The 71,017-nt window shown below is 34.1% G+C and overlaps 6 protein-coding genes across 15 annotated transcripts; 3 read left to right on the forward strand and 3 right to left on the reverse strand.

Moving 5' to 3' along the window:
* Nucleotides 1-11,659: 11,659 nt before the first annotated feature.
* Nucleotides 11,660-17,819, forward strand: LOC107609989 (pollen-specific LRR extensin-like protein). Of its 4 annotated transcripts, none has more exons than XM_016312053.3 (5): nt 11,811-12,316; nt 12,447-12,502; nt 14,347-14,486; nt 15,071-15,168; nt 16,976-17,819. In XM_016312053.3, the coding sequence occupies exons 3-5, from the start codon at nt 14,370-14,372 to the stop codon at nt 17,544-17,546; spliced, it is 786 nt and encodes a 261-aa protein (XP_016167539.1). In that variant the 5' UTR covers nt 11,811-12,316; nt 12,447-12,502; nt 14,347-14,369; the 3' UTR covers nt 17,547-17,819. The 4 variants fall into 4 exon arrangements, with proteins under 4 accessions (XP_016167540.1, XP_016167539.1, XP_088350138.1 ...); XM_021106117.2 differs by having other exon boundaries at nt 12,122-12,316; nt 12,447-13,519; XM_016312054.3 differs by lacking the exon at nt 12,447-12,502 and having other exon boundaries at nt 11,660-12,316.
* A 7,296-nt stretch (nt 17,820-25,115) lies between these two features.
* On the forward strand, nt 25,116-28,571 carry LOC107609991 (3-isopropylmalate dehydrogenase, chloroplastic-like). 2 transcript variants are annotated; one of them, XM_088493558.1, is made up of 5 exons: nt 25,116-25,615; nt 25,694-25,769; nt 25,894-25,960; nt 27,297-27,699; nt 27,776-28,571. In XM_088493558.1, exons 1-4 carry the CDS (start codon nt 25,232-25,234, stop codon nt 27,451-27,453), a joined length of 684 nt encoding a protein of 227 aa, XP_088349684.1. In that variant the 5' UTR covers nt 25,116-25,231; the 3' UTR covers nt 27,454-27,699; nt 27,776-28,571. The 2 variants fall into 2 exon arrangements, with proteins under 2 accessions (XP_088349684.1, XP_088349685.1); XM_088493559.1 differs by having other exon boundaries at nt 25,118-25,615; nt 25,872-25,960.
* Nucleotides 28,572-29,788: 1,217 nt separating this feature from the next.
* EMB2757 (Transducin/WD40 repeat-like superfamily protein) lies at nt 29,789-36,043 on the reverse strand. 6 transcript variants are annotated; one of them, XM_088493556.1, is made up of 15 exons: nt 35,440-35,858; nt 33,410-33,490; nt 33,120-33,250; nt 32,990-33,052; nt 32,840-32,911; nt 32,698-32,754; nt 32,389-32,537; nt 31,926-31,984; nt 31,751-31,841; nt 31,345-31,411; nt 30,990-31,072; nt 30,815-30,906; nt 30,400-30,506; nt 30,135-30,198; nt 29,789-30,025 (listed from the first exon to the last, which is right to left on the reverse strand). In XM_088493556.1, the coding sequence occupies exons 3-15, from the start codon at nt 33,227-33,229 to the stop codon at nt 29,927-29,929; spliced, it is 1,113 nt and encodes a 370-aa protein (XP_088349682.1). In that variant the 5' UTR covers nt 33,230-33,250; nt 33,410-33,490; nt 35,440-35,858; the 3' UTR covers nt 29,789-29,926. The 6 variants fall into 6 exon arrangements, with proteins under 6 accessions (XP_088349682.1, XP_088349681.1, XP_088349679.1 ...); XM_088493555.1 differs by having other exon boundaries at nt 31,926-32,011; XM_088493553.1 differs by having other exon boundaries at nt 31,926-32,011; nt 33,410-33,485; nt 35,440-35,847.
* Nucleotides 36,044-36,089: 46 nt separating this feature from the next.
* On the forward strand, nt 36,090-39,556 carry LOC107609993 (putative 1-acylglycerol-3-phosphate O-acyltransferase). Its single transcript, XM_016312060.3, has 10 exons — nt 36,090-36,343; nt 36,425-36,583; nt 36,923-37,159; nt 37,472-37,518; nt 37,657-37,775; nt 37,881-38,041; nt 38,287-38,396; nt 38,490-38,589; nt 39,002-39,125; nt 39,206-39,556. Exons 2-10 carry the CDS (start codon nt 36,444-36,446, stop codon nt 39,329-39,331), a joined length of 1,164 nt encoding a protein of 387 aa, XP_016167546.1. The 5' UTR covers nt 36,090-36,343; nt 36,425-36,443; the 3' UTR covers nt 39,332-39,556.
* A 2,233-nt stretch (nt 39,557-41,789) lies between these two features.
* On the reverse strand, nt 41,790-45,623 carry LOC107610124 (uncharacterized). Its single transcript, XM_016312204.3, has one exon. The coding sequence runs from the start codon at nt 45,461-45,463 to the stop codon at nt 42,032-42,034; it is 3,432 nt and encodes a 1,143-aa protein (XP_016167690.1). The 5' UTR covers nt 45,464-45,623; the 3' UTR covers nt 41,790-42,031.
* Nucleotides 45,624-62,416: 16,793 nt separating this feature from the next.
* Nucleotides 62,417-67,372, reverse strand: LOC107607554 (kinesin-like protein KIN-7J). Its single transcript, XM_016309494.3, has 12 exons — nt 67,054-67,372; nt 66,827-66,916; nt 66,468-66,568; nt 66,266-66,379; nt 66,094-66,175; nt 65,934-66,001; nt 65,779-65,844; nt 65,576-65,700; nt 64,861-65,179; nt 63,728-64,699; nt 63,035-63,339; nt 62,417-62,890 (listed from the first exon to the last, which is right to left on the reverse strand). Exons 1-12 carry the CDS (start codon nt 67,241-67,243, stop codon nt 62,560-62,562), a joined length of 2,763 nt encoding a protein of 920 aa, XP_016164980.1. The 5' UTR covers nt 67,244-67,372; the 3' UTR covers nt 62,417-62,559.
* Nucleotides 67,373-71,017: the final 3,645 nt, after the last annotated feature.

A 71,017-nucleotide genomic window follows, 5' to 3' on the forward strand; every position in this document is an offset into this window, starting at 1 on the left:
ATATTCAAATTATAAAGTCAATAGTTGTGAAATAATAAGGATTTTATATGATTTGGACTAGATAATTAATATTTTAAATATTAATACTGCTACTTTGGAAAAATAAAGGGGTTTAATTATATTATTTCTAATTATTTTGATTTGGGCATTTTATGGAAAATAATTTGTGAAATTGATGAGCAAATAGTATTTTCTATATACATCTAGTGTTGGATTTAATTTGGGTTTCAATTACTATATTATTCTCAATTTTATGTGAACTTACTATGTTGCCCCTAACCCTAATTTACACACACACCCTCCAACCTATTAACCTAGCCGCCGAAAAATCCCCTTCCCCCAAACCCAGCAGCCACACCTCTACATGTTTCCCTCTCACCCTCTCAGCGATGCCACACACACAGAAGCATGAAAGAAAGAAATGGGAAATCAGGAATGGAGACTGATCCAGAAGGAGAGAAGGAGAGGGGTAAGGGCTTAGCGCCGCCGGCTGGGTACTGCCGCCGTGACCGCCAGACTGCCGCACGCAAGGAGCGCTGCCATCGAAGCTGCCCCGTTCATCCCTGCCCGGTCGCGATTCTGCCACCCATCACCCCATTCTGTCGCTGGAGATCTCGGAGCCGCTGCTCGTTGCGTCGTCCTAGTCGCCGCCACTGCTTCCATGTCTTCCAACGGCGCTGCTATCGCCACCATGAGTCGCGGCCAAAGAGGAAGCGTTGCAGCAACTGAATCCCGAGAGGGACACGTTCACGAGACGGGAGAGAGAGCTGCGGGGAGAGGGAGGCCGTGCCTCCCGTCGCGCGTGTCACTGCACAAGGACCGCTGCTGATCCGTGCTGTGCGAAGCCAACGGCGCTGTTCCTGCCGCCGTTAGCGCCGTCGGGGTTTCGGCCATCACCGTCGTTGAGGGAACTCACCGGAGTCGTTGGAGGTTGTCACCGCTCTTTGTGGTTCTGTGTTGAGTTGTGCCGGTAAGCCTTTGCGGCCGGAAAATGCCCTTGCTGCCGTCGCCGGAAAACTCTGCCGGTAAGGGTCTTGTCATTAGCCTCCGTCCTTTTGAATTCCGAGAATATTATGGTCACTGCATGTTGGTTTCAGTTATCGTGATCAGAATTCGTCGCCGCTGCCGCTTGAGGTGGCTGCCGGGCTGCCGCCAAACCGGTTCGGAGACTGCCGCTGCTTCGGTTCAGCCGTTCCTTTTTCGGTTCGGTAAGCGTTTAGATTTGAAAGCCTTTTAGTTACCGTTCTGTTATCATACGCTGAGGTTTGTGGCGTTAATTGCTATAGGATTGAGTTTCGGTTGTTGTATGTTGCGATTCGAGTTGTTGAGACTGTTGCGAAAGTGGCTTGGAGCTGAGGTTTTGGTTGCCGTCAGTTCGGGTTGAGGCGGAAAGGACTTGATGAGGCGTTTGGGTTATGGAATTGCGTTTTGAGGTAGGGGCGCTTTCCAAAAACTGTGTTTTATGTATTGGAATTATTACATATGGATACTGGTGCGAGATATTGTGTATTTGGTGATTGTATCTGCCTTATGTATTATTTGATTGACTCGAATGACTATGGATGTTGGTTTGGTTGAATTGTGGTGCGGCTTTGTGAAATGTAATGTCTGAAGTTGATTCTTTAAAGATTTGAAATATGAGTTTAATCCGTTGAGGATTAGTTTGAATTGAGTCAATTATTTTGATGATGTGAAAGATAGAATATTCTTGAAAGTCAGCCTGGGTCGCTTTAATTGATTTGGTTTTGATAAATGATTTAATGCTGAACCGATTCTTTAAAGCTTTGAAAATGAGTTAAATCGGTTGATATTGAGTTGATTTTGAAATGGTTTTCTTGAGATATGCCACTGAGGCAACTATTGGATTTAGTTTGCTTTTGAATTGATTTCTGGTTTTGAGCTGTTGAAAAGGAAGGAGAAACGGTTTAGTTGGGACCCGAACCGGGTGGCAAAAGTCCAAGTTTTAGGGGAGGTGCTGCCGAAATTTCTGCAAAATCCTAGTCGTGTTTGAAAAGTTATTTAAAAAAAATGGCTGGAATTGGGAAATTGTATTATGTGATTTATTAAGAGAATAATTATGTTTTCAAGATTAATTTATTTAATGAACTTTATGCGTTGAGTTCGGCCCATTTAGAAATGAACTATTTTTACCGTTTGAATCACTGAAGGAAAGAATGATGCTCTACTATTGATTTCAATATAAAAAGGGTCTTTTAGTGATTTCAAAGGAATCTGGACTTTTGATTGAGTAATTAAGCTTGAGGCATTTTGGAAGAGTTATAAAAATGGGTTCCAAAAAGAAACCTGAAAGTGGTTTGATTCAAATGAACCGGTTCTGTTTCAAATGAGTTTATTTTTGGACCGGGTTGGAACTTGTGATTTTGTATGGTCGGTTTCATAATAAATTCAGTTTTATTTACTTGGACCGAGAATCTATGATTTTAAGGAATTGATATAAGCTGACCTTCCCTAAGGACTTGGGACTCTGCCAAGGAACGTTTGTTATAAAATCCCATTATTGGATGGGTGATTTTGAATATCTCAAAGAGGCTTTTAACTTACCATGATTATGGAAGTTTTGGAAAGAGGATGCCGAGAGTGGCATTGTTTTAAAAGGGGAATTTACCTTGAGTAAAAGTGGCTTATGAGCCTGAGATAATTTGAGAAATGAGATCTTTAAAGCCAAGGCTGAAAAGAGTTGAAACTTGATTTCAAAGTAAAATGAATTGAGAAAATGATTTATGGCTTAAATGCCGATTTCATGAATTTGATGATTTTGAATGTGGAAGTGCTGTTTTGTTGAGAGCCGGAATGGCTGTGTATGTTTATACATATTGATTGGTTCTGGATTGAACCGTGAGCCAGAATGGCTGTGTATGATATGAATATTGGCTGGTTCTGGAATGAACCGTGAGCCGGATGGCTGAGATGGATGTTGATCCATGGATGAGATTGATTGCATGTTTATGCTGAATCATTGATAAATGAGAATGTTGCACTTCCACTATCGGAGATAAGAGTTTCCCTGGGAGGAAGCAGTGGCTAGCCACCACGTGCTCCAGGTTGAGACTCGAAGCTCTTTTGACCCTATGTCGTAAGTGTGGCCGGGCACTGTGAAAGCCCGGATGAGCTCGCCCCCGTAAATATTCACCAGTGAGGGTGATGGATATGGATCATGATTATGATCAAGTTTATGATGAGTATAACTCGAGTTGGGGATGCACGACAGAGGGACAGTCCAATGGTTAGCTACCAGGACTTGTCGGGTTGGCTCTATAACCGACAGATGATATCATCAGCCACTAGGGACAGGCATGCATCATATGCATTTGTGTGACATTGGTTGGGTGTGCATATTATACTTGGTTTGCCTATGTGATTAATTGCTAACTGTTCTACTTGTAATAACTGTTTGTTTGTGTTTGAACTTCCTATCTGTGTTTGCATCTGGGACTCTGTTGGACTGTGGTGATTGGTTGATGGTTGGATTGTTTGGGCCTAGGGCCGTGGTTGGAATGAGATGAACCGATGGTTGATTTCGGTTTTGTGTTTCTGGTTTGGAATAAAATATGAAAGGCTATTTTGTTCAGTATAGATAAACCGTTTTGAAAGGCTTTTGAGTTTTTGAGAATTGAATGGTTCCTCTTTTAGAAAGGATTCCCGACTTTACTTTTATTGGAAACTGTTGTTTTTGAAAAGAGGCAAAAGACGGTTATTAATCACTGATGCGGTTATCTTCAAGTATCCTATTACAGTAATTCCTAAAAACCCTCTACTGAGAACCCTTTCGAGGATGATGTTCTCACCCCCCTACATTTTTCCCCTTTCAGGATATGGCGCTGAAGTTACGAAGAGCTTATTTAATTGTTGTTGTGATGCTCTGTATTGTTTTAGTTATGGTTTATTGTACCCTCGCCTTTATCTTGATATAATCTGTAAGAGGGATAGGAATTGTATTGGTTAATGCTTGTAAAGTTATTTATATATATTTATGTATATATATATGGATGTACTCTTTATGAGTTTTTGTAAGTTGTATGGTATTTATGGATGTACGTTATCGAACGAAAGTATTTTTTGGAAACGGTATTGCGGTTTAAAGTTTTAAACAGGTTCATATTTTAGTATTAAATAATGTAAGTGTCGTCGTAATGTCCGAGCTATCAGAGTCGCGCAGCCGGAAGTGTGAACTTTGGTAGTTAGGGTGTTACACCTTGGCACTAGGACACTCTCGAAGACAATGAAGAATAGATTCAGAACCATTCTGACACCAATGACAAGTGCTAGATAAAGTTAAGCCACGACCCAAATGAAACTCTGTCGTAGGAATAGCGTTATGAAGACTGAACCAAATAAAAAACTTGTACTTCTCAGGAATATGCAGTCATCATACCCACAACCAATTATCACGCTCATTTTAGTCAAACTTTCTTTTGGCTAGCCAACTGTATCCACTCCTAGTTGAGTAGAGTCTAGAAGATGCCACACCCTACGACCAACCCAAACTCTCTCCAGCATTCAAATCCGGATTATAAGCATTCAAATGTTATTTGACATCTTCTGAAATGTTAGAGAAAATATCATGGAGATTTCATTGACCATATTTTCAAACGTCTCTAATAGTTAAATCAGATGTCAGATATATGTACAAAAGGGACAACTTGAGCAATTGGGTCCTCAATACTCCAATTGTCAAACCAAAAAGATTGATTAAGTGACCCAACACACTAAGAGAAGGCATCTTTAAGAGCACCAAAAGCCTTTGAGATACTCTTCCAAACATGAGAAACGTTGCAAGAGACAAGGCCATCTAAAATTTTCTCATTCCTCAAATAAGTGAACGGATAGTTTGGTTTCACTATTATTATGATTGGTTTATAGAAAACTATAAAATGAAGAATAAGCTTCACAAAACAATGCATTGAGAAGCCCTTTTGGTCTCTCTTTTAATATATTATAAAGAATAAATAATCATTTTGGTTTTGGAAAGATTTTGATTTTGACAAAATGATCTTCATAAAATGATAACAACAAAATAACCAAAAAAAATATTTTGTTTGACAAAATGATTTAAATGTTAGTCAATAGTTAATTTTTTTAGTCAGCTATTAAAATTTGAGATAAATACTAAATCGTTATTTAAAAGATTCTGACACTCACAAAATAGTACCTGACTTTTGTTATTGACCAAATGTACTCTTAAGTTTGTCAAAATACATCTTCGATGAGAATGATGTTGAGGTGGCCACTGTATTTTGATAATATGGCAGCTTTGTTAATGTATAATATCTAAGTAATTAATTAAAAATTCCACCCTGAAAAATCAAAACACCAACCCCTTCTCTCTGAACCCTAATCCCCTCCCTTCCAAAATGCACTTTCTCACTCTGAAACGGCACCTTAACCTTCTCACTCTTTGTCGCCGACACCGCATGGTCGCCGTCTCGTCGTCTCGTTGCTGAGTCCTCTGTGTCTGCTAGTTCTTGCGTCATTTGTTGCCTTCATCTACATCGCGTCATCCATGCACCTCGTCTCCGTGCTTCCTTTGTCTGTGTTGAAGCTGCCATCTTGGCTCTGCCATGGCTCGCCTTCTCTGTCTCTGTCTCTGCGTCTGCTTCTGTGTGTCGTCTCTCTGCCGTCTCGATTTCGTTTTTGGGGGTCTGTGTCTCTGGTGTTGTCGATTTGTCTCCGTAATTTCATCTCTCTCATTGAATCAATATGTCGTCTCTTCGGGCTTCGCTGCCTTCGTCTAGCCAGCATCTCCACCGTCCTCTTCTCGGAGCTCTATTTTGTGGTGTTCAATTCTTAGATTTTCATCATCTATTTTCGCTTCATCTTTCTCTTATTTTCATTCTCTTAGGGAATAAATCTGTCTTTCTCTATTTTTTATTTTCTTTCTCTAATTTTTTTAATGAATGTTGTGGTTTTGATACTAAGATTGATTGCTTGATTAGATTTGGATTTGAATATGGATTTTGATATTATTATGTTTGTATTTATCAGTATGGTTTATGATTCTGAAAGAGTGCGTTGGGAAGGGAATTTGGGAAAATAAGGGTAAACCTAGTGCATTGAGAAGGGGGATCCTTCGCTAGATTTTTCAAGTTTGGGGCAATTCTTGGTGTAAAGAGTGCGTTGGAGAGGGAGGGGACTAGGGTTCCAGAAAAGGGGGGGATTTTGGTGTTTTGATTTTTCAGGTTGGATTGGGGTGTTTAATTAAAATTCCAACTAGGTATATTCATTAATAAGGCTGCAATCTCAGCAAAATACGGTGGCCAATTCAGTAGCATTCTCTTCCGACGAGTTTAAGGACACGCTTGTCAAATTTTAAAATTATTCAGGGACTATTTTGTCAAAACAAAAGTCAGGTACTATTTTATTAATGCCAGAATCTTTTGAGTATTAATTTGGTATTTACCTCGTTAATTTTTTTTATGATTTTTCTAATATTTCCTCATCTTTTCCTCTCTCAAATACCATCAGCATCATCCTTATCCTCTTCTATTCTATCCCACTATCACCACCTTATATTGCTGCTCTCACCCACTTTCATTATCATCAACTTCTATTCCACCCAATCTCACTGTCACTACACATTATCCCATCCACCACCGCTCACCCATGGTTGGAATCATCATCATTATTATTATTACTATTACTACTAATACCATCAAACCCCATCCCATTGCCACCAATCCACTTTACTTGTTGCACCTTCATCCATGGACAATATTGTCGTCCTCATCACACTCCACCCCATCCCTTGCAGCCTCTCACCTACCACTACTGTCATCTTCAATCTCTACTATCAAGTACTTAATCCTAACTCTTCCATCACTATTATGCACCTAAAATTATCATCATTATGAATAATAATAAATTGATAAACTGAAATTGTGAGAAAGAATCTAATTGAAAATTGAAAATTGAAAGGGAGAGAAAGAATGATAAAGAAGATAGAGAAAGATAGCAAGAGAAATTTTTAAAGAAGTGGAGGTGGAAGCGGTAGTTAGTGAGGGTAATAGCAGCGATTGAAGAGGTGTGACAGTGACGGGGTTGTAGGATTAATTGTGGTAATGGGTGCAAAGCGACGACAATGAAATGGTGGCGTGGAATAGAGTGGTTCAGAGTGAGGGAATTGGTGGTGGGTGATGGTGATGAAAAGGGAAGAAAGGGATTGGTAGTGGATAATGATGATAAGAAAAAGGGGAGAGAGGAGCTTGATGATGGATGATAGTGATGAAAAGGAAGGGGGTTGAAGAAAGAAAAAGGGTAGGATAGTAATTTTATAAAAAAAAATAAAGGTAAACCGATAATTTTGTAAAAATTTTAATAGTTAATTAAGTAAAATAACTATTAACTAAAGGTGAGTTCTATGGTATAGAATGAAAGTTTTTGACTTTTTTTTACACATGTATGTTATTGCTGTCACCTAAAGATTTTGACAATTGTCTAAATAAATATTTTTTGGAGACAAACACTACAGAATAGCAGCTGACATAAACCATATTTTGTTTGTTGCTGGCATGTGATGGCTTTTGCTACACTATGGTAATTAGTTTAGTTTAGCCTTAGTTTAGCTTAAGTAATTAATTTAGAAGATATTGGGCCAGGGACGTTTGGGTTTTTTATTTTCATTGTGATTGGTTTTTACCATAGTGGTATTACTAGAAATTTGGAAGAATTAAATAAAAGAATTAAAATTAGAAAAACAAAAAAATAAAAGATTATCCATTCCCATAACAAAATAGGCTGCGTTTAGTTCTTACAACAAGATAAGATAAGACATTAAAAATAAGATATAAAGAATAGAGATACAAAAATTAATATTCTTGTATTTTGTTTGGTGATAAACTAGAATAAATTATAAAAATTTAATTTATTTTTATTTTTTTATTCAAAAATTTTAGGAAAAAATATAATAATAAAAAGTATAATTATGAAAAATTAATAAGAATAATAATAAAAAAAATAAATCGTATCTCTCGTTAGTATTATAGTGTCTTTCCTGTCAAGATGGATACAAAATATATTAATTCAGTATCTCTGGATACAATATTTCTATTTATATATGTCTCATCTACCAAATATGACTTTGTGTTTATGCGTTTCTATGTATTCTGTCCTTATAAATAAACGTAACAATAGTTACTAGAGTAGGGACTTCGAATCTCTACCACAACCATAATTTTTTAAAGCTCGTTATTTGGTAAGTGAATATGTTAAACAATTTGATTTGAAAAATTAAATAATTATATTATTGATAATAAAAATCAATTCATAACAATTTTATACGTTTAAAGGTTTAAAAAACTAAATTTTTTAAATTTATATTTTAAAATTTGTAAAATAACGTAAAAATAATAAAATGATAAAATTATATTTTTTATTGCTTTTATGTGTTTAATAACATTTTTAAAATAAAAATAAAAATATTTTAAAAAAATCAAACTAAATTACAAATTCTAATTCCTAACTTTACATCCAAAATCTTAAATTTTTAAGAACATACCTAAATTCTAACTCCAAATCCAAAATGCATCAATCCTAACTTAATTCTAAATTCTAAATCACAAATCCTACATCCTCAATCCATAATAATAATAATAATAATAATAATAATAATAATAAACTCTTCTCCTCATTCCTTGTTATTTTTTATTCATCTATTATTTAAGTGATCCTTAAATTAGTATATTTCGACATAAACAACAATATTATTTTTTGCTAACAAAATATAAAAAATAAAAGTATAACAATAAATTAAAAAGAATTGTTATCTAGAATCTATTTCTCTCTCTATCAATCTTTAAAATAATAATAAAAAAAATATTTTCATATGTTAATTTCAATTTGAAATAATTTTTATTTTAATTTTCTTTACACATTTTATTTTTAAATTATATAATTCTCTTTCTATAAATAAAATCAAATATCATTTTATTAAAAAAACTGTTTCCATATGTTCATTTATTTTGTTTTTGATTTTTTTACTGATAATGTGCCCTAAAAAAACCCTCTTTTTGTACAAAATTTTAACATATTAGATGTACTTTAAAAATAAAAAAGATTACAATATTCATTCCTCACTCAACAACCTAACATAAAACCTAATCAAAACAAAAATTGCACCCACAAAATGCCAAAAAGCCTAATCAAAACAAAAATTTTACCCACAAAATGCCAAAAAATCCAATAACTAACCAATTTTGGTTGGTCGAGTGGTCAATTTACTCGTCTGTTTAAGTAAGTGTCGGTAGTTCGAACTCCACCTTGTGCATGCAACAACTCATTGACCAGCGATAGATTTTTAAATGGAGCTCAAATTCGCGACGGATTAGTTCTTGACTTGTCGGGTTAGAGAATACAGTTTGGGTAAACAAAAAAAAACAATAATTAAACTCTCCTAATTAACTCACTCCAGACAAATCCCTTGTCTTGTCATTCACCGGTAGCAGACAATATCTATGCGTGTAGTCACGCAAACCCATGTGTCACGCAATGAGTTACACCACGCAATTTTTTTACCTGAGAAAAAAAATCACTTTCTCACCATAGCATTTACCATTCTATAAATCCCAGGATCACTCCCATCAGCATCACTTATGGCTATTGAATTATAATGTGCGTTGTTTGTTTGCTTCCTCGAAGAAGCTAACTGGTATGACTATGCTTAACTCTTTTGCAAGTTCCTGCATCCTACATTACAAAGGTTGAAACAAAAATAGAATTCACTACAGAATAACAGAGACAAACAGTTAATATAGTTTATTAATGAATCATTAAAGTTTAAAAGAATAGTGAATTTGTAAGAAAATAAAACTAATATATATATATATATATAGACGGATTCAAGGGGGGCAAGTAGTGGCCTTGCTTCTCCAAAATAAATTTTAAAAGCTCATATACTATTATAATAGATATCTTGTATAGAATAAAATTTAATAATATAGTGATAGTAAAAAGAGTTATTATTTTTGTTAATAAGCTATAGTTTAAATGACATAGTCTCTCTATACTCAATTAAGAGATTGTGGGTTCGAGTTTGTCTATTTTTTGTAAAAAAAAAAGAGTTATTATTCTTTATGTAATAGGGTTTAAATTTTTCTACATATATTTATATTATCTGTATTTTTTATTTAATTCGGATTTTTTTTACATTTTTTTCTTAAGATTAATTTTAACATTTATAATCATATAAAAATACTTATATTATTTATAATAATATTATTTTTTTCTAATTTTATTTAGTTATTTTTTTATTCTTTTTTAATTAATTTTAACCCTATTATTATATAAAAATATTTTAATATATTTTAAATTCACGTAACAAAATTATTAGTGCAATTAACTTATATTATTTTATGCCATATTCTTAATAATATAAAACATAAAAATATAACTTATTGTCACATAAATACTTAATAAAGTAAATTAATTAACAAAATATTTATAAAAATATAATTTTCTATTTTATTAGATATAAAACCATAAAAAAATTATAAAAATTGAGATAATTTTTTTATTTGACAAGTATTTATTAATTTTTTAAATTAAAAAATTAATTATAGTTATATCTATTATCAAATATATAGCATTATATTTGATTATACAATATTTTAATTTTCGGTCTCTCCACTCTTAGATTTTTGGATCCGTCGCTATATATATATATATAATTTAAAAATAAGGATAATTTATATTAATAAATTGATTGGAGACTAAAATTATACAGATTTTTTGAATAGAAATTGGTTTTATACATATTCTAAATAGATTTATATAAATCAAATCAGGTAAACTCAATTTTTAAGTATTTACATATGAATCGAATACATACATAATAAATAAATATGAATTAAAATAAAAAATTTATTATAATTAATTTTTTCTTTTAATTTATACATTAAAAATTTTTAATGTATTTATTAAAATAAAATTTGTATTTAAGGTTTATAATAATAATTTATAGTTGTATGACTATAAAAAATGAAAATAATAAAATATAAAAATTATTATTTATATTACAAATTCAAAAAATATATATTTAGAATCAAATTTTTATATAGACATTAAATACTTATATATTAAAAATAACATAAAAAATAATGATAAAACAAAAAATGAGACAGGAAGACAAATTCTTTTAAGGGAGGAGAGATAATAGATTTTTTTTTACTCACTTCACAAAAAGAAGTTGGGATATTTTTGGAGGTGAATTTTGTTTTAGACGAAGTCCTAACACTCACCACATCTTCAATTATTATTATTGTTGTTGTTAGAAAAATATTAGAGAATTATCAAAATTTATTATTTTTAATTATTAATTAGTTATCATTTATCAATGTTTAAAAATATAGAATAAAATATATTGTTGAATTACTAAACTAAAAAAATTGAGTTAATAACTAAATAATGACAAAAAATAATAAATTTTAATAATTTTTTAATATCATTATCATTATTATTATTATTATTATTATTATTGGATTAATTCTTTACATTACCAATCTAATGCATCTACTAACAAAAAAGTCCAACGATAACAAAAAGATTAATCCAATTCTTATAAAAGATTAAACTCTCAAATTAATACACTATTTGACATAATTATCTCCCTATACTTTGACAAACATTCTTTCCACTGATACTTCGGCTCAGTTGATGTTTCTCCTGTCATATCAAAATCAACACACGTATATTTTATATATTGTGTCCAACGCATTTTAGCAGCTGCTAAAAAAAATCATTTTAGTATCATAGCATTACCCTAATTTATAAATTTATATTGTTTGGTTGTGTATATTAGTATTGATTTTGTGTCAATTAACAATTATGCTCTTCTATAAATGTGATCTTTCTCATTACACAAGAAAATTTGGGATTAATGTGTTGAATATATCATTCTTGCTCATTAAAGATATTACAAATAATTGAGCCTAGCACTCATTAGAGTTGCCGTAGATCTGAAAAGCTTTTTCGATGATGCTGCATGACATTATTGTGCTTTTCAGTGCTGAGAAGTGAGAACTATAAACTCTATTTTGGAAAAGAAAGGGACTACCAATTGAATAAAACGACGCCGTTTTGTTTATTTGGAAAAAAAGAAAAAAAAAAAACCAAAACAGAAGCAGAACCATTCGTGAACCAACCTCCCCTTCTTCCCCAATCATTCTTGCACTCCCTGGAGATCTCTGAAGCAAAGCAAAACCCTAGCCCTTCATCGCCGCCGCCGTCCCCAGGTCCTCCGCGGCGCCGCTGCTTCCTCTTCCCCGTGTCGTTTTCATCTTCGCTGGCTTCTCGGCATGGAACCCAGGTTAGTGGCCCTGCTTTCAATTCTTCGCCTCCGCTTCTTCCTTCTAATTTCTGAATGTTCGGTGATCTTCTTCATTTGAAGTTCTGAAATTGTTCAATTTTTGTTCCATTTTTCTTGTAATGTTTTGTAGATTGTAATTGCCTGCTGCTGATGGATCTGTCTTGTATTTGCTGGTTGCTGATGGCTGTAAATTTTTTTTTTTCAAATTTACTGATGGCTCGATGGCTCTGTTAGTCTGTTGCTTTCAATTCTTTGCTCTGTTACTGATGGCTCTGTTACTGATGTCTCGATGGCTCTTAATTTTTTGGTTCAAATTTACTGATGGCTTTGTTTGTAGTTGTTGGTTTTGCTGGGTGAAGGTTTAGTCTTTTGGAATGTTTTATAATGTGCTAATATTTGTAATTGCTGGCTTTGTTTGTAATTGCTGGGTGAAGGTTTAATGTTTTTGTGATTATTGGTTAAGAGGAATGCTAGGGAGCCAGCAATTTTGGTGTTTTGTAACCATCAATTGGCCATTAATAGTGTTTTTAATGGTGTGAGATTACATCTAATGGTGGGAAATCACTCGTTTTTGTTTTGATGGTTAAGTGCTGGCCAGAAAATACAAAAATTGCTGGCCCCCTAGACTTTTCGACTGGTTAATGTTTTGGTTTAGTGTTCTCTCTTTTTCAGATTTCCCTTCTCCCTGTATTTTTGCATGTTGCTGAATTGGTAATCAATAAATTTGCCTTTTTGCTGTAAATCGGGACTTTACTAGGATTTGTTAAATTTGTTGCTGTAACTTGAATTTGTTGCTTCCCAGTCACTGATTCAGAACAGAATGCAAAGTCAGTGCTTGATTGATTGGCTTTGCTCACTGATTGTATTTGATGATAAATTTTAAATTGATAACTTTTAAATTTTAAATCTGCACTTCCTATGTTACTGATTCACTGTTCTTTAAGTGCTTTTTGTTGTTGTTAATCATTGTGATGAGCTTTGTTAAAATTTGCACTGCCTATATTACTGATTCACTGTTCCTTCAGTGCTTTTTGTTGTTGTTAATCATTGTGATGAGCTTTGTTAAAATTTGCACTGCCTATGTTACTGATTCACGGATTCATCCCTCTTGTCATCATCATCGGCATGAACTCCGAACCAAAACCCCAACTCTCTGGATAAAATTGTAATGAAAGCTGATTGGGACTTTTTCTTCTACTTAAGGTATGAATCAGAATGATGAGGCCAAGTTGTGAATACACAAGTGTCAACGGACTATAATATATATTGAGTTTGTGACATTAGAAGGGTGTAATAATAACAATAATGGAGTCATGTTATTTGAATATTGAGGTTTAACATTTAAACTCTCAGCTTTTCAGCCCTATTTGATTCTTCATCTCAGGCAATTGAATCGAATCAACCAGGCCTTCCTTTTCTTTTTCTTTTAGTTGATTCTTAATTTTTCTAATATATGTAGCTTTCTGAATCAAGTGGATCAAGATTATGTAGTTTTCTTGATTTGGGATATTTTCGGAGACGCATTAGAAGAGCTATTTTATTATTATGTTTGCTATAATAATATTCACATGTTGTGTATGCTTGTGATTGTTTCGGTGTTTACATTTTCTTTCCAAGTCACTTGCTGTCGTTGTTCTTTGAGTTAAGGCTTTGTATGTGTGTGTGAGAATATATGATAATGTTGAATGCTCTTGCATCTAATAGGAGTTCTTGGAGTATGCTCATCTTTGGCCCTTTATAATTTATTTATTATTTTATTCTAAAACAGTTTTTTCGGTTGAACCACCGGTTTGACTGGTTAGACCAATAAACCAGTGAACCAGTGACTAAAGTGGTTTGATGACCGGTCTGGTTTTCAGAACCTCTGAGAGAACAACCCATTCTCAAAAATTTATAATCCTAGTTGGAAGAATATTTCTAACTATTCTTTCTACATTTAAGTCTAACTATTCTTTCTACATTTTTTCTTTCTAATCTACTTTCACCATTTAGTCATTCTTCGTCTTATCTGGCTTCAATTGTTGTTTCAGGTTTAGATTAGTTGGACCCAACAATGGGTTCTGATTCTAATGTGGCTGGGTCATCATCGCCCAGTGCAAAGCGCACCAGAGATCCTGAAGAGGAAGTTTATGTTGACAATCTTCGCTCTCACAAGCGTTACCTTAGCGAGGTATCCATTTCGTTTTTAAATTTGGCGACTTTTTTTCTTCTTTTTTATGGTTTTGTTTTATTTTAGTGGTCTGTCTTTGACATAACTTTTAGAACATTTTCCCCACTATCTTAACTATACATTTTAACCTTTTTGTTGGTGTTTTATAAGGAAGTGGTTGAGATTATGAGCATTGTTGTTGATTTATTGCTTGTATCAGTTGTAATAGGATGATCATTTGCATCTTCTATCTTGAATAATAAGATTGCATTGCCAAATTGGTTAGCAGATATTATATGTATTTATGAATCTCAGTAATAATACATGAATAAACTCAACTAGCCCATTCCTAGTGGATTTGTTGTTTGTTTAAAAGTTGCTAGATTTGGTTAAATTACACAGTGCATTTTTGCATGACTGAGCTTAAACACAATCTCATGGGATTCCTTTTTGTTAGAAAGATATTATTTGCCTGGATCATATAGAATGTATGTTATCAGGAGGTGGTCAACGTTGATGTTTCTTTTGTTCATCTATACTCTGCAATCCAATGAAATGCACTAGAATCAAATTAGAGTCACTCAATCGATGGTTTTCCTGTTCAGATAATGGCATCCAGTCTTAATGGACTGACGGTTGGTGACTCTCTTCCGGATAATCTAATGGACTCTCCAGCCAGGTCTGAAAGCATGTTCTCTCTTAGGTAAAAATCATGGCCACTTTCTTATATAGGTACCATATTGTCCCAGCTTGGAATGTTGTCATCAACTATTTTGATGGATGAGTTTTTTTTTTTTTTTTTTTTTTTTTTTTGGTAGTGTTTCATTGATGAGCAAGCTTCTACTTGCTCTTTAAACAAGTTACAGTTAATTTATATTGTTTGGCTGTGTATGCTAGTATTGATTATGTGTCAATTATGCTCTTCCATAAATGTGATCTTCCTCATTACACATGGAAATTTGGGGTTAATGTGTTGAATATATCATTCTTGCTCATCAAAGATATTGCAAATAGTTGAGCCTAGCACTCATTAGAGTTGCTGTAGACCTGGAGACCTTTTTCGATGGTGCTGCATGACATTATTGTGCTTTTCAGTGCTGAGAAGTGAGAACTATAATCTCTATTTTGGAGAAGAAAAGGATTACCAAACTTTTAATTGTTATTGTTTTGTTGGAAAATAATTAATCATGTTTATCAGTTTATATTTCTTAAACATAATCTTGTAGTTCATGTGAGTTCCTTCGTTTACATGGTCAAACACTCCCTTTTACTATGTGCCTCTAGTTTTCCATTTTGGTAGCTTTGTGGTGTAAAACAAGAAGGGAAGATAGATGGGTAGGAACTGCAATTCAAGAGCAGTTTACTCTATAGCTATAGTGTATAATCCGGAGTATTCATAGAGAGCATATTAGCATAATGAATGGATTGTTTTGAGCATGCTCTAGTAACAATTTTACGGTTTTTCTAATGAAGAATTACTATGACAAAATACTTTGCCATTCTTAGATAGACAAGAGCTTATTCTATCTACATTCAAATAAATACACATTTTTATCTGTTTTATTTACTAGGATTCGTTAGCACTTAGTCATGTCAACACATGTGGCCTGGGGCCATAGACGTTGTTTGGTCGTGTAAACACTTTATTTGTGGTGCAGTCATCTTGCAGTTATATTTATAGCAATGTTTCCTCTTGTTTATATAATTTGAAATCGCTTTATAAACTAACAACTTTAACTGCATACACATACAAAAAGGTATATTTATAACAAAATACATGTTTCATAGCCTTGGAGCAACGGTTGAGTTGTCTCTATGTGACCTCGAGGTTACGGATTCAAACCGTGGAAACAGTCACTGACGTAATTATCAGATTAGACTGCATACATTATACCTTTTGGGTGCGGCTCTTTCCTGAACCTTGTGTTAACGCGGGATGCTTGTGCACCGGGCTGCTCTGTTATATCCTATAGATTAAAAAATCGACTATGCTACGTGTACACCAAAATCATCCACTAGTATAAAATACATGTTGGAATATAAATACACATTGAAAATAAATTAAACCACACATGTATTTATACACAAATACATTAGTGGCTGATTTTAGTGGCTGATTTTGATGTACGAATAGCATTTTTGTTAAAAAATTGCTACATCCTCAATTCCTCATGTGTATAATGTCATGTATGCATTTCCGTATCTAGTGTGTTAGTTTATGATTCTCTTTTAGCTTGAAAATAAATACAACAGATATAAAGGAATCGAATTCCCTGATGCTCTAATTCTGTCTTACTATTTTGTGATGTTGTCCCACAGTGTTCTTTTTTGTTCTCTGTAGTTTACTGTAAAAACTAAAAAGGTATAAAAGTAGACATTTTTTAAAATAGAAAATGACAACTCTCTTGCAGCAACAGTGAACTACAATCAGCCTTTTGTATAAGCAAATATGTTCAATGCTCCTGTTTCTAGCAAATGTTTCAAATAAATTTTGTTTAATTTACTTTCAGGGATGATATGTCTTGGCAATATTCACCTATGTCAGAAGACTCAGATGACTTGAGGTTTTGCGAGACCCCATTGCACGCTTGCCCGACCCAACTGGACAGTCTTCCAAGCAGTCCAGTTTCTTCTCCATATAGGTACCAAAAACCACAGAATGCATCCTCTTCAGCACCTTCTAGTAGTTCAATTGCGTCGCATAGCTCAACCGTCTTGGCTGTCACATGCTCCCAGCCTCGCCAACGAGGGTCAGATTCTGAGGGCCGATTCCCATCATCTCCAAGTGATATATGCCACTCAGCTGATTTGAGAAGAGCTGCACTTTTGAGATCGGTGCAGATGAGAACACAACCTCCCGGGTCTACATCCATGGAGTTGCCGTTTGGTTCTTGCCATGAGCCTATACCTAATGTAGATACCGAGGAACGATCATGCTCGTATATGAAACCACTGGATGACGAGAGGGAATATCAGATTGAGGAGTGTTCGGCAATCAGTATATCTGAACCGGAGTTTAACCCTGATGACAATAAGTCAGGTAGGGTCTTAGGTGTGAATGCAAAATCAACTGACTCGTGAGTAGAGTTGTAGTATTCAAGTGTTGCTTTAGTCTCTGTCTTCAACATGAAGCGGGTGCTTGTGTGTTGGTTCTGAGTTCTGAGTTCTGACCATAGAAGGAAAAGTGTTTTATATCTTCAAGAGTTTTCCTTCCCCTCGACCCAATTTTTAGTTGCTTGTTGCACTTGGGGAAATTAACACACGACTAAATTCATACCAGGAAAAATGTTATTCAATCATGTAACAGTTGTCTTCTAAGTTTATGATCGAGAAATTAAATCAAATTAACTAGCACATGAAGTCTCACCTTGTTAAATTTATTTTGTATAAGGGGAAGTCTAGTATCGATAAATATCAGGGGAGTATGAATTTGTACCCGAGTTTTCTCCCAAAGTCGAAATATTTTTTATCTTTTTTGTTAATGAGCGTCCTCATTCTTAGTGCAAGGATTAAAAACAATTCAGTTAACCAACTCGAGTATCAGTAAACAATAACTAACTATTAATTGGATCGCAAATAAACAAAAAAAATATTTAAAATTATTGTAAAAAAAATCTAAAATCTAACAAAAAAACATTCAGAACGTAATAAAAATAAATATTTAAAATCATTCTAAAGAACTTTCAAAACCTAACAAAAAAAAGTTTCAAAATTTGAATGCAATAAAAGGTCTTTTAATTATGGTAAAAAAAATGCATTATTTTTAGATGTTTCTTATACATGAATTTCAAATATTTAAATTTTAGAGGTTTCAAATGTTTTTTTTGAAAATGTACGACTAAAAATAAATGAAAGCAAAATATTAAAAAAAAAGGCAAAATTTTGGATGTTTCCTATTTCTGGATTTCATATATTTAAATGTCAGATGTTTCAGGTATTTTTCTAGGAATGTATAATTAAAAGTAAATGAAAGTAAGCTATTAAAAACGAAGGCATCATCTCGGATTTTTTTTATACCTAGATTTTTTATGTTTAAATTTTAGAGATTTCAGATATTTTCTGGGAATGTACATTAAAAAGTAAATGAAAACAAACAATACCTTTAAATTTCGGATGTTTAAATGTTAGAGGTTTCAAATGTTTTTTTCTATAATTTTGGATGTTCTTTTTAACGATTTTGATTTTTTGTTAGATTTTGAATTTTTTTCAATGATTTTAGATGTTTTTCTGTTAAATTTTGGATATTATTTTTTAAAACATAAGAAATAAAATTCTAAAACTAAGAAATAGAATAATCTAAAACCTAAAAAGAAGAAACATCCAACATTATTAAAAAGAATCAAACTCCTAGTCATGTCATAGGATGCATTTTGTGTTGACAACTGAAACTTGCATTCCGGTCAAGTGTTGAGAAGTCATACTTATCTGCTGGGACATGAGCTTATTCTGTGCCAAAATGATATCCAGTGTGTCCACCTCTATGACTCCTCTCTTCTGAGTAGTCCCAGTATTTACAGGGTTCCTCTCGAAAGTGTACGTGTACTGGTTGTTGACAACCATCTCAATGATCTCGTTTGCCTCTTCAAGCATCTTTTTCATGTGTAGTGAACCACCTGCGGAGTGATCCAGTGACATATTGGCCATCTCAAAGAGGCCATCGTAAAAGATCTCCAGCCTGGTTCAATCTGAAACCATGTTGGAAGGGCATCTCCTGATCATCTGCTTGTATCTCTCCCAGGCCTCATAGAGGGACTCTCCCCCATTCTGTTTGAAGGTCTAGACATCCACTCTAAACTTACTCAACTTCTGGGGTGGAAAAAACTTGGTCAAAAATTCAGTGACCACCTTATTCCATGTGTCAAGGTTCTCCTTGAGCTGAGAATCCAGCCACAGCTTTGCTTTGTCTCTTACAGCAAAAGGGAAGAGCATGAGCTTGTAAATCTCGGGGTTCACTCCATTCGTCTTAACAATGTCACAGATCTGCAGGAAGTCGGATATGAATTTGTTGGGATCCTTCTGTGGGATTCCATGAAACTGACAGTTCTGTTGCACCAGAGTAACCAATTGAGGCTTGAACTCAAAATTGTTGGCACCAATGGCAGGTACAGATATACTGCGCCCATAGAAGTCATATGTGAGTGCAGTGTATGAGCCAAGCACCTTCCTTGCTTGCTCTTCAGCGTTCGGATTGTCTCCATTAGCTGTCATAGTGGTATGTTCAGCTTCCTTCTCAAGGTTTTCTTGGGATTTTCTCTGGCTTTGTAAGCTTTAGCTTGTTGTAAATGCCGCCTCAAGGTTCTTTCAGGTTTAGAATCAAACTTGAAAAGGGGTTCTTTATTCTTGTTCTTGCTTATAAACAAGAAACAAAGAAAAAGTGGGAGTCTCTATATCAAAATATAGAGAATTCCCAATGAGATATCCTAAAAGAACTAAAGTAAAGTAAAATAAGCAACTAACTAAAAAAAATTCAAAAACAAAGATAAACAAATAACCTAAAAGATTTTTGAAAATAAATTAAAATAAATAAAAAAAATTTTGAAAAGAAAAGACAAGACCTAAAGGGACACCAAACTTAAAATTCAAAATTAAATGAAAATAAAATAACTAAAACAAAATTCGAAAATAAAGAGAAAAATAAATAAGATAAAATTGAAAATTAAGGAGAATAAACAAAAGGGGAATTGAAAATTAAAAAGAGAAATAAATAAACAAAAACTAATAAAAAATACTTAATCTAAGCAACAAGACAACTGGTAGTTGTCAATCACAAACAATCCCCGGCAACGGCGCCAAAAACATGGTGCGCGAAATTAGAACTCGCACAACTTAACCGGCAAGTGCACCGGGTCATCCAAGTAATATCTCAGGTGAGTAAGGGTCGATCTCACGAGAATTGTCGGACTGAGCAAGCAATGGTTATCCTGTTAGACTTAGTCAGACAAACAGTAAAAAGGGAGTTGTTGTTGTAAATGCATAAAACAATAAAATAGCAAATAAAGAAAGCAAATAAGAATTTGGTGTAAAACAATAATGAGAAAACAGTTAAGGTCTTGGAGATGTTTATCTTTTCGGATTAAAACGTCTTACCAACTATTTTAACAATGAATGATTCATTCTATGGCAAACCATGAGTGATTAAACCCTAATCTCTTAGTGGTTTAATTTTTCCTAACCTTCATCAAACGCCACTCTTGTGGTCACTCAATTCGGATTAGAGGGTTAGTTTAGAAAACTGGTTTAACGCCACAAAAACCCTAATTACCCAAAGCTAACAGGATTTTATGTCACATATCCCAATTAGTTAATGTTATTAGCAATTTAGGAGGAGTGTTTTCAAGCTGTAGTTCAAGCAAGATAACTCTCTCGAGAATCACAAGAACTCATGTAGAAAAGGGTCATACTCTCGTCCCACCCAGTTCATAAGATTAAAAGCGAAAACAACACCTTAGAATTGAATCAAACATAAATTAAAATAGAAGAATAATAATCTTAATCCATAGAAATAAACAGAGCTCATAACCTTAACTAGGAGGTTTAGTTGCTCATAACTTACAGAGATAACAGAGTTCTAAAAAGTGCGAAAGGAAGAAGATTATGTTCGAACCCCCTATTAGGGTTAATCTTTTTCTTTAAATACTAACCTCATAATAAATTCTAGACCTAAAAGATATTATTTGTAAATAAATATTACAAAAAGAAAATAAAATAAAACTAATAAGTGTTAAATCTACTTAGAGGCCCAAAGAGGTGTGAAACGGGCTGCTGCTGGCGTTCAACTTCAGGAATGGGCGTTGAACGCCAATGGGGGAAGCGTGCGTCTCTGGCTTGTGCTCCCTACTGGCGCCAAATGCCAGGTGGGTGTTTAGCGCTCAGGGAGGGTGCTGCCAGCATTTTCCTTTCTTACTCCACGCTTCTCCAAACTGCTCCGAATTTCACCTATAATCATAAAAACACAAGAAAAACTCAAAGTAGCATCCAAATGTGGTTTTTGCACAAGAAAAACTCAAACTTAGAATTCACATACTATTTTTCCTAATATCACAAACTAATAAACTCACTTCATTTTAGTGATTATTATCTCATTCCAACAATATATTATTCCTTGTCTTCAAATTTACTCGTCTTACTATATTCTTTTTTATATTTTTCAGGATGAGTTATCATAAGCAAAAAAGAAAGTAGAAGAAGAAAAATGCTACGATAGATAGAGAAGGGAGAAACCTCTTCCTCCTCCACAACAGCATGAAGATCCACCAGCTGAAGTTGGTAATTTGTTCAAGTTTTCGCGTTCCTAATCGTAGAAAGCCCACAGAGGACTGTGCAAAATTCAAGTGTGGGAGTGGCTTAGAACGGCAATTGTGGTTGTAAAGACGCTTTTTTTAAACACTTTCATATTTTATTTTTCTTATTGCTATGTCTTTTAGATTTTTTGTTAATTATTTGGTTACTTTAAATTTTCTTTTAGTAGTTGTATTTTACTTGTTTTGTATATAATTTAGAGCTTTATTTGTATTTTTATTTAGCATGGTTTGTATATATCTTTTTATTGTTATTTTAGTTGTGTATAGATGAACATGTGATAATGTAATCTTGGTAATTTTCTCTATATGCATGAAATGATTGAGATTTGTATAGAATAGGAAAAAGAACTTAGAATTTTAATTTTCATCCAACCAACTCTTTAAAAAAAAATTAGGGTACTAGATTAAAATAATAAACTTCCAAGATAATTTTTTTTATAGGAGCATCCCATTTGATTTGAGTTGAAACTTTCTTTTGAACTTACTTAAACTATAATTGTGGAACATAGATAAAAACTAGAACACACAAGTTAATACTACAAAAAATGTTGGTAAAAATGGCATTAATTTTATGACAGATTTAAAGAACTGTCATTATGTTTGTTAACTTCAGTGGCGCTAACTTATGCCATAATGCTCATGGTTTTTGTGGCTTTTGTTAATTGTGGCGGTTTGGAACTTCCATAGAATTTTTTTTATTTCTTAACTTGAGTGATGTTGCATATGACTATATGAGAGTGTGATTAGTATTGTTGGCTTGTTGCATATGAGAAAGTGCGGATGATGTCAATGATGAACCCTAATTTTTTGCAATTGTTCATCTTCCACTGATTTGTCATTCAACTCCTCGCTGTCGCTCATTCCTTCGTTGCAGCTCATCTCCTCATTGCTGCAAGTAATGCCGTTGTCGCTGCCTTCAGTGAGCTTCTACGATCCGGCTTCAATCTGAAGATTTGTCAGCATTCGTCTCATCACCATCGTTCATCTCCTCGCCATCGCAAGAAATACCATTGTCGCTGCCTTCAACGAGCTTCTAGGATCTAGTTCTCAATCTAGCTCATCTCCTCGCCGCCACAAGCAATTCCATTGTTGTTGCCTTCAGTAAGCTTCAACAATTTGGCTTCGATATGAAGATTTGTCACCGCTCATCTCACTGCCGTCATTCATCTATGCACTATCGCAAGCAACACCATTGTCGCTGCCTTCTAGGATATGATTTTCAATCTGGCTCATCTCCTCACCTCAGAAAGCAACGCCGTTGTTGCTGCCTTCAGCAAGCTTCAACAATTTAGTTTTGCCATCTCTGTCACTTCTAATAGGTAATCTACTTAATCTTCTTAGATTTTTTCTTCCTCTTTGTACTTTTAGATCTAGTTCATGCTCTAATGGGAAGAAACAAAGAATGCTGGTTCTTTTTTTGTTATTGTGTATTTTGATTTTCATTGATCTTTTGTGATGTTGTTGTTGTTGTTAGCTTGTTACTGCTGCATTTTCTGTTGTGTTGTTGTTTTTTTGCTTTTGATTTTGTTTAGTTTGAGACCTAATCTGTTCTATTAAACTGATAATCTCATAATCTGCATCATTTGTCCGAAATTAGTACAACACAATACTTTACTTTTTCATCAACAAAAGTCATGCCATTATAGAGGAACTGATTGGGTTTGGAGCAAGAGTGCACGCGTGTGCAAAGAACGAAGCTGAGCTTACTAAGGGTGTGTTTGGCAAACACGTTGGGGCGGAGAGAAGCACGTTTGAGCTTCTTGAAAGTTTCACTCTTATGTTTGGCCATTTTTATCTTTGTGAACGCAGAATTGATTCTGCCTCTGAACCCACGTTTAGGAGAAGCTCAAATTTGTAGCTTCTGCGTTTCACGTTTTGACGTTCACGTTTAGGAGAAGCTCAAATATTTCTTTTTTACCAACCATACCCTTCATTTTCTTCTATAAAAATGATACTAGTAACTATTATCTTCACAGTCATTCTTTGTAGTTCTTCCTACTTCTTCATAATTTTTTAGTTCTATTTTTTTCATCAAAATCGTTCAGATTTATTTCAATCACTAACAAATTGAAATTTTTTTATTTTTATTTGATTTTATTCATATAAATTTTATTTACGTTTTATGGTATTTTTTTGTTCATATAATATATGTTGTTAGTTTTATAGAATTTTTATTATTTCTTATCTGTATAATTTTTTTCTATTCTTTGATGTACTCTATTTTTGTTTTGTATTAATTTTTTTATTTTTTATTCTGAATTTGTAAAATTTGTAATTGTAATTATTATATATTACGTTTATTATCAAAATTTTGAATAATATAAATTATGATCCTATAAAAAAATGACAAAATAAATAAAAAATTAATTATAAGTAACAATAGAGTCATGAATAATAAAAATTTATAGTCTAAAATAATACTAAATTAAAGAGTACTGACGATACTAAAAAAAATTATAGAATATTTTCTTTTTGTGTGACATTATAAAATTTATAGTACTCTCTTTTATATTTTTATTTTTTATTATATTTATTTTATTTATATGATAAATATTTTTTATAGTATTCTGATTTTGCAGGTATATAAAATTGATGTCTATTTTAGTAATTTTTTATCTAAAAGTAATTTTGAGTAGTATAATCCAAACAATATTTATTTTACTATAATCAATTTTAATACAAAGATTACCAAACATAAATCACATTAACCTAAACTAACTTATCATCAAAATCAATTTTACAAAATCAATTTTATGTAAACTCTGGTTTTTAAACTGTAATCCAAACACACACTAAGTCTCTTATCTAATAAAATGATTATGGTTTTAAGGTTATTGGCTCTGTTTGTGATGTCTCTGTTCCTCATAAGATGGAGAAGCTGATGGACTCTGCGTGTTTTCAATTCCAAGAAAAACTCAACATCCTTGTAAGCTCTCTTCTTTCTCTGCATTTCATCTATTTGATATTATTCTCCAACTAACACTATTGTGTATGTTTTGAATTAACATTAACTGATACTTCAATACCGGTATAGATAAACAATGTAGGGACAAATATTAGGAAACCAATGAGAAAACTCACTGCTTTAGAGCTTTCCAGACTAATGGGATATATATGTGTAAACAAAGAGGAAAATATGTGTAAAGGTAAACGTATGTACATAATTCGAGTCTATAACAGCCTTGTTTAGAATGCATCTGATTTGAAATTATAAATGAATTGAATTCTATTTCTTGTTTTGGAATAGAAAAAAACATGAAGTTTAATTTCGATGAGAATTCCAATTCTTATTTTACCCCATTTACAAATTAGATCTACTTTAATCTGATTTCAAAATCAATTTTCACCTAAATCTCACTTAAACTGTGCAATATCAAAAATACCCCTGTCCAAATTATAATATTCCATAATCTCTTCGTAATCAAGAGAGTGGGAGAAGAGTCGAGCTCGAAACCCAGAAAAATAATGGCGCCTTCTCTGCAGTTGTTCCATCCTCCGAAGCCCCTCACGCACTTCAATCGCTTCTCATCCACCTCCTCAAGGCCTGCTTCCGTAAGGTGTTCTGCAGCCGCCGCTCCTGCTTCCGTTCCCCCCCTTATTGCGTCAGGGATCACATACGAGTTCCGAGAGATGCTTCTGGGTGGCGCTGCATTGGACGCCACCGGAGTCCCCATGCCCAACGAGACCCTTTCTGTTTCGAAGCAATCCGATGCCGTTCTTCTTGGTGCCATTGGAGGCTATAAATGGGATAAAAACGAGAAACATCTGAAGCCAGAGACTGGGTTGCTTCATCTCCGGCCTGGCCTTCAAGTTTTTGCAAATCTCAGACCAGCCACTGTCTTCCCACAGGTATTAATCAGCTCTTGCTGCTTCTTCTCACATGGAAATAATCTGCATGCCTTTTAATTTGTGCTGGTTATCCTCTAGTTGGTGGATGCTTCAACCCTTAAGAAAGAGGTTGCTGAAGGTGTTGATCTCATGGTTGTGAGGGAACTCAATGGCGGTCAGTCCTCCTTCGGTTCCCCGCTCATTATACTGAATTTCTAGTTGCTGTCCCCTGATTCGTAGGGTTAAATCTTCTTGTCCGTGCTCTCTGCTTATTCAGGTATATATTTTGGAAAACCCAGGGGCTTTGGAACCAATGAAAATGGCCAGGAGACTGGATTTAACATTGAGATTTACTCTGCTCATGAGGTATCTTACTAATTGGACATGCTTCTCTGCATGAATTATAACATGCTTGTGATTTGTGAGTGAAATATAAACAAAAGCTTTGGTTGCAATAGAATTTGTCAAGGTTGTTGACCTTGGTTGAATACTTAAGTGGAAGAGAATTCATGTGCACTATTTGATTACAGATTTTATTATTATACAATGATTCAGAATAGTCGATTGAGCCAACACATGTTGTGAAAAATATATCCAATGATTCAGAACTTTCACAATTGTTTGATGTGAGATTATGTTGGAGGGGTTTCTTTCATAAAGAAGGATGGAAAAAAGATTGTGTGGAAGGGACATCTAAGTTAATGTGTTGCTTACAGTTTTCACTTTTTTTTTTCTTGGTTTCTCTGAAGTAGCTTGTAGTTTTCTTATGGTGAGAAGTTGTTCCTTTCTTGTCTCTATAACTATTTTGTACATTCTCAATGGATCTATGATCCTCTAATTTATTGTTTTTTAATAAAAACATGATCATATCAAATGAGTGTCATAATCACACACAAATAAGATTATAGAAAAAAAATGAAAAAGTTATCAGATGTTGATTTTTTTTAAAAATAATTTAAATTTCTCATTTTTAAAAAAATTTCCCCTATCATAATTTCATGGGTGAGATGGATCTAACTGGTGAGGTTGTGTTAGACCAATTTTACTTATAAGTGATTTATATAATTATATTATCTAATTTAATTGATAAATAAAATTATACTTAATATTTATTGAGGGGTAAAAATGTCTTAGAGAAATAATGTAATTCATCAACAAGTCATTTCAAACAATGGAATTCAATTCTATCTCATTAAATGAGTTAGTTGTTCCAAACTATGGAATTGAATTCCATTTCTTTAGGAATTCATTTCTTGATGGAATTGAATTCTAATTCCATCATTTAAAGGTGTCCAAACAGGCTGTAAAATTTCAAACAATAATAGGGAAAAAAATTTAATATTCTTATAGTTGAAACCTTCAATCTGCACTATAATTTGAAGGTGCAAGAGGATGACTTTGTTGGTTTAGTTTGAAATGTTGTTGGTTTCAGTCCTGGTCATATTGCTTGCTTATTAAGTATAGGATTAGACCGCAAATTATGTACAATAAATGTATGTATAGAATTTGCTTTTTTATTATTATTTTCTCAATACTAATAGTAACAAAAATTAATTAAGGACAAAATAAACTAATAGTTAAAGCATTCACAATGCACCATATTCGGTTGGCTTATGAGGATGTTTTTGAAAATATACTTTTGTATGTTATTGTTCTTTCCAAAATAGTTTGTAAAGAAGAATCTAAATTGTAAGTGCTGCAGGGAATGTTCAAGGATGTTAATGTATAAAAAATTAATCATGATATGGGGCATCCAACGAAATAGGACCAAGATGATATGCAACTCTTGCGACCATCTCCTTGGCTACATCTACGATGACGACCCTCCATTCACTGATACTCCCAATGTAACACCCTAACTTTTAGCACCTCATGATCGTACTAAAAGTTTAGGTGTTACTTACCTCTAACCCTTTTTATTTTATACTATATTTATTTAATATTGAGCCTTCGTGAATACGAATCGGAATTTTAATCAAGAAAACGGAAGGTCTTTACTGTAAAACTCTTAATCACAAAAATATACTGAGTAGGCACAGGAAGGTGGCAACACCACCAATGTCAATGAAAATACCACTGAAGGAGGGACAGTATTAAATTCCGTGGTGAGTCCAATGTATAAGAATAGATATGTTATATTATTTTGTTGTTTGCTCTCTGTAACTCTTTAATTTGTCACAGACCAGGGCATGAAAAGCCAAGAAGAAATTGCCAAAAATTCTATAAGAGTTGGAGCAGTGGCCCAAACTCAGAGTGAAGAAATTCCATTGTCACAATTTGCACCCCAAGCTGAGAGGGTCATTTTTAAAACATCTGTTTGATGCTGTATATTATTGCATATCAATTTCATAGACACATTCAGTTAATTAATTTAGTAAACTTGTAACAAGCTGTAGGAGAAAACTCCAATAGCAATCCTAGACCATTTAGAGAGAAACACCAAATTGTTAGGCCCATAGCTCCATGTATTGTACCCCCACCTGTACCAGCACCTGTACCAACATTATGGTTCAAATCTCAACCTTCACAAGCTTCAAACCTGAGGCTTCACAACTCACAGAATTAATGCACTGGGCTAATAGCTGATATGACAACTCCAAGAAACACAAATGGTGCAATTTCTGCAGAGACGATGGCTACTACATCACGACTTCTTAAATTTGCGCCAACACCCGACTTTAGGCCTCCAGGACTTAGGCTTCTTAAGCACCATTGATAATGTTAATAGGGTTATAGAAATGTGAATTGTTGTTTTGGTATTTTGGATGTCTAATTTGCATCTTTAAGACTTGAAGTGATACAATGGTATTTTGGCTGTTTAGTTTTTTTATTTAGGGCCATGTTGCTGCCCATGCTATGCTATTTAAACTATGAATAGATAAATAGCTTGTTAAGTATCAGTATGAATATAACATATGAACTTGTATGCTTTATATGAAATTAGTTAAATCCATGCTACATGTACAAATATTTACTGTCATAATTTTGAATTAAGTTCAGCGAAGAAACTTTGAACATTAATAACAATAATTCATTTTCATTTAACTTCAAGAGTGTTTAACACATGATTTTATCCCATTACAAAAAACTCTTGGCTAATCTAAAATTATTCATCAAGTTCTCCACAAAATTGGCGTGAACAAGCAGGTAATCACAACTCCACCAAAAAATACAAAAACACTACATCCTAAACCCAGACATGTACTTTCACCTATTTTTAATCTACATTTTTCCAATTGATTTTCTAATCCAATCAACCTATCATCTAGTTCTTTCACCTTATTATTCACCACATTACTTAGGTCTTCAAATCGATTCTGCTTCTTCATCAATACCCCCTTTGAGATTGTCTTCACAACATACTCATTAAATGAAGAAACATAATCATCTAACAACATACTCATTAAATGAAGAAACATAATCATCTAACTAAGCAAAGAATGAGCAATGAGCTTCTACTGCAATTTGAATGAACTTTGTGAGACTAATAGTGAGTACAGAATTGAACTAACCAAAACATTAATACCATAAATATATATATCTTGAAGGGCAACGAAAGAATAACCTATCTAGATTATTTTCAGTCCCAAACATAAATAGAATAGCATGAAATCCGCAATAGCACTTTGGGAGGACCCATCTCTTCTTTCTCCGAGCCCCAATACTCTCACTAGAGTTCATGCTGCAAGTCAAATTATTGCCTCCAATTCACAAGTTCGAGGATGAACAACGTTCTCCACTCCCAATCATGGTGCCCTAGGATTTGCCTTTTGTTGTTTCACATACGAATGAGTAAAGAGATTAGGGGTGCAAAGAATCATCCAAATTAAGTTTTTATTCTGCTGTTACTAAAATGACAACATTTTTGGAGGCAGAGGGACAAATCAACCCTGTCCGTTCTTCCTAATCCAACATGACACTTCACTCTGAATAAATGTCCACATCAACGTCAATAACTATCACATAGGATCTTTCCATCAATTTTAGTCAAGGGATACAATGGAGGGACCAAAATGACTCACTTTAGAGACGGACAAAGGCCAACATGGATGTCTTGTTTTAACAGAAATCGCCTTGTCCTAATTTAGAATGGACAAGAACCAGACTCGATGTTCACCCTAATATATGTAAATATAAAATACATATTGAGAATATGTAAAACAACATATATAAATATACATAAATACATAGGGATTAAATTAATAATTGATTTTTATTGTCCACGTTATCAACATAAATAAGTGGAGAATAGTAATGAAATTACTAAGATAGCATCACTCATTCATTCACATGATATAATTACAGGCATCGAATAGATTCATAAAAATTATTTCATGTTCGAGGAGGATATAATTCCCAAAGCCCCACCGTTGTGTCTTCGGAGGCAGAGGCCATAAGCTTACAATCATATGAGTAAGTTACAGCATTGCACTGCACCATTGACATTTCATGCAAATAAAAAAAATGCATGTTAAATAAATAAATAAAATATAGTCTAATCTGCATCAGATATATAATGTAACAAACAACAATGACATACCGTTGCATGGTGATACTTTAGTATTGCTAAAGCATTTCCTTTGCGGTAATTATATATCCTTACTCTGCCAATAAGTGGTCAAAGACATATTAAACAGCATTGTTTTATAAAAAATATGGAATAGTAATGTGGCAAACAAATTATTACAAATCATCCTTAGCTTGTATAAAATGGAATAATTTTCGGAGCGTGGAGGAGTTTAAATGATATCAAGACAAGTAAAATTATAGATCAAGTAAAAGAAAAGAGTAAATGAATTCAAAACCTGTGGTCCCAACCGGCAGTTGCAGCAATTTTTTCATCAGGACGAATTGAAGTGCCTGATATGCCAGGTCGCTCCAAATTGATTTCTTTCTTGATTACACATATACCCTTAAATCAAAATGATACACAAATAAATAAGAAAAAGAAAGACTAACTGAAAGTGTCATAGAAAATAACCATAGAATACAATCATGTGAAGTGTCATCTCATCATCTCATTTCTAATATCACATTTCCGCTTGACCGAATTATAGTTACTCTGATATTTGTACTGATCATACATACCATCACATTAACAGCAAATCCATATTTCATTGTGTTGCTACTTAATACTTACAAGTAGTTTACTTAGAATAATTGATTGTAGAACATGTGTTTTAGCAGAAGAAGAAAATATAAGAAAATGAATGAATTTACCGAAGAGTGGTCCAAGCTATACATTACAATCTTGTCATCTGCAGCTCCTGAGATGCCCCCACTGCATGACCCATCAATACAGATGCTCAAAACTGCAAAATTGACCAGTTATTAACTAAACTTTGTTAAACAAAATTCAAAGGAGAGAAGAGTACAAGGACACTGAATTAAGTACCTGGTTCAGAATGGAGCTTTACAGCGGTTACTGGAACTCCAGGATTTCGTACATCCCACCAAAGCATGGAACCATCCTCATAACTAGGAACATTCGGAATACAAGTATGAGATGGTCGTCAATTTCAAAGGAGTTAACTTGGATTTTTGGCAAATTAAAAATTGAAATCCAATGTTTAAATTTCCATAGTTCTAAAGCAAAACAACATTGGTTCAATGATCATAACAATTTAAAATCATAGCTTTGAACAATACATAAATTTAATCGTTGAGTTCAACATAGTCCCAACAACTTAGTGAAAGAACCACACACATGCAACCAGAGAGGGAGAGAAGAAAGAGCATCAAGAGTATACCCGGCCAAGACATTTAGAGATCCCTGTGATTCAGATGGTAAAAACAATTGAAGTGCCATGCACATCCCTGAGAAGAAAAGTTTGTTTTAATATCCAAAATGAGAATAAAAAAGAGAGAGCAAAGCATAAGAAATACTGTAAGGGCTTAACTACCAATTATATGCAAAAAATGATGGAAATAAAGGATGCAATAGCACATTAGCAGGAGAAAACGTAAACAATGATGAAAGCTTTAGCACTTGTCTACTTTCCTCTAGTAAAATGCCAAAGTTTAATCGGCATCTTACTTGAATCATATATTGAAAATCATAATTATATTACAGCACAATCTAGCCTGAGAAATAAGTGTTTACAAAATTGATGGCAGAAAGATGAACCACAAAAATCATATAGGCCAAAAACTAACCTCTATCTTTGTTGCAAACTGAAGAGCTACTAGGGTTGCTTGAAGGGAGTCGTACAAATCTTTCAGCTGATTTGAGATCCCAAATTTCGACCTTCAAAGAGTAAAAAACCAATGAGCATCAAAGTACGTACTTTGGGAAATGAAGGTAATACATATATGAGGAAGACATACAAACCTCAGAAGGGTTCTCCCCTGCTAAAGCCACATACTGTAGCCCGTCAGCATACATATTTTCTGTGACGTAATGAGGTTTCTTCAATGCTAGTATGTTACATATAAAATATAAAGTTTATTTAAGTAATGTAGGGAAAAACATTTAGGAGAACACAAAAGGAAATGAAAGAGACTGAATCTAAAGACAAGGAATTTGGTTCATCAAGGAAGCATCTCCAAAGTCTTTTTGAATAAGTTAAAGGACACAGGAAATTGTTCAAAATGAAAGTAAATAAATAAATCCAAATCTAATCGAATTTGAATTTGATTTATTAGAGCAGAAATGAAGTCACAGCTTACTATGTGTTAATGTTCTAGAGTTCTGGTATTGTAAAAGGATAGTAGAAATTCCAACAATAGGTTCCAGAATGGCAAAAGCATCACCAAATTTATCAAAGATTCATTATAGACAAATGCTTGCATACCTTCAGAGCTTTGAGAAGAACTTCTATCGTCAAGAATTTCTATATGAGAAGGTCGCCCTAGTTCTTTTGTAGGGAAACATTTAGGATACTTGACAGTGGAAAGCTTGCAAAAGTGATAAGTGTTGGTATTGATGGTAAGCAGTGGACTCCTGAAAATTCCAAAAAATAGTAACACGAAGTGATTATTCAGGAACATCTGTGTAGCCTTATATTACAATTTCAGAAAAAGCTATAGCTCTATGAATTTAAAAAAAAAAGGGAAAAGAGAAAAGAGGAATATTTGAAAATAAAGGTGAGTGAGTTGAGTACCTAGACAAAGCAGCATGAGCAAAGTCCCAAACTTTAACAGTTCCATCCCTACCCTGGCTACATGCATAGCATACAAAATCATATGAATGAATGAAATGAATTCCTATGAAGCAACAGAAAGAGTTTCAATGAGGAAGAGCACCTAACGAGTTTATTGGTTCCAAGGGAAGCACTAGTGGTGACAGCAACAATCCCGTGGGCAGCACTGTGTATCCTGCAATACATACAAAAATAACCCAGAATCAGAATCAGAGATGTACATAGTAATGATTTGTAAAGATTGATAGAATACCAAGAAGAAGAGAGAGTTCGATGCTGAAGGGTATCCCAAATGCGAACTTCACCGTCAACAGAACTGCAACAACAACATCTTCAGCTGAAGCCACTCAAGTTAACTAAGGAGTGGATGAATAAATAGCTACCCAGAGAAGAGAATGCGATCAGAGGGATGAAAACAAATGTCCGTCACGGAAGCACGGTGGCCCCGTAGCACCGCCACCGGATCAGGTGCTGCTGTCGCCTTCTTGCTCATTCTGCCACTGGGATGTTTTTGCTGTGACAAGATATAACAAAAAGAAAAGAGATGGTCATGGGAAAAAGTAGTGTTGGAATTAACTAATTTTTACTTGGGATTGGGTCTGAGATACATTGGGCCCAAAGTCTGACCCAACAGCAAGAAAAGCATAAACACAACCCATTTTAGTGTGCTTACCTGTTTATAGAGAAAGACCAAATACAGCGTTCGAGTTTGTGATGTAATCCCTGGGATGGGAGGCTGTACAATCCATCTAACCTAAAAAAAAAAAAAAATCAAAAACAGTATCGAGAAACTTTTGCAAGGTTCTGAAAACCGAATTAATCATTAAACCATTCTAATTATTAATTTACTGATTCAACTATAATTCAATCGAAATAATTATTTTATAATAAAATAATAAATAAAATATAAAAAATATAAGTATTTCTAACCATCAAAGATTTATGCCGTGGCAAAATTAACCACGAAAAAATTAAACTAACAAAATGACCATGAAAGATAAGTTTTCTGTTCGACAAAAATACTTGATTGTTAAATTTAAAGCTAATTATGTTAAAAATCCTCTACAATTTCCAAATTACCCATTTTTTTAATCATCTTCAACCTTTTAATTACTCCACTCATCTCATTCCTTCAATCTCTTCCACCGCCATTACTCCTTTTCTCCTTTTATTTTTTTGGTTGAACCATATTCAATATTCAAATTGCATAGTTTAGAATCCCACTTTCTTTTCTCTAACTATCACGAGCCTCCCTTCTCCACTCTCACCCACACCCACATCCACCCTCACTTGTTGCAAATCTTGGCAAACCACCGCTGACCAAACACAACTCTACCACGTAGTCTTCGGGATTGCAGACTCGTCGAAGCTTTTGGAGTAGAGGAGGAACTACATCAAACTATGGACAAGGCGAGCGAGATGTTCGACGTGGTATGGCTTGACAACAAGGTTGGCTCCTGTGGGAAGGGAGAGCGGCTGCCGCCGGGGAGAATCTCGGACAACACTTCAAAGTTTTCGCACACGAACCGTCAGAGACACCATTCAGCGACCAGTCAGAGACGTCGGCACTGGAAATGGGGAACGCGCGGACAACCTTGATTCTTAGGGTTCCAGCTTGTTCAGATTATTCCATTGATTTTGGTAATGGGGTGGCTGAAAGTTTGTATTTTTCAATTGTTTTCAACTTGTGTTATTTCTTTGGTTTTTACTGAAAAATGAGAAGACTAGATTAAGAGTGAAAAAGTTCTTGCATGTTGATTAATCACTAATAAGCTAAACATAGGATTTATTGAACTTGGGAGCCCAATGTTTTGATTGCAGTGATTGAGGTTGTGAAATTTGTGGATATTGAAGATGTGCATTGATTTAGAGGAGGGTGGGTTTGAACTTTTATAGCGTATAGTCTCTAGTTCTGGTAAGAGAAATTCATAGGACGAGGATTTCCATGATGATTTTGGGTTTATGGGTTGTTGAGAGTAATTTTTGAAAATGGGTTCAATCGTCATAGTGGTCATGATCAGAGTTGGGAGGGACCGAGGGAAGCTCTAAAAATCTTTGGTTGGGAGAGGCATAGCTTGAAGGAGGAAGAAAAAAGCATGGATTGAGAATTCATCTTTCATGGTGGTGGAAGAGGCTGAAGGAATCACAAGAGTGGAGGAGTTAAAAGGTTGGAGATGATAAAAAAGTGTAATTTGGAAATTTTAGCGGATTTTTAACAGAGTTAACTTTAAAAGTAACAATTTGATATTTTTGTCAAACAGAACTCATTTTTCATAGTCATTTCGTTAGTTTAATTTTTTAAAACATAAGTATATTCTAATATAAACTCTAAAATATCATCTAAACTAATACTAAGATCAAAACAATATAAAGAAATCCAATGTCAAGAACAATGAATTAAGATAACAACATAAACTAAGATCAAATCGACAATAATAAGATTAAGATAAAAAATAATTTATCAAATTAACAAGGTATCAAAATGTCAAGAACAGCACCACAACAACAATTTATCAAATTAACAACTTAATAAGATCAAGAATATAACAAAACAAGTTAATAATCAAAACAAGTTATAATCAAAACAAGTTAATCCAGCAAACCAACAACAAAACAAGAACTGGAATAGCAACCAAATTAAAGCAACAACCAACTAACAATAACTGAAAATCAACAGAGGAGCGAGAGGGAGCTGGAGCTTACCTGAGACTTTCACACGTTCTGAACATCAACAGAGGAGGGAGAGGGAGCTGGAGCTTTATAACTCAACGGAGATGGCTAAACAGCGGCGGAACGGAGGCTGAACAGAGGCTAGAAGACGAGGGTTGGAGCACGGCGGAACAGAGGCTGCACGGCGGCGGGAGCACGGCGTAACGGCGGCGGAAGCACGGCGAAACAGAGGGGAAGCTCGTCAAAATAGGCGGAATAGAGGCGTTGCGACGAGTTGGAGCGACACGGACGGCATCGGTGGCTGGACAGGTTGAAGAACGGCGACAAGATGGAAGTTGCAACTTCCTCTGCTGCCTTCAGAGATGGAGGTCTTCTAGAGTTGAGAGAGAGGCCAGGGAACTGGGAACTGGGGACTGGGAGTTAGGGCTTTTTTGTTTTTTTTTCCCCTGATTGGCGTAAAACGGTGCCAAAGCTTTTCTTCAAAAACTGGTCAGGTACCGGTTCGGTTCGACCGACTGGTTCCTGTCCGGTTTAAATCCGATTTTTTGTGATGGCGGTTTTTCCTATTACCCGAACCGCTACAGACACCGTTTCTCGGTTCGAACCAGTTTCCAGAATCTTGAACTTTTGAGAAATGAGAATAATAGCCGATATTGACCGGCAGGGAATAGAACTGCATGAATGTGCGTCACTGCGCGCGTAAGCAGCAGCAGTTGTTAAGCAATAAGCATGTTTTGACGCTCCCCAAAAGTCTTCTGTTGCCTTCCCTTCAAAAGGGAAGATTCATACAAGGCTCGTTCCAGTTGCTGCTAAGTGCTAAGTTGCTAAATAATTTGTAGACAGACTATTCAATATATTTTCCTCATTGCGTGGAGCGTAATCAACCGCTAATTGCTTTGCACTCTTTGACATTATTTAATCAATTTTGAAACCGAAGGTATCAATCATCGACCTTACCTTGCTTCGAACAGAGACTGAGGAGATTCTTACTTCTTAATTCGTTAAAACACACAATTAGGCTCTGTTGGTCTGCAAAAATGGCCGGAGAGAATAGCAAGAACGACGTCGCAGTGTATCCTCCCAAAACAAGACGGTTGTGGCCTTCTCTTCTCCGTTGGATTCCGACTTCAACGGAACACATCATCGCTGCCGAGAAGCGACTCCTTTCTCTCGTCAAGTTAGTATTTTTATCCATATTTCCCCTCTTTCATTATTTTTACGCTCCTAATTCCGAACCCTAAATTTCAATCAAGTAATTTGGTTGCATACTATAATATTTGTTATGACTTATGATTTATGAGTTACGACCATATCAATATGCACCATCAAACTTTATTGAAAATCATGATCAATTTTCAGGTGAAATGACAATCATTGCTGAACTGTTTTTCATTAGATGAAGATGCTATCGTTAAATTTATGCTCCTTTGGACTTTTGTTTGACTTAGCATATATCTGGTATGAAATTTTCTGTCTGATTCACACATTAAAGTTACATTTTTATTTTGATTGGCAGGACTCCCTATGTTCAAGAACATGTTAATATTGGCTCTGGTCCTCCTGGCTCTAAAGTTAGATGGTTCCGTTCATCAAGCGACGAGCCACGGTTTCTTAACACTATTACGTTTGATAGTAAAGATGACTCCCCTACGCTTGTAATGGTCCATGGATATGCAGCTTCCCAGGGTTTCTTTTTTCGCAATTTCGATGCTCTTGCAAATCATTTTAGAGTCATTGCTGTTGATCAACTTGGGTGAGTTTGACTTTCTTTTATGGTCTAAAACTACATTTCTGAGTTATTGCTTGCTTTGCCTGGTCTCATGCTCCATTGTGATGTAAAAATAGATTTCTAATTGAATATAGACTGCTTAATTCAGTTAATTTAGCATTTTACATTGCACCCTATTTGTTAAGCAAAAACGACATGAAACGGTGATGGTGTTATTTTCATTATCTATTATTACCTGTTCTTATTTTTATTTTATACATTTTGAGGTTAGAGGAAGAGTCAAAGTGAGGTTTACAACTTTTCCCTTACTCGCTGTCTTGCATCTGTTTATTGTAGCTGGGGTGGATCAAGCAGACCTGATTTTACATGTAGGAGCACTGAAGGTTAGTTAAGTATTATGTGTATATTGTCACTAGATAAAATGCAATTTTGTGGTTAATTTGGAATTGAAAGGTTTTACTTAGTTACTTATCTTAAAAGTTAATGGAACACCAACTTATGATTTGTTGCTGATACTACAGAAACTGAGACATGGTTCATAGATTCTTTTGAAGAATGGAGGAAAGCCAAAAATCTGAGCAATTTTATACTGCTTGGACATTCTTTTGGTGGTTATGTTGCTGCCAAATATGCACTCAAGGTGAATCCCTTCCCACATTTTATTTAAATGCTACAGTCATGTCTCTTTTTTTTTTTACTTCTTTATTTAACTTTGCTAATGTCTGTTTCAAAAATTTTTATATAGCACCCTGAGCATGTAAAGCAATTGATTCTGGTGGGACCCGCTGGATTTACATCAGAATCAGATCCAAAGGCTGAGTTCATTATGAAGTTTCGAGCAACGTGGAAAGGAGCAGTTATGAACCATCTATGGGAATCTAATTTTACGCCTCTAAAAATTGTCAGGTGAAACCACTTTGTTCCATAACATTTTCTTTTAGGAAGTTTAGGTTGCTTTGCCATGCTTTATTAAATCTCGGAGCTCTCTAATTGTAAGGAGTTTATGTTCTCTTCATATACATTCGGGGATTATGCAGTATGGATATGGAACACCTTGATTTAAATACTTGTTTTTGTTTCATATGTTAATCATTTTTTATTTTATTTAGTTGCTTCTTCTTTTAAGAATATTATTCCTGTTCTTGTGGCAGAGGTTTAGGTCCTTGGGGTCCTAATATGGTCCGCCGATATACAGATATGAGGTTTGGTACGCGTGCACAAGGGGAAATACTGACTGAAGAGGAATCAAGATTGCTCACAGGTATGGCAAGATAACACATTGATATGTGGATCTGGTTTAGAAGTAATTCACATAAAGACTAAACTCTAATTTCCATTTTCCTCTCTATTATAGATTATATGTACCATGTATCAGCGGCCAAAGCTAGTGGGGAGCTGTGCTTAAAGTACATTTTTAAATTTGGTGCATTTCCTAGGATCCCCCTCTTTCACAGGTTTTATGATCATTCTCCTCCCTGTTTATAATTTATTATTCATCTTTAGCTAGCTATATATTTACTATTTAGAAATGATAAAGCTGCTGGCTTACCTGTGGGGGTTGTGTGTAATTGCATCTAATGAATTGTATATATCTAATACGTTTCATCAAGAAAAACACATTTGCACTGTGACAACACTAAGGGGGAAAACAAAACATAAAAGAAGAAAAGAAAGAGTAAATGGGATAATGACATTATCAAGATAATTTGTTGGTAAATTTCCAAACTTTCTAAGAATAATGTGTATGATTATGGCCTTAAACGAAGGTCTTGTTGAGTATTTATCTTAGGTTCAAATGCGAAGTCCTGTTTTAGTGTGCACTAGGCTTAAGGGTAATGCTTTAACTGGAGTTCTTTGGTGTTACAGTGCCTCAGAGTGGAAAGTACCCACCACATTCATATATGGTTTTGACGACTGGATGAATTATGAAGGGGCCCAAGAAGCTCGCAAGGATATGAAGGTTCCATGTGAAATCATTAGGGTCCCCCAGGTATAACATTCTCCAATTTTTCTGAAAGCTATTTTTCAATGATACTGTTGGGCATTAACAAAAATAGTTACTTGTTACAGGGAGGGCACTTTGTGTTCATTGACAACCCAAGTGGTTTCCATTCTGCTGTGCTTTATGCTTGTCGAAAATTTCTTAGACCTAATACAGACAATGAATCTCTTCCTGAAGGGCTAACCTCTGCATAGAGTACAATTTTGTGCCAATCGTGTCTATATTATTTATTTCGTTGTTTCACAGGACCAATGCATGTGGTGGATGTGGTAAATTTGTTCTGTCAAAGCAAAATTAGGATAAACTTTGTTATTCTTTACAGATGATTATTATTTAAACAATTCAACCACGTGAACAGAGGTGTTGAGAGATCCATTCTTTTACAATTTAAAGCATATATTATATTGATTGAACCAAAATAATTCCAAGAGTTGCAACATCCATAAATTGGGTTATCAACTTTTAGGTAGCGTTTGTTTTGAGGTACTGAGACAGAGACTGAGAGACTGAGACTCAGTATCGTGTTTGTTAATTCAGAGACTGGTACTAAAATTTCTGTCTTTGTCTCTAAAATTTCAGTATTTCAGTACCTCCAAAAAGTAGGGACACAGAAGACTGAAATTTTTAGAGATGGAGACTGAAACTTTAATAACATTTTATATCTAAAATACTTTCATTTCAATTAATTAATTCTAATTTTACCCTTTGTGTAAATTAAATTAGAGTATCAATATTGTTTTAATTCCTGTCTCCCATTTTGCACCAAATAGAATACTGAGATTTATTTCAATCCCTGTCTCTTAGTCTCTGTCTCTCAGTCTTAGTCTTTCGGTCTCTGTATCTCCACCAAACGCTACCTAAGTATTCTAAACTAGCATAATGCTTCCGCGATCCAATACATTAGTTCCTATTTAAGGAGTTTCTCCTAACTAAGGAAATGAGTTCAAGAGAGGAGCACTGTTGCAATTATTTTTGAAGATCAAACATAAGCTTGTAAGAGGAGGGAAAAAAAACAATGAAATGTGCTTGGTTCCCTACACTTTCCAGTTTTCAGTTTAGTCTTTGCCATCATATCTTACGTAAGATGTCATTAATTGAAGTTAAGAGTGACAACGACCCATCAATATTACTCTTCTTTTCTTTGGTTACAAATCTATCAATCTTTCAATACACTTAACTAAATACGTAGAGTCTGCAAAATGTCATGAGCTAATAAATTCCGGGTTTGAAGTTGTGGGCCATTATTTTATCAGACGTTTGGTGTTTCCTGCCTGAAAACAAAAGGAGGAAGGAGGAATTCACAATAGCACATTAACGCAGTTCTGTTAGTTTTTGTTGGCCAGGGCCATTGCCATGCCATGCACCCTGCATGCACCTGCACCACCCACTATTCATTCATTTTAATTTTAATTACAACATGTTGCTGTTGTCGTTTACAACCCGAATCTGTCAGTGACTTGAATTGGATTCTTCATTTTATTGGTCCCGTGACTTTGCCTGTGACAGTGGACATGCATATATCTTTCGTGCTAACATAAAATTTCTTCACAAAATTATATGACTGCTATTATGCACTAGAGTCCACGTGCAACCTAGCCCTACCCCTGTCAAAATCACATAATCCTCTTTATTCTTCCACACATTTTTTCATTTTTAAGAGAATATTTTTTTCCCTCTTTGTATAAATTTTTTTATACGTTACAATTTTTTTCTCACGTGGACGTCGTCCCTTTTATTCTATTTTTCTTTTTTTTTTTCCAACACATGAATTGAATGATATTCTTGTGATCGTTGGTGAAATATCAAATATCAAATGGCAAAATTACACATATAAAGTGTTGGTGGTACCGGTTCGCAGAGAAAATAGCGAAAAATACTCTATCTCTATATAAGTATTTTAGTACAGGAAGAATTTTAGATGTATGATGTATCAAATATACTGGTATTTCAATAAATATAATTTATAATTAAAAAAGGTTCAGAATCCAAATATAAAATTTTATAAAATTACTATTTGTATATTAAAATTAGTTGTTAAAATCAATCATCAATATATTTATATTTTATTATATATTTTATACTGATAATTAATTTTAATAAATAATTTTGATATACACATACCTGTGTTCCTTTATCAATATTCAATAGCATTTTTTAAACTATTTAATAAGGTTTTCCCTGGCTCGCTGCTTCCTAGAAAATAAGAAAATTACTTCTTAGAACCAGAATTTTCACAAAATATAAAAAAAAAAAGGAATTAACGGTTACTGACTTACTGCACTGGACAAGGTTTTTCTGTATATATTTTTTTCCATAATAAATCAAAATCATACTAATAAATTAATAAGTGAAAAACAAAATCTGATTTGGACAAACTGAGAGGTCCCATTCGCCAGTTTTGATGAGTATTTGTCTGTTTCTGTTCCATATTATGCCAAGCTCCATGTTAGATTAACGGTTACTTTCCAATAGCTTCCCAGATTGACACGTGTCAACATAGCTTTCTCCAATCCATGACAACAATACAAAATCCATTATATTATATATATACTAAAATTAATCATTAATATAAAATATATATTAAAATATAAATACATATTAAAAATAAATTAAATCATACATATATTTAAATATAAATATATTTGCTAACTATTTTTAGAAACTGATTTTAATGTTTAAATAATATTTTGATACAAAAAAGCTTCTCCTTTTGGCGGGATAAGGCTCTCTCCCGCTTTGACCATAAGTCAACATGCGGATAAAAATGAACAACAATCGTAATCATAATAACCGAACAACAAAGAAAAAAGAATGATTAGAAACTACAAAGCAAATTTCTACAACAACAATTAACGAGAATAATGATTAGATTTGATTGGATAATTAAAAAAGAATCATGCAGGGGAAGGCAGCGTTGTAGGATCGGCGGAGGAAGGTATTTCGGGTCCGACGCGACAACCTTCTAGCATGAAAACAATGTCAGGCATGGAAGGGCGATCAAGAGGGTCAGGTGATGTGCACAATAGAGCCACCTTTATACCCAACAAGAACTCTTCCCACTCGGAAGATTCAGGATCAATCTCAAGCAAACCAGGTTCCAACAACTCCGAAATCTGACCCCTTTGTAACTGCTTCTTCACCCACTTCACTATGTCCTCATCTTGCGTAAACATCACTGGTTTCTTCCCAGTCAGAATCTCCAACAACACGATCCCAAAGCTGTATACATCTGCTTCCTTCGTTGCTTGCCCCGTTAATGCTGCTTCCGGTGACACATAACCTAAGCTACCAACTGGGGTTGAAGACGATGAAGCTTCTGCTGCTGCTGCTCCTGCTATGGTTAATCTCTCTAACCCGAATTCGGACAAATGGGCCTCGAAATCTGCATCAAAGAGAACATTTTGAGGCTTCACATCACCATGAACAATTGGCACCGAGTGCAAGAAACTTAGCCCTCGAGCAATGCCCAGTGCAATGAGGTGCCGCATTGGCCAATTCAGCACATGTCCGTCTTGTTGCGAAGCTTCTTGAAGCAATGTTCCTAAGTTCCCGTTTGGCATGTAATCATACACAAGGAGCCTCACATCTGGTGCTCCTGCGTAGTATCCACGAAGAACAGTTAGATTTCGGTGCTTTACTTTTCCTAGTGACTCTGCTTCTTTGCGAAACGTGGCCTCGTTGATGGATCCGTCAGTGAGGCGGCGAATGGAGAGAACCATGCCGTCTTGGTAGGAGGCTTTGAAGACAAGACCGTGTCTCCCTCTGCTCAGCACATTCTCCTCATCAAAGTTTCTTGTTGCTTCCAATGTCTCCGCATATGTGATTTTGTTGTTGAACATTACTAGCTTTGGTCCTCCATTTTCACCGCTTCCTCTGCCTCTTTCTCCTCCCGTGCTTGTGCTTGTGGGGCTTCTTTTCTTCTCTCCGGTTACCCCTTGCCGGAGCTTGTTTCTCCATCTCCAGAGGCTGTAAACATAGCCGCAACAACACAGTGCCAAAATGATTAGTCCAGCCACAGCCACGCCTATGAAGATTATTAGTCTTCTCCTCTTTCTCCTTCTTACGTTTGCGCATTCTCTATGCAGAGGCTTGCCGCATAAGTTTTGGTTCATTGCAAACACGGAAGGGTCATTGAATCTTGAACCAAGCATTTGTGGAATCTCACCCTCAAGTTCATTGTTGGACAGATTTAGATTCTTCAAACCATTAATTTGAGAGAGGCTAACTGGAATTTCTCCATTCAATTGATTCGAGGAGAGATCCAATGAGGACAAGTTTGATAATTTGGCCAGGGATTCTGGTATATGACCTGTGAATTGATTATCATCCAACAAGAGTGAAATCAGAGCAGAACATTGTGATATTTCATTTGGTATATCACCCTTCAATCTATTGTGTCCCAAATTAAGCTCCTTCAAATGTGAAAGGAGCGAGATATCATCAGGAATGTTACCATCCAAACGATTTAAATGCAGCTCCAACACTTGAAGTTGAGAACAATCACCAATCTCAGGAGGTATTGAACCTGAAATGCTGTTGTGAGACAAAGATAGAACACTCAAGGAATCCAGGAATCCATAGGTTGGTGGAATTTCCCCAAAGAATGCATTATGAGTGAGATTAAGATACTGAAGACTAACAATGCTGCTGAAACCCTCGGGAACAGAACCACTCAATTGATTCTCTTGAAACGCAACAACTTGCAAACTTGGCAGACCAAAAAGTTCAATTGGCAATTCACCTGAAAGGTTCTGCTTGCTCAAATCCAACACAGTTAGCTTCATCAAGCTTCCTAGCGTAGCAGGAACCTTTCCATAGAATCCACATCGACTTAAATTAAGAATCTCCAAAGCTTTCAAGTCCCCAATGATATCAGGTAAAACTTGGCTGGAGAATCTGTTGTTGCTGAGATTCAGAGCACTCACATTCCCTAAATGCATTATCTCAGGGGGCACAGTGCCAGTCAGATTATTATTGCTTAAATTCAAAGTCTCAAGCGCAGAGAGTGTCCCATAACTGGCGGGAATAAAACCGGTGAACACGTTTCCAGCGAGTGATAGCATCTTCAAGTTACCAAGTTCGGCAAGAAAGGAAGGAATAGAGCCAGAGAATCGGTTCCCCTGAAGATCAAGAACCCTTAAAAACCTACAATTCACAATGCCGCTCGGAACTTCTCCGTGTAAAGAATTATTCGCCACTCTTAGTTCCTCCAGCATGAAGAGGTTTCCGATATCCGAAGGTAGAGTGCCGGAAAACGAGTTTCCAGAGAGATCTAGAACTTTCAGTGACGTGGCACTAGTTAACCAAGAAGGAAACTCAGCGTGAACAACGTGATTCTGTTGAATGTCAAAAACTTCCAAGACGCTGTTGATGACGCAGTTCTTTGTACTTTGCGGCTCGGAAACTCCCGTGAGAAAATTAAAGCCAAGCTTAACGATTCGAAGGGACGAAGAACCGCACAACAACGAAGTGGGGACCGAACCTGAAAGGTTATTCGTTGAAAGGGACAGAACCTGAAGCTTCGGCATCGTCCCCATTGTTGAAGGGATTAACCCTCCGATGGCATTCTTCTCGGCGCTGACGTGGACGAGGTTGGTGCAGTTTGCGAGAGCTGAAGGTAAGGTCCCATGCAAGTTGTTGGAGTCAAGCCAGAGATACTCCAGCTTCTTTAGAGCTCCGATGGTGACCGGAATCCCGCCGGAGAAGCCATTGTAGGACAAGTTGATTAGCTGGAGCTGAGATTTGGAGGAGAAGTTCGCCGGAATGTCGCCGGAGAATGTGTTGGATGACAAGTCGAGGTACCGGAGCGAGTCCGTTATGTCGCCGATGAGCGTTCCGGAGAGGAGGTTGTGGGCGAGGTTAAGTACCTGGAGGTTGGTGAGGTTGAGGAGCGGCGGAGGGAGGTGGCCGGAGAGGGAGTTGTTGTGGAGGTAGACTGCGCGGAGGAGGAGACAGTCGGAGAGGGAGTGAGGGATAGGACCGTTGAGGTTGTTGGAGTGGAGGCTGAGCCTCCTGAGCTGAGTGAGTTTGGAGAGCGAGTTAGTGAGTTGGCCACCGAGTTCGAGACGTGGTAAGCGTAGGTCGAAGACTCGGTGATTGTAACAGAGGACGCCACGCCAGTCGCACGGCGCTGACGGCGTTGAAGGGTCCCAGCCGTCAAGGGAGCCCATTGGATCCCGGAGGTTCATCTTAAACGCCGTTAAGGCCTCGATCTCGGCGATGGTTACGGTGCTCCTAGTTTGTTGGGCGCACGTTAAGGTGATGGTTATTGTGGTGAAGTACGCCACAGCCGTGAAGATGAGGAATGTAGCCGTTGTTAGTGCCATTGGAAGGAAGAACAATGTGGGAGCTGGCAACTCAGTAGCAAAATACAGTGCTAAGGTCTGAGACTGGCGTCTCTTGTATTTTTTATTTCTTTTATTATTACTTTGGGAGCGTTGCTAATTGCATTTTTGTTCCCTGTTCCCCACAAACCACAATATCAGTGTGTGCGCTCTTTTCTCTTTTTCACGTTGCTTCGGTTAAATTTGCTTTGCTTGCTCGCTCGCTCTATTCCCGAAACGGTTCTCAGAAGGCTTTTGTTGGCCTTTTTTCTACTATGAAAATGTGATGTTGGGTGAAAAGACCATCTTATATATCCGTAACCGTAAGGAACGAAGAAAGGTTTCTTTATGCTTTTAGAGCCGTGGTATTATTATATAATTATATTTCTTGTGAATATATCTTAAGAAAAAAGTTTAGAAAGTCAATAATTTTATTAAATTTTAGTCAGCATGTAACCAACAAAAAAAAGTGAGTTATTAGATGAAATTTTATACAAATTTTACACTATTAAAATAATTTTAATAACTATTTAATGGCTACAAATTATAGAAATTGATGTGTAGCATTCCTCATATCTTAATATCTATTTGTATTTTTTGGTGTTAGGCCCACCATCCATATTTATTGTTTGGTGGCTGTTTCTCTGTACTCTGCTGTTATTAAGTTTATGGTCATTGGTGCTGTCATGACTTTTGACTGAAAAAAGTGAAAATCCTCATACGAGATAATAAAGGACCAAAAAAAAATTAATAGAGAGAGAGAGAGAGAGAGAGAGAGAGAGAGAGTTGGGTGACTAATTTTTTTTATATATTGTTTTAGTGTTGATGTAATTTAATATTTAACAAATTTCTGAGAATATTTGTGACACAAATAATTTGTGGAGGGTATATTATAAAAAAGAATATTTTTTAATTTAAAAATTACAATTCGCAAAAGGCAAATTATAAATCACAAGATATTTTTTATTTATAAACACAATTTATAAGAGTATATTGGCATTCTATAAAAGGCGTATTATCGATTCTCAAATTTCTATTTAACATCGTTCTATTTAATGTATATTATTATGTAATATCAGAATAAAAAATGGGGGGTTTGGACAGGTATAGAATAAAATGGTATGTCTAAAATCAGCATAATAATTATGTGTTTATTGGATGTGCCATATTTATATAGGCTATTAAAATTTATTAAATAAAAATTAAAGACTAAAATAAAAGAAGAGTATTGATGAACTCTAATGAATACAGAATATCTTAGTACATAAATAAATATTTTAAATAATAATACTTTAATACATAATTCTTTAAATGGTAATAGAATTTTTTATTCTTAAATAATTAAATATAAAATATATAAATACAAAAAATATGAGTATCTTTTTATTAAAATTAATTATTATGTAAGAAATTTTTATAATATTAAAAAATTATATTAAAATAATATTTTAAAATATAACATAAAAATATAAAATAATTAAAATTTTATTTTGTATTACTTGACAAATTATTAAATTATTATATTCAAAATTTATTAACTAACTATTTTTGTTAAAGATATTATTATATAATATAATTTTTTATCAAAATATTTTAAAAATATAATTTATTTAAAATATTATATATAATACATGAAAATATTAACTTTTTTTCAATTTAAAAAAAATGGAATAAATAATATAATTCTAAATACATGCTTATCACATTATATATTTATTTATATTAGTAAGACCTAAACTAATCAAACTTACATAATTAAAAATATAAATATATAAATACAAAAAATATAAATATTTTTTATTCATTAAAATTAATTATTATGCAAAAAATATTTTATAATATAAAAGAATTATAGTAAAATGATATTTTAAACTATAACATAAAAATATAAAATAAGTAAATTTTATTTTATATTATTTGATAAATAATTAGACTATTATATTCAATGCTTATTAACTAATTATTTTTATTAAAAATATTATTATATAATATAATTTTTTATCAAATATTTGTCAAAATATATTTATTTAATATAATACATGGAAGTATATTTTTAATATTTTTTAGAAAAACTAAATAAATAATATGTATCAACTACATATATGTATAATATGTGTGTATGTAATAGTGACTGATATAGAACTGATATATATTCTTTTATTCTTTAAACTCTCTAATATATATGTCACCTCTTAGTTCTTCCTTCTAGTTTTTCTTATTCATATTTATTTTGTGGTAATATTAAGTAGATGATAATTTTAAATTATTTTTTAGATTTAACATTTATAGTTTCATATATATAATATTTATAATAAGATAATTTTTTTATTTTTTATTATTTCTAAATATCTTTTTATTTTTTTAGTTAAATTTTTATTCTCTAACTCGACCAAACTTTTATATATATATATATATATATATGAAAAATTGGTGTACAAATATCTTTTACAAAATATTTTTTATCATATATAATTTATTAAAAATATATTTTGCTAAAACCAAGAGTAAAATATATAATTTTTTAATTTTAATGTAATAAATTTAATATGTTATCTGATTTTAATGTTATTATATTATTATAATTATTTAATATATAAAAAATTAATAGATAGCATATATATATATATATATATATATTAAGAAGATTATCACTTATTTCATTATATAAAGGTAGAAATTTTTTATTCTAAAAAATATAAAATAGATAAATACAAAAAATATAAGTATTTTTTATTCAGAATTAATTATTATGCAAGAAAATATTTATAATATTAAAAAATTATATTAAAATAATATTTTAAACTACAATATAAAAATATAAAATAATTAAAATTTATTTTATATTAATTGACAAATAATTAAATTATTATATTTAAAATTTATTAACTAATTATTTTGTTAAATATATTATTATATAATATAAATTTTTATCAAAATATTTGTAAAATTAAAATTTATTTAAAAAATTATATATAATACATAGAAATATTAACTTTTTTGTTTTTTCAAATTTTTTTAAAAAAATTAAATAAATAATATAATTTATTTTTTTCAATTTTTTTAGACAAGTCTATATATATAGGTGTAATTACATATAACAACTTATCTGCATTTTAATTCAGATAGTATATATATATATATTATTTTGGAAAAAGTATAAAAAAAAACAGTGTATTTATGTGATTATATTTCTGCAATAGCCTAACTTTATATACAATTTTAATATTTTTAATTGTGTAATATTGATTAGTTTAGGTCTTACTAATATAAGTAAATATATAATGTGATAGGCATGTATTTAGAATTATATTATTTATTCTATTTTTTTAAAAAAATTTTTAAAAATAAAAAAATTAATATTTTCATGTATTATATTTTAAATAAATTATATTTTTAAAATATTTTGATAAAAAATTATATTATATAATAATATTTTTAACAAAAATAGTTAATTAATAAATTTTGAATATAATAATCTAATTATTTGTCAAGTATATAAAATAAAATTTTAGTTATTTTATATTTTTATGTTACAGTTTAAAATATTATTTTAATATAATTTTTTAATATTTTATAAAAAATTATTACATAATAACTAATCTTAATAAATAAAGAATATTTATATTTTTTATATTTATATATTTTATATTTAATTATTTAAAATAAAAGATTTCATTGTTATTTAAAATATTATGTATTAAAATATTATTATTTAAAATATTTATTTATATGTTAAAAAATTCTGTATTTATTTATAGTCCATCAATACTCTTTTTTTATATTAATTTTTAATTTTTATCTAATAAAATCTAATAATTTATATAAATATGACATATTCAATAAATATATAATTATTGTGCTCATTTTAGACCTACTCTAAAAATATTCCTATATTAAAAAATTATCCACTTAAATTTGTATAACAAATGTAAGAAAACTACTAGGTAGGCAGTAGCAGTGTAGCAGCCACTTCTAATTTTTGAGCCGCTCTACTTTAAACAAAACAAATGGTGTTCGCAAATCACGTTACTCCCAAGTCCCAGGTCAATGAATTGGTTTTTAACCTTTTATCATTAATTAATCGTAGTATGTGAGTTGCCACTGGCAAAGCTAGTCAGAAATTAATGAGTAATAATTAGTTTTTTTCCTTTTTAGTTAACAAGAGAAAATGGAAGGAGATGGAGAAAAATGGGCTAAATTGCATTAGAAAAAAATTGGTTCCCAAAAGCAATTCAAATATATCGTACTCATGTTATTATTTTCGATTGGAAATAATGGTATACTTTTTAAAGTTTAGTATTAAAAAAATTGTACATTAAAAACTAAATAATATTGTGTTTATCAATAATAATGTTATCATTCAAGATGAAAAACGGTGCAAAACAATTATTGTAATGAAAATACAAAATATATCTGGCGTTCCAGACAAATAATCACATGAAAAAATAGTCATTAAACGAAAATTTAATGTTACATAATGGCATCCGATTCTAACACAAATGAAAATGATATTAAGATGAAAAATTACCATATTGCAACATTAAGATTACGACATAAAAAAAATAAATTTTATGTAGCAGCAATTCCAAAAGGTAGGAATAAAAGGAAAAGACATTTAATAAGTAAATTTCGAATTACTCATACTACTCAAACATTTAGTTAATTTTAGTATTGAAGTGTCTTATAGGTTGTTCTTTCGGCTTAATTCTGCACATGCCGAAGATAGGATCTCCGACCTCTAACCCTCAATTCGTGAACTCGCTCCATATACGAATATTTGGCGCCGTTTGTGGAGATCCTATTTTACCAAGAATCATGGCTGAACACAGAATTCACTCCACGGTCAACTTAGAAACTTCTTTGAAGGATCAACATCGGAAAGACGGGCGTGAAATCGATGTCACTTCCAGCTACGAGGAAGTTCCCCCTAGGTATGTGAACCAAGGGGAATCTAATCCAGAAGCCCGTAACACGGAAGCTTGCCATTTCACTAGATTAGGGAATGATTAACATTACCCTATGCAGGAAATACGACATTGGGTACAAAAATTGGAATGCCACCATTTGAAACTAGAACGGCGGTTGGCTGAACGCTCGTTATCTAGGCAATCATGCTCCCGGAGTCACCCAGCCAAGAAACATGATGAGCGTAACCCCGGAATCTCTGAACAAGGGCAGGATCTTAATCGGTGGGACTCGTGTTCACCACAACATCAAAGGGAAGAAATTAAAGGAGGTCACTCCGACGATGTGGCGATTCTCGGGAAGCAGATAGGTGGGCAAGGAAAAAGTCACAATCTGTCCAGTCTAAAAGGCGGCAGATTTCGCAGAGAAGTCTAAGTCCTAAAAGGCATAGAAAAATCTGAGAACACGTGATAATGGGGCAAACCCCATTTGCTTCTCATGTCCTTCAGGTACAGTTGCCAAAATATTTTGACAAGCCTACCGACTTGAAGTATGATGGAAAGACAGATCCTCAAGAGCACATTGATGCTTTGAGGCAAGAATGAATTTAGAAGGAGTCGGTGACGCGATCCGATGTAAAGTCTTTCTGGTGACCTTGTCAGGACCAGCTATGGCGTGGTTTAATACACTACCTTTCGGATCAATTTCCTCCTTTGTCAACATTAAAGTTAAATTCTTAGCTCATTTTAGTACTAGGAGAACTCAGGCTAAGCACCCAATTTCTTTGCTGGGGATGGAGCAAAGGGTAGGGGATAGCATACGAGATTATCTGGACTGCTTTAATAAAGCACTCCTAGAAGTAAACATGTAAACCCCAACAGTCATGTCCTTATGCTTGATTGCTGGCTTGTTGGAAGGAGACTTCGGAAGGTATTTAACTTCCAAGGATGTGAAGTCAATGCAAGAAATTCATCAGATCTCTTGAATACATGCGAGATGAAGACGTTTCAAAGGTGGTCTCAATGAAAAGGAAAAATTTGGCGCCGTCACCTAACAAAACCGGGAGTTCAGGACAAACCTCATCCCTAAATCCACCAACTCCACGAGTTGGGAATTTTTCCTCCTACATACTTTTGGTGGCCTCACTTACCGTGATATATCAACAAGTCTCCCATCGGAGTTTACCACCCTTCACGGGTTCTCTCAATTCAACCTCAACCCAACAAAATCAGCATTTCAAATCAACATTTTCAAATTCGTCATTCAAAATCAATTATCAATTTCAATCTAGAAATCGAAATTAACATATTCAATTATTTTTACCAGATTCAGAAATCAACCAATCACAACCGAAAAATCGTTTACATTACAGACATTCATTTATTTGATTTAATTCACTAAACTCATTTTCAATCCCAGAATATTTTAATTTCAAAATAATTCTCTACCTTAATTAGCCGCACTTTGCATAATTAAACGTAATAAATCCTTTTTTGCCCGTCACTTCTATATTCTCTTAAACTCTCTTCCTATTTTTATATTTTCAACTTTCTTTTTCTATTCCTTGTCTAATAGTCATCTTCTTTTCACCAAAAGATAAATTTTAAATTCTCTATTTTTTTATATAACTCTCCATAATTTTATGTGTCTTCCAATTTCATTGTTTCTCTTTTTGATATTTTTAATTGCAAAGTTTAATTCAAATTATTATAGTTTACGTATCAATCTAATGTTTTATTCTCTTCATGATTTTATATATTTTATTTTATTCTCAATTTATTCATCCTTATTACTTATATTTTTATCTTTTGTTCTATTATATGTACTTATGTTGTATATAAAATTTTAAAATGAGTTGATTAATTTACTAATTTAAAATATATTTTTTGTTTTTATAAATAATAAAAAATATTTTAATTACAATATATAATTAAATAAATGATTAAAATCTTTCATCTAACATTATATTAAAATTAAATTAAAAATATATAACAAATTTAATTATTTTGAAAAGAAAGAAAGAAAGAAAGAATAGTAAATTAAGTTTTTATTATTTTATATAAACGTACTTTTCATATACAGATTTAATTTTTCTAGTATTTATATATAATTTTAGTTTTAAATTATAAATATTAGTGTATTATTAAGCGTTAATGTGCTAATTGATTCAGTCTTTTATTATTAAATGTGTATAAAAAATTAGTTAGGATAATAAATTATCTATAATTTGATTAAAATGTTTTAAGTTCAAGTTTTAGAAATAAAAAAATATTTTTATAAATTATATATAATAAATAGTATTTTAAGAATGAAAATATTCACTAACTTTTTAAATTTTTATATCTTCATATAATTAATAATGTTTAACAAAATTTATTTTTGTATATATATTTTTGCCCCCATTCCTAAAATTTTCTTGGATCGTCACTGCTTTTTTTCCTCGTCCGGCAATAGCGGCAGCTGCATCCACAACTTTGTTACTTCCACAACAATAGCAACAACCTTTATTTCAACTATGAAATTACCGGAACTCGACCCTAGAACATTAACATCGCGAAATTCTCAACAATAGATAACCAGAATGCTAGCAGTGATAATTTTAGAACAGGGTTAACTTACTGCAACAAAAGAACGAAGCAGTAGCCTTCGAACTGACTCGACAACAGCTCTGATAACTACCAAAAGCTCCGATAGTTCAGCCGCAACCTTAATTTCAACATGAAATCATCGAAACTCAACCTGCAGTAAGGAAGAACGACAGAACAGAAATACAGTAGCTCCGACGGTAACCCCCCAATGGCAAGAACTGCGGCGAGAAGCTCGACAACGATGGCTGGCCTCAGCAGCGGCGGCAGAAATCAAAACGGGACACAACTCCAGCAACTAAGGAATAGCCCAACGGTGACGGCAACATCTTCTGATGGCGACAAAGGCTCCGGTGGCAACGCAAGTGGCTTCCTTCCTTTCCCGTCGCGTCATTTTGCTCTCCTCGGGCTTCTCCTTCGACACCAGTAACTTGAACGATAGTGGTGATGGGGGCTCAGCGTTGTTTCCCTCTCGCATGCCTTCTTCTTCCGCGACAGCGATGGTGAAACGGCGACCAAGGTGACACTTAGCAGCTCCTCTCGGCGATGGCAACGCGGACCTCACGATGACGATGATGACGGAATAGGACACGACAGAACGGCGACGATGAAGGCTTCTCCATCCTTGCGTTTAGTCTCTCTCGCATGTCTCCCTCTCCCCTCTGCAACAGTGACAGCGACGTCGACACCCATCCCCGTCAGTGCCGTCCTCTTCCTTCGCCTCTCCTTTCTTCCCCGATTCTGATTCTCCCTTTCTTTTCTTTTTCTCTGCGGTAGGGGGTATGTGTTTAGGGTGAGGGAATGTTAGGATTAGGATTAGGGTTTTAATTTTTGGAGAAAAGGGTAGTATAAGTATTTCCAATAGAATTGGGGGTAGGGTAATTGAAAACTAAATATAATACAATTTACTTATCTTTAAAAAATACTATTTATTTGTTAACTTGCAAATTATTTTCAATTGAGTATTCTAATTTAAAATTAGAGATAAATAAATTAATTTGTCTTCAATTCATAAAATCAAACTAAATTCCCAATTATTCAAATTTGAATAGTCAAAACCTCATTATTTTTAAATTTCTAAAACTTTAAATTGTGAATGAAAAAAATACTCCATAATTATAAAATTAGATAAGACCTTAATTTATTTCAAACTCAATTGATCAAAACCTGATTCAATCATCCTTAATAAATAATTTTTTAAAATCGAGCTTTAACCCATTAAAATATATCAAAACTAGTTCTTAATCTAACTTCAAAAAGTTTGGGTCTTATACTATGTACCCGACAATTACCACAGAAGTACACCATGATCAACAAGGAATTTCCTTACCTCTTGAAGTCGGAACTTTAGAATTTCTTGAGAGATAACATAGATTTATTTGCTTGAAAATCTTCCGATATGCATGGAATAGACACAATGTTCATGTCCTATTAGTTGGCTGTTAAGCTTGAGTTCAAGCCGGTTGCTCAGCAACGTCGTAAGATGTTGCCTGGCTGAGCTATCTAGGTTAAAAAGCAAGTCCATGGATTACTGAATGTTAGGTTTATTCGAGAATTAACTTACTCAACATGGTTGTCCAACGTGGTCATGGTGAAAAAGTCTAATGGAAAGTGGTGAATGTGTGTGGATTACATGGATTTAAATAAAGCTTGCCCAAAAGACTTTTTTTTACCTAACATTGACAACATGATTGATTCGTACTCGGGATATCGGATATTAAGTTTTTTAGATGTCTATAGTGGTTATAACTAGATTCCGATGCATAAAGCTGACGAAGATAAAATAACTTTGATCACCCCCTAAGCGAATTTAATACTACATTGTAGTGCCCTTTGGTCTAAAAAATGTAGGGGTAACTTATCAAAGGTTAATGGCAAAAGTTTTCAAGCAGAAGATTGGGAAGAATATGGAGGTTTAAATCAACGATATGTTGATAAAGACAAAGGATGATTCCAGTCTGATTGCTGACTTGCAGGAAGTTTTTAACTGCCTCCGACTTTACTGGATGAGGTTGAACCCAGAAAAGTGTGCAACTGTGCATTTGGAGTTTGGAGAAGTAAATTTTTAGGGTTTATGGTTACTCAAAGGGAAATTGAAGCTAACCCTGAGAAATGCAAAGCAGTTATAAACATGTCGAGTCCTCAGAATCTTAGAGAGGTTCAAAGGCTCACAGGTCAGTTGGCCGCATTATCAAGGTTCCTAGGGGCTTCTGTAGTAAAGGCCAAACCATTTTTTAAATTGATGAGGAAGAATGTGGAATTTGCATGGACAGAGGAATGTGAAGTAACTTTTCAATATTTTAAGAACTTGCTCTCATTTCCTCCTATCTTAGCAAAGCCAGAACATGGGCAACCCTTGTTCTTGTACCTATCCGTGACCAAAGAGACTCTGGCTTTGGCTTTGGTTTTAGAGGATAAGGATAAGCACCAACGTCCTGTGTATTTTGTTAGTAAAGTTCTTCAAGGGCCCAAACTACGATATTCAAATATGGAAAAACTTGCATTTGCTTTACTCACATCGGCTCGTCGGTTGTACCAATACTTCCAAAGTTATTTGGTAATAGTGCAAACTGACCAACTGATCAAGAAAGTTTTACAAAAACCTGACTTGGCAGGTTGAATGATGAGTTGGTCCATAGAACTATTTCAGTTTGATGTACGTTATGAACCACGATCCGCCATTAAGGCTCAAGCGATGGTAGATTTTTTGGCCAAAATGATACACCTAAACTCCAACATACCGATATGGGAGCTTCATGTGGATGGAACCCCCAATTTTAGGTATGGAGGGGCTGGTCTCATCCTAACCAAGGGTAAAGACATGGTGATTGAGGCCTCTATCAAATTTGATTTCCCCATCTCGAACAATCAGACTGAGTATGAGGATTTGCTTGTAGGATTAGCGTTAGCTCGGGATGTTGGAGCTACATAAATGACCATTTTCAGTGATTCACAGTTGGTGACATCCCAAGTTAATGGAGAATACTAGGCACGGGATCCATTATTGCAATAGTACTTGAAAAAAGTACATCAAGAGGTACAATTTTTTTATTTCTTTTTAATTAAACATACCTAGGGAACATAACACACGAGATGATGTGTTGTCCAAACTAGCAAGTACTAAGCCCAGAATAGGAAATTGTAGTCTGATACAAGAGGTACTTATAGAATCTACTGTAACAAAGCCCGACGTCATGATTTCCCATTCGTCTGGTCTTAGTATTTGGATGGATCCAATATGCACATATCTAGAACACAGGATCTTGCCCGGTGATCCTAAAGAAGCAAGGAAGTTGTGACTTAAAGTAGCCAAGTATACCATGATAAATGGTAGCTGTATAAAAGGGGTGTGTCCTAACCATTATTGAAATGTTTAAATAACCAACAAATAATATATGTGTTGCAAGAAGTTCATGAGAGATGATGTGGATATCATTTGCGAGAAAAGTCATTAGCTCAAAATGTCATTCGAGCAGGATACTACTGACCCATTCTCTTCAAGGATGCCATGGAATATGTGAAGAAATGTGACAAATGTCTTCTACACAGCAACCTCTACCAAGCACTTCCTCACAAGCTTGTGTCCGTCATCCCGACAAAACCATTTGCTAAGTGGGGCTTAGATTTATTGGGGCCCTTCCCATAGGGATCGAACCAGGTAAAATTTCTTATAGTTGCTATAGATTATTTTACTAAATAAATTGAAGCCATGCCCCTGTCTAGTATCAGTTCTGCTCAATGCCAGAAGTTCGTTTGGAGAGAAATCATTGCAAAGTTTGGGATTTCTGAAACTATAGTCACAGATAATGGGACTCAGTTCACGGATTTGAAATTTTGGAAACTATTGATTGGTTTGGGAATTCGTAAAATATTTACCTCGGTTGAACACCCATAAGCAAACGGACAAGCCGAAGCTGCTAGTAAAGTGATTTTAAATGGGTTAAAAAAGAGATTGGATGAGCGTCTGGGTTCCTGGGTAGACGAGGTATGGTCAGTTTTATGGTCATATGGAACTATAGTCCAATCTACCAGAAAAATAAAAAATACATTTCAGACTCACTTATGGTGAAGAAGCAGTAATCCTAGTAGAACTCGGGGAGCCGAGTCCAAGAATGCTTCTGGGAATCGCAGGAACTCATGAAAGCATGAACCTAATTGATGAAATTAGAAATATGGCTAACTTAGCTGAGCAGGCTCTGAAGCAAAGGGTGGCCAAGAAATACAATACCAAGGTCCAATCCAGAAGTTTCCAACCTAGGGATCTAGTGTTAAGATAGGCTGATGCCGGGACTCCAGGAATGCGAGGTAAGCTAGCTCCGACATGGAAAGGGCCTTTCAAAGTAAAAAGAAGTATTGGATAAAAGGAGAATACAAGCTAGAAACATTGGATGATTATGAGGTCCCGAGAAATTGGAATACAACTCACATAAAGAGGTATTACTCTTAAAAAAATGGTATTACGCTAAGAAATTTTTATTAGTAGAATAAAGTCACTCTTTTCCTACACACTTAGGTTTTTAATTAGGCTTCTCTTGTATTTGGTAAAGTGAGATTTTCTTGCGAATCTATGCTATGAATAACTGTGGGTTTCTTCTATAAAACCTTATATTATGTTTAAGTAATTATATTAGAATTTCAGAATATCTCCTTGACAATCGAATTTGAGTTGAAATTAAAGCTCGAAAGAATAACGGTTTGAATACTAGACGAAAACCAATGTTGCAAAAATATTAAGCGACAAAAACGTTAAGTTAATCTCGAAGACGATGGAAACACATAAAGTTAAATCCCGATAACAATAGGAAGAGTACTACCAAAAGTACTAAAGTTCCTAAGTGACAAGTTCTAAACACTTACACAAATATTATAAAAATTACTAGATGGAAACAACCTTTCCATCCACTACCTTCTTGAAGGCATCGACTTCGAAGACGTTCAAGTTGGGAACCCTCAGTTTAATCTGATAAAGTATGTTGCATTCAGCATAAAAAACTTCATCCATAGCCGCTTGCTTCACCTTTTTTACCGAAAGCTTGAGTTCCTCAATCCTTCTTATCAACTCAGAAACCTACTTATTCAACGTTTCTTCCCTTAAATCGGAAGCAGCCTTCGTCTCTTTAAGGACTTTGAGCTCATTTTCAAGGGAGGTTTGCTTTTCTTGAAAACTGGTAACCAAGGTATTCAACTTCTGGATCTGGGCGTTGGCATCAGCTATTACCTTATCCTTTAATAGGAAGTCTGAGCGGAGGCTTGAGATTTCTACCTCGGCATCACGTACATAAGTGGCCGAGCGGAGGAGCATTCTCTGACCTCAAGGAAAGGTGTCTTCCAAAGGCATCTTGGCAAGCACCACCTTCGTGTCTTCATCCATGAAATGATGATCCACGAAGTTGGGAGCTCGAAAACCTTTATCTAGCACATGCTTAAAGGAGGTAGGGACTCAAAAAACATCATCACCTTGTCCAACACTTTTTAATTTTTTTTTAGTTGAAGAGTTGGCAGGGGAATCTTCTTCCAGGATCTGGACCTTAAGATCTTGCCCTTTCCCACTTTCCTCAATCATCTGAGATTGTGGTTGGGGATTGATAGTGACGGAGGAGGAGACTCTGTCACCACTTACATTGATAGAAGGTTGGGCAGATAACCTTCTCTTCATCTCGGCAATGGCAACAAGTCCCCAGCCATATTAACTGAAACATGAGCAATAGAAACTCATGAGATCAAGAAACTAAACAAATGTACAAAATCATGAGTACAAAAGAACAAAGCTTACTGATAGCAGTCTGAATAGCTTGCTCATTTATTAATATATCCCTTAAAACAAGGGGATGTTCATTCCACAACATCATTAGTAAATTGATGCTCCGAAGTTCGGAAGCGTTAATGTTGCCGACTTGGATTTTTGGGGAGGAAACATTATAATTCCAATACAAATTAAATTTTTCCCACCTTCCAAGGTCATGAAAAAAGGGGTTGTACCCTCTATCCCTTCAATCTTAAAGAATTTTTTCTTATACCCATGGTATGACTCTTTAAACAAAGTAAAAAATTTTCTATTTGGGACACCTCGGAAGGAGATGAACCCACGACCTTGCGATTTGAAGGGAATAGTCAAAGTAAAAAAAAAATAAAAGAAGACTCTAAGACAGAGCTCGATATCTAAAAACAAATATAAAAGCTCGAACACCACGAATAATGACCCAACTATTTGGATGGAGCTGGGAAGGAGCATACCTAGAGTGAGTTAGCACGCTTAATTGGAAGTCGAAAAAAGACAACCAAACCCTAATTCGCAAGAACAAGGTAGCGTACATTCATAACCAGTTTAGAACACTGTCGGCATGCTCGTTGATATGGCATAACCGGTCCCCAGACTAGGGACGAAACAAATGTATAAGTCGCTCAAGTCGGAGTTAAATATAATCCTAGCCTCCCTCAAATTGTCAAGCTCCTCTTGGATTATGGTGGAAGGGGTAGCCTTAACCTCCTCGAAAATCCAGGAATAGATATTCACCTCAAGTTTGCTATTCATTCGCGGAAGAGAGGCAGGTTGGGGTCTCGGCTAGCTGGCAACACCATTGCATCCACAGTTCACGATGACATTTTTCCTCGCCATCACGGAAAAACCTACAGGGGACACCACCACTACGTTACCACCACTATGTTACCAAAGGCCAGAAAATTCTAATGCTTACTTAGATAATACAAATTCATCACAATTTTGGAAAATGCAGAAGAATGTGGAAAATGGGGGCAAAACAAAAATCGTCACACTGTTTGGGAAAACTTAAATTAGTGGTGTCCCTACTACATCGATCCTAATCAAAGATAGCAAATGCAGAAAAATGCAAGGAAGTTTTGAACAAATAGTACCAGGAATAACAAAATACACAAAGCAATAAAAGACTTGAGGAAAATCCACCAACAAAATAATAGAGGATAAAAACTTCACTAGCCTTATCAAATTAATTCGACGGATAGTGCAATGAAAGAAGGAGACCAAACAGCACCGAAAAGAACAAATAGTTTCTTCTGGTGTGACGGAGAGTGCGACGAAGAAGAACAGAACGGGAGGAAGTTTACAGAGAGAAAGAAAAAATACTCTCGTTTGGAAGATGATTAGGAAGGTGAAATATTTTTTTGTTGAAAGGGAAAGTGAAAGATTATTTAATCTTAAGTTAATGTTGTATTCATTGCTGGAGAGAGAAATTGAAAGCGGGTTGACGGTTCGTAAAACGAGAAAAACTATAACCGCGCTAAAGAAGACTAAAAGAAAGTTCAGTTTCCTTAATAAACTCCTTAGAGTGCATTTGTTTCATGTGCGTGTCCATAGAAGACATAGACATGGGTACACATGTACAATATTTAGTTGTTAAGACACTGCTTTTTTAAAGACATGGGAATACACAAACATACATAAAATACATGTATTTGATATCCTTCAAAAAAGATGAGACACACTAAATGAGACACAATTTTTTACTCTTTTATCCATGATTATTTTTTAAAATACCATTCTTATTCCTTAATCTTAACCCCTTTTTTCATATTCTCCTTCCTCGTTCTTCTTCTCAAAAGCTCCCCCCTCTTCCTCTTCTCTCCTTCTTTCTCCCTATTTCCTTTGCCACTTTCTTTTCTCTCCGTCACTGTCACTGCCGTTGCCGCTGCACCCTTCTCTTTTCATCTTTCTTCCTCCACTACTTGTTTAGATCCAGACCTGTCCAGATCCGTCGTTGCTGTTGTGCTCCACCCCGGTGAACTCATGCGGTTCCAATGTGTTCAGAGGCCAGAGAAGAATCCATTTACACAGAGAAGATACCCTTGCTCCCTTGGTCCAGATCTGTCACACCTCCTCTTTATTTGGTTAAGATCCCCTGCCGCCTTCGCTTTCTCCTCGCCGCTACCTCTCTTTCTTTTCCTCTTCACGGCTCACACCACCGTCTCTCTCCCTCTTCCTCTTCAGTCCACTACTACTGCTCTCTCTGATTTTGCTTTCTGTCCATTCTTCTTTCTTCATACCTTTTTCTTCATTTTTCTATTTTTTTCCAAAAAAAAGTTCAATTTTTTTATTATTCATCTCTGTATATTTTAATATTATTGAATTTGTTGGTAAAATTATTAAAATCTTCTGATATCTAAATAATTTATTTTTGATTATATGAATGATAGTGGAGAAGAAAAATGGATGGTGATAGAATAAAGGTCACTGTGGTGATGATGACAAAGGTAGAAGATAGGGGTATTATAGACATTTTAATATTTTGTGTGTCTTGCATGTTTGTTTTGCCAAACACAAAATATATATATCTTCTTAATGTATATCTCAATGTCTATCTCTATGTCTAAGATATAACCAAACGCAGCCTGAAGGCTCCAATTTAAGGGAAAACCCGACTTCATAAACTCGGATATCCTCGACGAAAGCACCAAGGTCCAGGGACTCGAGTTGGGTGCACTATTTGGACAAATAGTCACGTGAGGAAATAGTCATTAAACGAGAATCTGACGTTATAGGATGGTGTCCGATTCTAACACAAACGAAAATGTCATTAAGTCGAGAAACCACCATATCGCGACATTAAGAATACGACATAAAGGTAATAAATCCCATGTAATGGCAGCCCTAAAGGACAGAATTAAAAGAGAAGGGCACTCAATAGGTAAATTTCAAATCACATATACTATTCAAACACTTAGCTGACTTTAGTATCAGAGTGTCTTACAAGTTGCCCTCCCGGCTTAGTTATGCACGTGCCGAAGCTAGGTTTTTCAATCTCTAACTCCCGTAGTTTGTGAACTTGCTCCTGGTACAAACATCTAGATTATTAAAATAATATTTGTTTGATTTATGAGTATAATTAAATCTAGACAAAAAACGTGAAGTAAAATTAATTTGTCCATCTTGCAAAACAAATAAAATAAATGTTTCAGTTATAGAGGCATGGGCCTTGCATGCCTAGGTTTGACAAGTTGTCTAAACATGGTGAAATTGAATAAGTTATATATATATACCTAGGAACACAAGCGTAGCTGTATTATTTAAATTGCACAAGAAAATTAGGTCCCACCTTAAACCAACATTGATCTAACGTATTAAGATCTATGTATATTTAATGAACACATTTACGCCTCCATACTGAACCGTAGCATATCAACACATTCTCTTGAAGCATGAAGGATTCCTAAAGGCTTAACTAATATGTTAAAGGAAAAGTATAGGTAAACAATGAAAATATTAAACAATCTAAACAATAGATATATTATTAGTGTACGAATAGTTATTTTAATATTAAAATTTAGAGGATTAAATTAGAGGTATAGTGTGTTTTTATTTGATTAGTGGTTGTTCATATTTTCAACAAAATCATTGTCCCCTAGTATTCTCCTTGTTAAAAGACCTGGTGGGAGCGGAAAGAGTTTCTTAGAGATGTAACAGCAAAGGTTTTATTTGAATTAATGGAATAAATTAAACAATCACTATGATCTTAAAATTCTCTCCAATGTACAACCAGAACCTAGAAGTCGAGTAAAATATGAAGATGACCAGAATACAAATTGAATCAACCACATGAATTAAATGTCAATATAAAAAAATGCTGGCTTATGTTTCTATCCAACGGTAGTCATATTCTCCTTCCAGTTATCGGGTTTAACAGTGCTGCTCTTGCGTCGGGCCAAGAAGCCGAAGCCAAATCCAAAACTCTTCTTTGAATCATCACCCGAGTCTATCAAACCAACAAGCCTAGCAACAAGTGTTGCACTTTCCCTTGCGTGGTTCAACTCTGTGTTGGTCCATAGCAGATATGCCAATTGTATGCTTCTGTGCTTAGTATTCAAATCAATACCCCACCTCTGGTATAGTTGCAGTCTTTCCTTATAGGAAAATTTCTTGTGCACCTGCTTGCTTAGCATCTTCCTCTCACGATTCAGAGCCTTCAGGCTATCAAACAAAAACATATGATCACATGTCTTGCACTATATGGGCAATCACAGTTAAAATTGTTCATTAATATGAATTGGTCATCCTTGCAGATGGAAGGGTGAATTGCATGTTAAAAATATACTTAATAAACACAGATTTTACCTTGAATTAGGTGTGACATCTAGACCTTGTCCTGTAATGTCAGCTCCAGTAGAAAATGTGTGCTGAAGAAAGGACAAACGTCGGAGCTCAACGTCCAAGTACACAGTATCCGCAAGTTCACCCTTGATGAGAAGGAAAAAATAGGATCTGTGTACAAGTGGTACATTACATGCATGCCAAAGTTCCACTATATCTTTCTGCTGTCTCTCAAATCTGGAAGGTGTCATAGCTCCCGCGCATTCATAGAAACCCATACCTTTTATTTTGCTTAGACGTTTATTGACTACATATGATTTTCCGTGTACCTATAACACATTTAAAATAAAATATACAAATATTAAATCTTCATGCAGAATGCTTGTTGTTAGAGGATAAAACTTGAGGGAGTTTTTGTCGAAAAAATACTGAATAAGATTTTCTACTCTCCATGTGCATGTCTTGGACATGAAAACAGAACTACATCCGAGTAATAAAATTGTTATTTTTAACAAAATATTTTTTGGTAAAAATTCTATATATATAATTTTCATTCTTAAATATGCAATATGCAAATTTTTTATAATCATATTCTAACTTATTAAAAAACCATGTATGTTGTTTATAGTCTTGTTTAAAACATGAATGCATCTTGATCACATGGGATAATCTCTATATGCTTGTCAATTGGATCTTAAAACCTATTTCTGTGCTTACCAATTGATCGTTAGAGTTCTTCTTCGATAGCTTTGACCTAGACTTCTCATTCATTCTTACAGCGAAATTGAGAACGCTTGCAGTATCCTCTCCATCAGAATCAACATCGGATTCTACTGGAACTGCAGTATTGGTCTCACCAATTTGAGAATATTTTCTAGATGATTTTCGTGTAGTAACTTGCATTGGCGATTTATATGGCTCCTCAGGGAGGTAATCCAAGCAATCAGAATATTCCTGTTCGACCCTAGTTGGTGTCTGTTGCACTCCGGCAAATCGAGAAGGTGATGCGAATTCCTGGTCAAACTTACCTAACCAAGAAGGTGATGAGTATGACATAACCTTTTGCTGCAACCTTTTGGCATGATGAAGTGATGCAGGTTCCCAATCCACTTTGATTATTTGAGCAGCTGGAGACATTGGAGTAGCATGAGCAGCCAACATGGGCTTGCAAGAAATATATGGGGACTCATTTGGGTACTCTGAAAGGTCCTCAACATGGCAGGGTTCGTTGGTCTTTTCAGGGTCCTGAACTGTTTGCTTCAGAAAATCTTGACTATTAAGTTCAGCAACATGATCCAACCCTTTATGCTCATTCCTCGATGATGATTTAGTAACTACATGTGCGACTTGTATCATGGGGGTATTTCCTCCACTTTCTTTCAAAGCACGAAGGGATGTATCAACACATTGAACTTCTCTGATACTATCTTCAGAACCGGCTTCCCTAGATATCTCCTCCCAACCATGACATGGATCAGGCCCAGCAAATGTGGGAGGACTGCCATCCAAAAGAAAGTCGTCTTCCATATTGTCTTGATGCTGTAAAAGTTTTGCAGTTAAATTAGACACACTGGATGTTCTTCTGCGATGACGAGGAGTCTCAAGTTGAGTAGTTGTCTGGAGCAAATTTTCAACACGAGATTGAAAGAGATCACGTTGTTCAGTCAACTCCTTGATCTTCTGTTCCATCTGCATATTTTCAAATCAAGAAGTACAAAGTGAATAAAAATTAATGAGATCAAATTATGTACTCTACGATATTTGTCTTTTATAGTTTGTATGTTTTTTGAAAGGATACAAAGAGTTTGAAATATCTTAGTGAGGATACACATTATTGAATCTTCCCTTACCTGTTCAATCAGAAGCTCTCTCTCCTTTAGTATAGCAGAATTTGAACTGAAGCCCTTCAACTCATTCTCCATTCTAGCCAACTCTTTCTGTAGTTGTTGTACCAAGACCTTATCTGACATGACCACATTGACCTTAGCATTAGTAGTCACCTGCTTGGCAGTAGCAGCAAAGAGTAGGGTATTTTTCGATTGCTCAACCTGGCTTCGCGCCGGACTAATGGTGCAAATTATTGCTGTTCTTGCATTGCCGCCTAAAGAATTTTGTAGAATACGAGTAAGTTTAGAGTCTCTGTAAGGTATGTGTCCATTTCTTTCCTTGCTGCAATGAACAATAGTGGCTTAGAATTCAGACAATCTATTTGAAAATGAAAGTAGCGAAATAATGTTTAATCACCCCTTTCTTTTTCTTCTGATTTTTTTTTGAAAAAAATGGAACTTTCACTTCAGATTAGGTTGGCAAGTGGGTAGGAAGAAGCAATAAAGATCTATTAAGTCAACAAATATGCATGCTTAGGATACAGTACATCAACATCAAATACTTTGGCTCTTTAGAATACCTTAACATACCAATTAGGCAATTACACTTTTCAGAAAGCAGAACACGCAGTCAACATTTTCAATAAATTATCATAATATTCTTCTACTACTTCAGGGCAATCAAACTTAAAGCATAATACAGAGCAACTAGATGCAAAAATTTTGAATTTTAGAATACCTTAGTTTTCGAATTACAGTTCCAAGGGTCAGCAAACTTCGATTTATGTGGCTACCTTCTCTCAATCTTGTGCCTGCTGATAATGCTTGAGAAGCACGCTCGCTCCCGGCAAGATCAACGAAATTCTGTAGAAAGAAAATAATTTTTATTTTCTATTCACACGCGCGCACACTTGTATAGGAGAAAACGGGTAAAAATCATACCACACTGGCTATAAGTGTACCAGAACGTGTAGCACCTACATAATCAGTAGGGTTACTTTCAACTGTCTGCAATTTCATCATTTTGGGTAAGGTTAGGAATAAAATAAGAGTATTTTGGTAAAAAATATTAACTAATTTTATAATAAAGTGGATACCAATCGGAGAATTTGATGAGATCTGGAGCTAGTCTCATTCATGGCTGTTTCTTCCGTTGTCCTATGAGCTGCAAGATATTTGCAGATGTGCGTTGAAATCTTTGAAAAGCATCAAAAGTGGTAAGAGTGTAAAACTAAATAGACACCAAGTCACCAATACCTGCACATGTTGAAAGGAGTTCCTGCAAGTGGCTCCTCTCTGTGAGAGTCTCCTCTGTAAGTCTCTCAACAATAGTCCCTTTCTGTTTGAGGCACATAGATTCTCAACTGGTCAAAAGAACTAAAGCCAGGAACTCTTACATGTCCAAAAAAAAAAAACATGGTAAATTTACCTCTGGATCATCAAGCAATCTAAGTGGAGGAGAATTTGTAGTAAGAAGGTCTTTAACTGCTTCATTATATATTTCCATCGCAGAGAACTTCATAATGTAGTCTCTCCCATGTTGCTGGGACACAACAATAAAATATCATGTTTTGGTAGCATCAACATAAAATCATCAATTTGAGACCAAAATAACTGGAATTTGTTTGTACCCTCTCTATGTAGTCATATATATCATCTATTGCATATTCAGTAATTCCTTTCATGGTGTAAGTCTTCCCACTGCTTGTTTGTCCGTATGCAAAAACGCTACCTAAAATTACATTCAATCTAGATTTAGACAATGGATATATACTTTTCTTTTTTGGTGACTCAATGGATATATAATTTATAAAATATATAAATTAATTTAAAAGTTAATAATTTTAAAATTAACAAATTTATACATAAATTAAACTATAAATAAAACTAAGAAAATATTCAATTGAAATTTATTCATTTGATTTCATATAATAAAAATAGAATAAAATCCACCATCCAAGACATTAAATCAAGAAGGGTTACTACTCACAATTGATGCCACTAACAACTGAAAGGACAATTTCCTTGATCCCCTGCTCATAAACCTGCTGCGTGGAGCTCTTCTCCCCATATACCCTGTCTGTTTCAAATAAATGATTCAATCTTCACATGTCATAATCAGAATTCAAGAGAAAATGCTTAAAACTACGACTCGTATCTATTAATTGTTTGATATTGGATCATAGGCAATGATATAACATATAATGTATTTCGTACCAAAAGTGTAGCCATCTGTTGGACCATTCTTGTATCTGATGGTGTTTCCAGAAATGCACTCCCATTCGGACGCATCACGCCTCCACCTTTCTCTATCATTCAAAGGCCTTACTCGAATCGAAACAAAAATCTTCTCCTCCTCGCAGTTTGAGGTAGGTGTCTCGGACCCCGGCTCTCTCATCTTTGCCATTTGAAAGACGCCAACACCAACGCCACCGCGCGTTGTGTCGAATCGCACTCAACACACTAACACAACACCCAGAACGTTAACCTTGCACATGCACTTGCAATTGTAGCAGCAACAACAACCTGATTCATTACGTTTCTTCAGCGTTACGTTATCTGCTTCACTGCTCATATTTCATTCTTCCTTGCAGCTGAAATTTGCGTCTCACCCCTACGTAAAACAAACACGCGAAAAATCAAATCAAATATGCCGAAGCATGCATTTGAAAAGGAAGGATTATGATATCTATATCTATATCTGTGATCATTAATTAATTCAAAAACGGATTATTGGAGGGGAAAAAGTATTAGGTGATACGTACCGTTTCTCCAACCTCTCACGGCGGTGAGTGGCCGGAGATAGAGACAACGGAGTGGAGATTTTGGTGTTTATGGCAAAACGGTTTGTATTCCTATTCCCTCTTTTCTTCCTCAACTCTCGGATCCTGCTTCAACGCGCCAAATAAAACCTTTTGTCCGTTAACAACAGAATATTTGATTTGATTCACAATTTTGTCCTTCCCTCACCCTGTTATTGACCTTATTACCCCGGTTTTCCTTGACCTTATGTTGCGTTGCAAATTAAAATTTGTGGGGCTCTGCTGCGATAACTGCGCTCAAGTCAAGAACTATTTTTCCTTATTTTCCTCGCTCTTGTTTTTTGGTTTCACAAAAGCACCATTTCCTCTATTTTCTTCGATGCAGCGCAGCTTGAAATTCTTCCTTTTGGATGCTTTACATGCATATCAATGTCTAAATAAGGATAAAAGAAAGTAAACCCAATTAATAACTAAAATTCAAACATATTCTGGCTGACAGTCTGACACATCGTTGATCGTACGACAAGTTATTAGTTACGCCCTCGCCAATTTAAAATTAAAAATAGTAGTAGTAATTTGCATAAATACCAATGACATTATTATCTTCCATTATTTTGTAGTACATACTTGTTATAATATAATATGTTACGGTTTGCTACGTTTATTAAATACACGATTTTAGTATATTCCAATAATCATATAATAAATTTCCATCAACATATACGATACCGATACAAATATCTACATCTGTAATAATCTACAATCTTAAATAGTAACAAGTGTAATATACTAATATTAAATTACAATGAGATATATTTTCAAAATTCAAATGTGTAACTTATGGAGATTTAAAATATTAATATGCTATATTATTAACTATTCTTAAACGGTAATCAATAATGCCACCAACTTTGAAAAAAAAGAAATCACTAATGCCATCAAAATAGTAATTGTTTATAAGTATTTTTGTTTTTCTGAATTTAAGAGTTGTCTAAACAAAATTGTAAAAAATAAGTTAGAGACATGATATTGTCATTATTCTCCTACTTCGAAGTTTTAATATCTCGAATTCGTCATCTCCAATAATGGGAGTGTAACTGCAAGAACTTCGATATTTAAGTTGACATGGGTTATAATAATTATAGATCGCAAGAAAAACTAAAATAGAGATTATATCGGAGAATGCACGTATTTAGATCGAATAGTGCATATATTATGAGATTCTGATGATACAAGCTTCTCTTACGTGGGTTGTTTTTTTTATGAACTATTTTTATTATAAGATGTTTGACGTCTTATTGTGATTTTCCTTTACATGGTGCTCTTAGACCTATATACAGTTAATGTTGTAACATTCTTTTTTAACAGTAGAATAATAGTTATAATGTAACAATTAACCTCATAAAATTGAGTTATTAGATATTAGAATGAGTTATGAGGAGTTAGTGTCCTCTTTGTAACATATTATTTAAAATTCGAAAGAATACTTAATCATCAAACTGATTTTTTAGAACTTCTTATACTCTTGAACCCAGATTTTAGTATTGGGCTTATAGAAATTTTCCTGCACAGGCTCCCAAACTTCTCATGTCTTTCTTTCGAGAAAAATTTTCTGAGTTTTAGATCTCAATCCAAGTGTCTCATCCTTTAAGGTGGAATTTTTTTATTTTGCTTACTTTTTTTTATAAAGTTCGAACCCTAATCATAAGTTACCACTTCAATTTATGAGTTTGGAAGTTAGATTTTTTTAATCAAAATTTGCATATTGTGATTCTAGAATTAAGAGTTATGTTTGCATTCCTTAAATGTAAGATTTTTTTTTTTATTTTTTAATTTTTTAATTTCATGGAGTTCCTATTGTGAGTCCTTTTAATTTGTAACTTGTAAACTCGAGCATTCAAGTTTTTAAAATTCTAATGAAGACGTATCAAAATAAATTTAAGTTGTTAGAATCAATAATTATTAAATTTATTATGCTTAAAATAGTAACTCAATCATAAAAATATTGAATTTAAAATAAAAAATTTATTTATCTTAAAATAATTACATAATATTTTTTTTTATTTAAGTACAATCTATCTAAATAAGATTTTTTTCTATTTAAAACGATTATTAGGACAATTGAATGATGGATTTTTCTAATTTAGATTAGTTGACTTATAATATTTTTTTAATAAACAATCGTTGAAAGATTATTCTTTTATTTCTACTACAAACTTTCATATTATTTGTTTAAATAATAATATGCTCTAAAACATTCTATAAAAATTTAAATAAATAAATCATAATTTTATGTGTCTAAGAATAAATGTGGGTTGCTTTCAAGGAGTTTAATTAGGATTTTAAATATTTTTCTTCTTTAGTAGAGAACAAATTTCCATCTTCCGACTTTATAAATTTTAATTTCTGAATGTTAAATAATACTTTTTGTGGTAAATTTGTAAATTTTTATTTTTTGATTTTTTACTTCACAATTTTTAAGTTATTACTAAGCCTCTAAATCATTGACCATTTAATTGGTCAAGTAATTATAAGCCTTTAAAACGTATAATAATATAATCAAAAATTGAAATTTATAAACATTTTTACCTTTTTTGTGAAATTTTTGAATTATGTACTTTAATATTTGTCTTTTATATTCATATATATTTTTTTATATCTTTAAGTATATTATTCATCTTGTAAGCATGTATTGTTCTAGATTCATATACAAAGAGATATGATAATATGATATAATTTTTCATATAATTGAAATTATTTTAAGAAATTCATCCGTTTTCTTGTTTTTAAAATTTTTATTTTTTAATAAAAGATAAAAAAAATTCAAGAATTTGGAGGTTTGAAATTTATGATTTTCAAATTTTAGAGTAGAACTCAAAATGAAGAGGATGTGACGAGCAACGTTTCTTTACAGATGGCGCCATTGTTCAAAAATATTTTTGATCTTCCGATTTTAAGAGTTATCTGAACCAAATTTAGAAAGTAGGATGGAGACACAATGTCACCACCATCCTCCTATGCTCAAGTTATAGATCATACATGAGTGCACTTATTTAAAATAGTGCATATATTATGAGGATATGATGTTACAAGCTTTTCTTATATGAGTTGTTCTTTTTATGAGCTACTTTTGTCATAAGATGTTTGAGGCTTTATTGTGGTCTCCTTTCATATGATACTCTTAGGTTTATATATAGTCAATGTTGTAACATTCTCCTTTAATAGTAGAATAATCGTTACAATATAATGTAATAATTAACCTCATAAATTTGAGTTTTAGATATTAAAATGAGTTATGAAAAATAAATGTCCTTTTTGTAACATATTTTTAAAATCTAAGAAAATACTTAATCATTAAATTAGTTTTTTAGAACTTTTTATATTCTTGAACCTGATTCTTATTATTGAATTTATAAAAA

The sequence above is a fragment of the Arachis ipaensis genome, chromosome B7 (genome assembly GCF_059453495.1).
Source record: "Arachis ipaensis isolate K30076 ecotype BB chromosome B7, ASM5945349v1, whole genome shotgun sequence".
Taxonomy (NCBI): Eukaryota; Viridiplantae; Streptophyta; class Magnoliopsida; order Fabales; family Fabaceae; genus Arachis; species Arachis ipaensis.

Coding starts and splice junctions, on each gene's coding strand:
- LOC107609989 (XM_016312054.3), top strand. CDS start 14,370: ATGGGTTCTGATTCTAATGTGGCTGGGTCATCATCGCCCAGTGCAAAG. Junction 14,487..15,070: donor ACAAGCGTTACCTTAGCGAG/GTATCCATTTCG, acceptor TTTCCTGTTCAG/ATAATGGCATCCAGTCTTAA. Junction 15,169..16,975: donor GAAAGCATGTTCTCTCTTAG/GTAAAAATCATG, acceptor ATTTACTTTCAG/GGATGATATGTCTTGGCAAT.
- LOC107609991 (XM_088493558.1), top strand. CDS start 25,232: ATGGCGCCTTCTCTGCAGTTGTTCCATCCTCCGAAGCCCCTCACGCAC. Junction 25,616..25,693: donor CAGCCACTGTCTTCCCACAG/GTATTAATCAGC, acceptor GTTATCCTCTAG/TTGGTGGATGCTTCAACCCT. Junction 25,961..27,296: donor AGATTTACTCTGCTCATGAG/GTATCTTACTAA, acceptor TAAGTGCTGCAG/GGAATGTTCAAGGATGTTAA.
- EMB2757 (XM_088493553.1), bottom strand. CDS start 35,465: ATGTTCAGAACGTGTGAAAGTCTCAG. Junction 30,907..30,989: donor AAAGCTCCATTCTGAACCAG/GTACTTAATTCA, acceptor TCAATTTTGCAG/TTTTGAGCATCTGTATTGAT. Junction 30,026..30,134: donor TAAAGTATCACCATGCAACG/GTATGTCATTGT, acceptor TCAATGGTGCAG/TGCAATGCTGTAACTTACTC.
- LOC107609993 (XM_016312060.3), top strand. CDS start 36,444: ATGGCCGGAGAGAATAGCAAGAACGACGTCGCAGTGTATCCTCCCAAA. Junction 37,160..37,471: donor ATTGCTGTTGATCAACTTGG/GTGAGTTTGACT, acceptor TGTTTATTGTAG/CTGGGGTGGATCAAGCAGAC. Junction 38,042..38,286: donor ACGCCTCTAAAAATTGTCAG/GTGAAACCACTT, acceptor TTCTTGTGGCAG/AGGTTTAGGTCCTTGGGGTC.
- LOC107610124 (XM_016312204.3), bottom strand. CDS start 45,463: ATGGCACTAACAACGGCTACATTCCTCATCTTCACGGCTGTGGCGTAC.
- LOC107607554 (XM_016309494.3), bottom strand. CDS start 67,243: ATGGCAAAGATGAGAGAGCCGGGGTCCGAGACACCTACCTCAAACTGC. Junction 64,700..64,860: donor GAGAGCTTCTGATTGAACAG/GTAAGGGAAGAT, acceptor GAAAATATGCAG/ATGGAACAGAAGATCAAGGA. Junction 63,340..63,727: donor AGAACTCTAACGATCAATTG/GTAAGCACAGAA, acceptor AATGTGTTATAG/GTACACGGAAAATCATATGT.